The 72,089-nt window shown below is 42.6% G+C and overlaps 1 protein-coding gene across 1 annotated transcript; it reads right to left on the bottom strand.

The window, feature by feature from the left end:
• Nucleotides 1-9,617: 9,617 nt before the first annotated feature.
• Nucleotides 9,618-42,525, bottom strand: LOC149440808 (cystatin-8-like). Its single transcript, XM_089658114.1, has 3 exons — nucleotides 42,284-42,525; nucleotides 19,930-20,037; nucleotides 9,618-9,755 (listed from the first exon to the last, which is right to left on the bottom strand). Exons 1-3 carry the CDS (start codon nucleotides 42,491-42,493, stop codon nucleotides 9,672-9,674), a joined length of 402 nt encoding a protein of 133 aa, XP_089514240.1. The 5' UTR covers nucleotides 42,494-42,525; the 3' UTR covers nucleotides 9,618-9,671.
• Between the last annotated feature and the right edge of the window lie 29,564 nt (nucleotides 42,526-72,089).

Here is a 72,089-nt window from a genome sequence, read left to right on the forward strand (position 1 = left end):
CATCCAAGACAAATGCTGTTGTAACTAGTGCCAGCTGCCACTAGATTGGGCCAAAAAGAATTTGTCCAAAATGGGCAATCCCATTTGGGAGGCACGCCATCCGAAAACAGGAAGTGTGTCACAGTTGTGCGTTCCAGCCACTTTTAGCAAATGTCATTTCCAGTTTCTTGGAATGTGTCATTTCCAGAATTGGAAATCCATCGTGGCAATGCATTCCAGCTGCTGAAGGAAACCATCACCCCAGAGATCAGTAATTAGAAAGCGTTCCTGCCCCTTGTCAGTGCAAATTAATATCAGCTTGTGCAGTCTCAACTGATGGCCTATAAAAACCAAGATATCATGCAAAAAGCTCTCCCAAGACCTTTACAACCGTATTGTTGCAAAACATACTGATGGCATTGGTTACAGAAGGATTTCTAAACTGAATGTTCGAGAAAGCACTGTTGGGGCCATACAGTGCTCAGTATGGAGTACACCCCAACAGATTTGTCAGAAAACCTTTACTTTACTTTCAGAATCAACATTTTCTACGGGATACTATACTACAAAATACTACCGCAAATGTGGGCCATTGATTGCAAACAAGATTTGTTAATTTGCACACACGAAAATTAAATCAAGACCATGTTGCAAAAATGAATACACCCCAATGAACGTCTTAGGAGCAAAGCCAAATTTTAGACAACAAAATCCTAATTAAGAAGAATTCAACTACAGGTGAGTCTAATTATTCATTAAAAAGGTATCCAGCAGACAGTTGATTATAAAAGGGTGTTACTTAACAAAGAAACCCTTCCAATTTCATGCTGTCAGCAATGGCACCACATGCAAGAGAAATGTCACCTGCCTGAGAAAAATAACTTCTTTTCACAAGAAAGATCAAGGCTACAAAAAGATCAGAAAAGCTGTACTTACCAGTCAGAGTACTGTAGCAAAAGTGATACAAAATTTTGCCAAAGATAGAATTGCAACCATCTCACAGAGACGTCTAGGCTGGCTACGGAAGTTAACTCCTCAACAGGAGCGTCTTCTAATGAGAAGGGTGGAAGAGAATTGCCATGCAAGTTCACTGCAGTTAGCTTAAGAAGTAGAAAGCCAAATTGGGGTGATTGCTTTCCGTGACACAATATGGCATACACTGCAGAGGAATGGCATGCATGGGTGTCTTCCATGAAGGAAGCCTCTCCTAAAGACCATGCACAAAAAAGCCAGCCTAGAATTTGCCAAGGCCTATGCTGAAAAAGAAGAAAATTACTGGGACTCTCTGCAGTGATGAGACCAAGATGTCTGTCTTTGGAATTGATGGCTTCAAAACTGTATGGCATCGCAAAGGTGAGGAGTACCAAGAAAAATGCATGGTGCCTACAGTGAAACATGGTGGTGGCAGTGTCCTGTGGGACTGCATGAGTGGTGCTGGTGTCAGGGAGCTGCATTTCATTGATGGTATCATGAATTCACAGATGTACTACTCTATATTAAAAGAGAAAATGCTACCATCACTCCGTGCCCTTGGTCGTCGTGCACTTTTCTAACATGACAATGATTCAAAACACACTTCTAGTTGCATTTCTGAAGAAGAACAGGGTGAAAGTGATTCAATGGCCAAGTATGTCTCCTGATCTGAACCTAATCAAACACCCATAGGGAATTCTGAAGAGACAAGTTGAGCATCACTCTCCATCCAGCATTCAGGCTCTAAAAGAGGTCATTCTTGAAGAATGGAAAAAGATAGATGTTGCAATATGTCGTCAACTTGTTCATTCCGTGCCTAGAAGACTTGGTGCTGTCCTTACAAATCATGGAGGTCATATAAAATACTATATGTAAAAGTTTTTGTTGTGGGGTGTATTCATTTTTGTATCAACTAATTTGATGCGTTATTTTAACTGACAATTGCGCGGCCGTGCAACACTGCACCCAATGAAATTTATGTCCTTTTTTTCCCACGAATTGAGCTTTCTTTCGGTGGTATTTGATTGTCTGTGCTTTTTTTATTTTTTGCGCTATAAAAAAAAAGACCAAGAATTTGGAGAAAAAAAACAATATTTTTGACTTTTTGCTATTAAACATGTCCAGTAAAAAAATTAAATTTCGTCAAAAATTTAGGCCAAAATGTATTCTGCTACATGTCTTTGCCAAAAAAAAAAATCCCAATATGTGTAAATTAAATGGTTTACGTGAAAGTTATAGCTTTTACAAATGGCGGTATAGATGCTGGATTTTTGGGTTTTTTTTACTAGTAATGGCGGCAATCAGCGACTAATAGTGGGACTGCAGCGGGCATTCTGACACTGGGCGGCACTGACTTAGTGTCAATGACAACCCCAATGACACCAATACAGTGATCAGTGCTAAAAAAAAGCACTGACACTGTACTAATGGCACTGGGCAAGAAGGAGTTAACATGAGGGGCGATCAAAGGGTTAACTGTGTGCTGGGAGTGTTTTACTAGGGGACTGTGTCAATGTGCTTTACTGTAAGCACACTGCTTTGGATGGCTGTGCTCAGCTATGAGGAAAGATTAGAGGAACTGAATGTATTCTCTCTTGAGAAGAGGAGAGTAAGGAGGGATATGATCAACATGTATAAATACATCAGTGATTCATATAGTGAACTCGGTGTAGCATTATTCACCCTGAGGTCATCACAGAGGACAAGGAGGCACTCTTTACAGCTGGAGGAAAATAAATGTTATCTCTAAATAGGCAAAGGTTTCTTCACAGTGAGAGTTATGAGAATGTGGAATAGACTCCCTCAAGAGTTGGTTTTTCAGCCAGGCTATGTAACTATATAGCACCTTCCAAGAAATGGGGGTAAAAAAAATTTCCCTACCTTTGGGGAGACAGCCACCAATCCAGAGACCATAGAGTGCTGGGATACAGGGATATTGGAGAATCCAACAACTGTGTCCTCCTGACGCCATCAAAACATTTTGTTGCAGAGGTCTCAAACAGAACAGAGCAAAATGGGCTCCCTCAACGTATCAAGAGTCATCCCTTGATCTGTACCACTCTCACCCTAATCTCCCAGTGCACACTGCACATTTTTGATGCACTAGATTCATATCTACTGACCCTAATTACAAGTAACCCTAAATTTCCACTTGGTATTCCGGACACATTTTTTTTTTTTTTTTACTTTTAATACAGGCAGATTCGATTTTATATACTTCCAGGCAACAGTAGGTTTGACAGTTAGCTGATGTACAAAGCATGACAGACACCCCTTTGTCTCTTAGAAAAGCTATTCTATTGCAAGATTTTCTCACACAGTCCTTCAGTGTAATACAAACCTTTGACACCTCTGACCACCTTTTAGGAAATTTGTTTGATTTCTCCTCCTCAATGCAGTATGGTCTCTGCATACCCTATCAATTTTTATCTATTCCTCCAGATTTGTTTCACTATCTCACCTGTCTAAATAGGAACAATATCTGGAAATCAGAATAACATAATGGAAAAATACTTTGGCTTACCCTTGAAGCATCCATGTCAAGTAAAATCCAAGAAAAATGTTTCAAGATCATGTTTATTAAGTATAGGGTACCAAAATCTTTGCATAAAATGTTCCCTTTGTTATAAATGTCTTCAATAGGAGGGAACCATGGTATACATTTTTTGGAGTTTCCCAGTTCTAAAACTCTTTTGGGATAAGATTAATGAAATTCCATTTAATCTAAAAAATATCCATCTGGGAAGTGTCCCTGTTTTGCTTTCTCCTATATCTTACATCAGTACCAATAAAACATGAATTCACTCTTTATTATGGATGAGCTTGGAAACCCAGGAGTTGTCAGTGCTGAGCTGGATATTCCTTTGTGTATTTGCAGCCATGAGGCAGAAAGTTTCCTTATGACTTTAAATGAACATGGGTTCATACCAAACCCAAGTGCAGGGGTAGGCAACCTGCCGCTCTCCAGCTGTTGCAGGGCTACAAGTTCCATCATGCCTCTGCAAGTTATAGCTGTAATTGTCAGTTTTGTAATGTTGCAATGCCTCATGGGAAATGTAGTTCCACAACAGCTAGAGAGCCGCAGGTTGCCTACCCCTGCCCAAGTGTGTCCCTACTTCTCATACATTTACTAGATGCCACTAAAGCCTGTATATTGCTTTGCTTGAAACAAACCATTTAGTAGATCTTTAGCTACATAATATAAACAAAACTAAAATCAATGTAAGGCTTAATTGCAGATACAAAACACTGATAAGTGATTCTGCAAAACCTGGTATTATTGGATACATTTTCAATCTACACTAGAACAGCCTTTTTCAATCAGGGTGCCTTCAGGTTTCTTAAGGGGTGCCTTGCCAAAATGCCCAAAAATTGTTTACTAGTCAGTGGGTGGATCAAGTCTGCCTGTTAGTTACACAAAGCCACAGGATTTCGCACCATTTCAACCTTTTAGCTGATGACATCCTAACAACCAATGATGTCATTGGTTGATAAGGAAGCTGTTGGGCTCCTGCACGGCATCCTTGTTTGCCACTCCCCTGCCCCTCTCCATCACCACTGGGGTCACATTAGCTGAATGTGGGATAGAAACCTTGGAATACTAGTCAGTACCTGTGTGCAAAGGTGTATTTGATTTGTAATAATTTATAACCTCTAATGTTGGGTGTCCTATGTGTGTGGATGTTGCTGCATTATGTAAAGCTATTAGTTTCATTTTTACATTTTAGAATGCGGAGCCTTGAGATTGTGCAGAATTTTAAACGGTGCATTGACTGAAAAAATGTTGAGAAACACTGCATTAGAATATCATGCCATATTCAGAATCTTCCCTTTGAACTTCATTAAAAATGTCCAGGATTGTTTTTTTTTTCTAGTTTTTTTAGCTGCACCTGCATCCCTTCCCTTGTTCTTTTTTTATGTAATATTTATTTAGGGTGTAAACAGTACAAAGAATTTAGAAGAATATGTCTCATCTAATGTTTACAGATTGAGGCATTACCATCAAAGCAAGTACAAAACTTCCAGTGTCGCTGACACTCTGGCATTGAATACATACACCATCTTCATCACAAAACAGCAGCCTGCGGCAAATTGGGCTGTCCTGAGACAAAATAGGAAAGCTAAAAAAGCAAAAACATTAATTGTGAGCAATGGCCCTCTGACGTTATCAAGGGCACATACTGTATATGAGACAGGAAGCCTAGGTTAGTTCAGAAAGGTCTCTCTTGGCCCTTTGGAGTCCAACCGGCCGGGTCGGCCACTAATGCAGGCAGACAATGTTTAACAGTCAGAAACAATCGAGACACAGGCCTATATATGACACCGGTGACGCCAGGCACCGGGTCAAGTTGGAAAAAAAAGAGAAAGTGTAGCCAGTGTCAGGCCCTAACAAGAAATAAGGAAAGAAAGAAACAATAAGGAGGAAATAGTGTTAACAAAACAGGTGAAGTTATCCAGGATATAGAGCGCAAAGTTGTGCTGTAACTCATAAACAGGTCAACCACAACCAGGTGCTAATAGACAAAAAACTCATCATACACTACAGAGAGAAAATAGAGGTGGGAAAAAGAGATATAGATGGTTGGTGCACCTGGACAAATTGTTTGAAGGAGAGATCTGCTAGACCTAGCAAGGCAATGTCTAAGCTGGAGGAGATCGTGGTCGATCCAGAAGTGTAGTGCCTCCAGGATATCCAGGTAGAGTTAAAGCGGTCCTGAGTACCCTTACATGTGGCAATACACTCCTCAGCCTTCATTATCTCCATCACCTTGCACTCTTCTCTGCTGGGGACATGCAGACTTTTCAATGAATAGGAACAAGACATTTTGCGGCATTGAGGAGATGGAGGGAGAGCGCTATGTTTGTAGTAAGAAAAAGGTATAGTGGGGACATGAAGCAAAAAAATGTTTAGGAGAAATGGGAAGATCTATATCCAGAATTTCTGAAATGCATTCTCGGATATCTATCCTGAAGAGCCAAATCACAGGGCAGTCCCACTACATGTGGAGGAATGTGCCTCTTTGGCCACATCCTCTCCAACATCGGTCAGAAACAGATGAGTAGATCCGGGCACGTGTCAGGGGCACATGGTTCCATCTTGTCAACAATTTGTAACTATTCTCCTGTGTCTTAGTATTGATTGAGCTGGAGTGTGTCAATCGATATAGATGCTGTAGTTACTGGATGTCACGTTCCCATTCCTTAACATATATCGACTTAGAGTTAGGAGTCCCTGGCAGCCCAAAAGTGCTCAAAGCTTGTAAGGGTAGGCCTGATCTGAGTTAGGTGGGTCTGTGTGAAAAAGAAATGGTGGAGCTGGTGATATTTACAGTATTCTAGGAGAAAGCCACCAAAGCACTCCCTAATGTCCCCATCCTGCACCCAAGGTCCCAAAAAGTAAAACTGCTTCCCAGGGGGGAACCATGGGAAACCCCCTACTGGTGACAGTGGTGATACGAGGAGGGACCAGCGATAAGGACCTATTCAACCTATCCCCGACTTCAAGAACATGAGTGGTCAATGGAGAAACCCAGTCAGAGAAACCCCTAGCACCCAATGGGACCCAAGGTGCATAGGGCAAGTTACGGCTCACTATAGTTTTTTCAAGGGGGAACCAAAGCTTAGAGGAAGCCTGAAACCTCCAGTTGAGGATCTGCTGAAGTGCAACTGCCCTATAATATTGTTGTATGGCAGGTATGCCCAGACCTCCCGTCTGCTTGAACCATTTCAGTATAGCCAAGGAAAGTGCATCCTTCTGCACTTATTACTGTGCTCATAATTTTTATGTGCGACTTAATGGAGTCATCAAAGAATATGTCAGTCTCAGAGTTTAAAAAAGAGGTCACGAAGTTCCCTCAAGCGCTGTTGAGTCTCTAGGTCAGCCCTTTGTTTGTGTTGCAGCTCAGCTGTTTGCAGAGCTATAAGGACTCGATGTCTGCCTGCCTCTCCTTCTTAAGCCAGGTCCCCTGCACAATGAGAGTACCATGTATAACAGCCTTATGGCCCTCCCAAAGAACACCATCATCGACCTCCCCAGTTTTGTTTTCCACAAAATAGTGTGTCAGAGTGATCGAGGCTTCCACCAACACAACAATATCATCCAAAAGGATTTTGTTAAGCCACCACGACCAGGCCCTGGCTTCAGTGTGGGACAATAGTATGGAAGCCGCTATCAGGGCATGGTCAGAGATGGGGATTAAGAGATCAAGGATGTTATGATCTACAAACAGAAAGTCGATTCTAGTATAGGTATCATGTACCTTGGCTGTAGTTCCTCTCAGATGCGTGCAGGGCCCTCCAGCTATCCACCAAAGTACAATTTTGTAAGGATTTGTGAAAGTGAAAAGCATAGGAATGTGTGGGGCATGTCGATGAGGTGTCCAAGAAAGGATCTGGGCTAACATTAAAGTCCCCACCCAGGATCAGCAGAAGAAAAGGAGGGCGCCAGGTCAGGATGAGTAAAAGCAGTGAAAAACTTTAAAACAGTATCTTCCCCTGGGGGCACTCGACAGACAGGAGGAGCCAGGAGTGCCAGCAGGGGACCTGAGAAGACTAGGTTTGGGACGCTCTGTGCAATACCATTGCACAGAGTCACTTTAAGTATACTGTCACGTACCTGACCGGAGGCTGGAATAGAGAGAGGGCTCCCCTTACGGCTAAGTGCAGTACACTCCTGGAGGTGGCAACAGGAGGTGCAGTGCCCAAAGAAGCACAGGTTGCCAGTGGTGTCACTGCTTGGCGATGCAAGATGGGACGGTACCCGTGGGTGCTCCAGATGCAGGAGGAGGTCCTCCAGAGGACATATGGATCCAGGTGGATGGGTAGAGTAGGAAGCAAAGTCAGTAGCCAGGGTCAAACACAGAACATCAGGCAGGAGCAAGGTCTGGATCAAGCCGGGTTCATACACAGAGCAGCAGACAGAAGCAAGGTCAGGATCAAGCCGGGGTAGAGAGCCAGTAGGAGAGCCAAAGCAGGTCAGGGTCAAGCTGGGTCGGTAATGGATAATCAGCAGTAGGAGAATACACAGGAACAGGAGGCTGACGATAATCCAGCAATTTACTGTGAGGAGCTGCAGTCCTTTTAAAGGCCACTGAGTGTCAGCAATTATCGCTCCCTGCATGTGCCGGTGTGCTTTCGTGCATAGGGATGCACAATTACGTGGTGTGCGCCTATGCACACATTTTTGCGTGAATTAGCGTGGCCATATTAGGCATTGGCGCATTTGCCAGGGCTTCCTCGCCTTTTCCCCTGACATATACACATTATTTTACACAGGTCAGGTGGCATATGTAGAAGAAGGGGGGAGGGGACATTTTTAAATATTTAGTGTTAGACAGGAATTCCACTATATGTCATCCTCCACCCCTTTACTAGTTTATTCAATTTAATATAAGCTGATACAATACATGTTCTGATTTAGTTGTAATCACATTATCAAGTTTTACCACATTTGTTTTAATATTTTTTGGATATCTTTGTTTATATATAACTTCATTAATGCATGAGAATACATTATGTATTATTTTGTTTTGATATTCAAAAAAGAAGTAAAGAATAAAAAATATTTTATTGGGTAGTTACACAGTTGCTTTAATGAAATAACAGACATTAAGTGTTGGATTTGTTAAGGTTAGGTAATCATATAGCTGAATAATAGTACAACAGAGCAGCATTTATTAATTAAATGGCAGCAATTAATAGTACTGGACTGTGAAGAAAAACTGATTTGAATTTGAATTTTTTTATTCAAATGTATAAATTTGTTTAAAGTGTTACTAAACCCAGGATTCTGCATTCACTATATCTGGTCTCCCACAGTACACAGAACATGGAAATGCAATTATTTTAGTAAATATAAACTGCTAAATACCTTTTCTCATCAGCAGTTAGATCAGTCTGGTGACTTCAGCAGAGCACTGGTTAAAGCTTGTAGGAGGAGTTTTCTTTCTGCTCTAGGACGATGTGAAACCTCTGACCCTCTGTCTGGACAGTGTTGATTGGCCCTGTGCTGATCACATGCACCCTCCCAGGAAAAAAAAAAACCTCTCTAGCATTACACACCAAACTGAGCATGTGCATGTGACCACGGGTTCAGTCTGTATCAGGTGGTCATTTCAACAAGAGGAGGGGCAGAGAAAAAAGGATCAAACAGCCTTTTTACACAATGTGGAGGATTAACCCCTTAGGTTCCACAATGAGTATAACAAGCATGCTTTGCTGCGTATAAAGACTGATTTTACTGTTGTGGGTTTAGTAAAACGTTAATCAGCAAATAATCTAACAATTCATGAATCAATTTTGCTTGGACTTCTGAACCAGGTGAATAGCTGCAGATCTCACATCAACTGATTTCCTAATAACAATGTTCAGGAGAATAAAAATCTGCAAAATCAAATATTGATTTGACTATCATTTGTAGTGGTCAAATCATACTAAAGAAAATGCACAAAGGTGCAGTGGAATACAAAATAGGGAGAATCTACATTATGTATCTTTGCATGTCTTAGAGACCATTACTATGGATGAATCTGAAAGGATTTCTTACATCAAATGTCTTTACATGTCTTGGGAGGCATAACCAAGGAAATATTGAGGAATTTCTTACATCAAATGCTTCAGGACTTGAAGAGCATAACTGGGGAAATCTCGAGGAATTTCTTACATCAAATGCTTCAGGTCTTGGAGAGCATAAAAGAAGAAATCTAGAGGCATTTCTTGAATCAAATGTTTACACATGTCTTGGAGAGCAAAATGGGGGAGGAATCTGAAGGACTGTCTTGTACATAAAAGTGACATGCTTCCACCTAAGGCAAAAACAATAAAGACAACTGTTAACTTGATGGTTTAAATTTTAAAAGACTCTGCATGTGATGCAGCAGATTTATTCTAGACTGACAACATGCAGGTATCTAGAGGTGCCTGTAAATACCTGCAGTGGCTTTAATTGCCCTCTGTACACCTGGCTGGCACACTGATTTGAAATGACAAAGATCCAACACCTTTGGATAGTGTCATCTGCTCCTCCTCACCCCTTCACATTGATAGGCTGCCTCACCATCAAATAAAATGTGTATAAGGCAGGTGCAGGAAGCTCTGTCACTAAAAGAAGTGCCTCAAGTTGTTCACATTTCTAAAACCTAAAGTGCATCTATAGTCAAACCTTTGTTTTAAGTTTGAATAGAGTATGAATGAGTCAGAACTCCTGCCTCACTCTTCTTGCTGCTTGTGCTCACCTTCTATAGTTGTTCTGGTGATCACCATTACTAGGACAGAAAGTAAAGGAAAATCCAAAAATCTCCAGGTGTTACCAGAACTAGGGGTGAGAGGGAATCTTCCAATACCGACATATATTCTGCTAACAAATGTGTAAAAAGGTATCTCCTCTTGTATACCATTAAAGAGGTATGATGAACCCCAAACTGTGCGTCATCAACAATCAATCAATTTTAACTCTCATGTCTGTGCTCAGCATTCATGGAAGGTGACACATTGGATAAAACACAGCCAACTTAACTACAACTAATTTAACAAAAAGCAGAGGTATCCCAAAGCCCCACTAAAACAGTCCAAGCTAAAAGCATAGCAGAGATGTTTTAAAATTATTAAGCAATGTCTGCAAAAGAAACTTAATGGACTGTCGTAAATAAACATAAACAGTCTAGTGAATAAACATCTGTCAGAATCAAGGTACTAACCACTGCCCAGACAAAGTCATTCAGTGTTTAGTGTGAATATGTAAAACTGCACCACCCCTTTATGAGCACGCCCCATTGTCTTGCCACACCCGATGTATGTTCTCCTTATTGTCATACCCATGTACACAGTGCAGGGGTCAGAGGCGTGTAATATAAAGAGTGCAGGGGTCAGGAAAGTGTAATGTACAGAGTGCAAGGATTTGCAGTTGCATAGAAAAAGGCATTGCTTCATATCCATTTGATCCTCCTCTGACACAGACAAAGGTAAACCAGGTGTATGCTATAAAGAAAGCCAACTCTGCTTTATTCCACCATCACTATCCAAATACTGAGTCCTAAAAACTGATGATAACACATATAATGAACATAAAATTAGTGAAGCGCTTGTATCTCATGAATACAATCATGTGTCTCCATAAAGTATAATAGTAAATCAAAGTGACCACGATATATATTAAAAATATGTGAACTCCCTCTAGTGGATAGAAAAAATAATGTCAACCGAAATGACTATAATGGCTAAATATCACACATTAAGAACCTAAATATGTAGTGCATAAATCAGATATACTAAACAAAGTATATATACATGAAAACAGAATAATTGGCCACATACAATGGTGTCTAAATCAAACATAACTAATATATGCCATAAGTGAAAAAGACAATATCAAAGGTGAAAAAATATTCCATGCATGTGACTGTGCTTTAAGCTGGAACACACACGTGATCTCCACTTCTAAGTGCAAGTACTCTCCTTCAAATGGCAGCAATGCCTGCTCACCTCCCTTCCTCGACCCACACAGGGCCTCAAAGCAGTTACCACCTCAGTGGTGTATTCCTCTGGCAGACTCCTTAATCCTCCTCCTCTCTTATGCAACTCATAAAAAGACAAGAAAGCCTTCCATAGTGTAGTAAGTTTTAATAGGCAAAGTAAAAAGTGACAAAGTAAACCACTCACATGCTCCTTTCCATAAACAAGCGTTTTTCCCAGCCTGTGGGTAGATATGCATGCACCTGGGGGAATCCAATATGGCCACTGTGTCCGGACATACGTCACCAGGAAGTAGACAAACCGACGCGTTGCGTCACGTGCGTCGTGACTTCATCAGGGTGACCCTGATGAAGTCACGACGCACGTGACGCAACGCGTCGGTTTGTCTACTTCCTGGTGACGTATGTCCGGACACAGTGGCCATATTGGATTCCCCCAGGTGCATGCATATCTACCCACAGGCTGGGAAAAACGCTTGTTTATGGAAAGGAGCATGTGAGTGGTTTACTTTGTCACTTTTTACTTTGCCTATTAAAACTTACTACACTATGGAAGGCTTTCTTGTCTTTTTATGAGTTGCATAAGAGAGGAGGAGGATTAAGGAGTCTGCCAGAGGAATACACCACTGAGGTGGTAACTGCTTTGAGGCCCTGTGTGGGTCGAGGAAGGGAGGTGAGCAGGCATTGCTGCCATTTGAAGGAGAGTACTTGCACTTAGAAGTGGAGATCACGTGTGTGTTCCAGCTTAAAGCACAGTCACATGCATGGAATATTTTTTCACCTTTGATATTGTCTTTTTCACTTATGGCATATATTAGTTATGTTTGATTTAGACACCATTGTATGTGGCCAATTATTCTGTTTTCATGTATATATACTTTGTTTAGTATATCTGATTTATGCACTACATATTTAGGTTCTTAATGTGTGATATTTAGCCATTATAGTCATTTCGGTTGACATTATTTTTTCTATCCACTAGAGGGAGTTCACATATTTTTAATATATATCGTGGTCACTTTGATTTACTATTATACTTTATGGAGACACATGATTGTATTCATGAGATACAAGCGCTTCACTAATTTTATGTTTATTTCTTGCACTTATTGGTATTAGTTAAAGTGACAGCAGCTGTATTGTGTCAGTTATTCCCATGAGCGCAGGAGGATCCCATACCATTTAACACATATAATGAAGTTTAATCAGCCAGCAGATTGGGAGTAAAAGCAATGCAGAGTGCAGGGGTCAGGCATAATAGTAATGTACATAGTGCAGGGGTCAGGAATAAAAGTAACACACAGAGTATAATTGTCAGGAGTAAAGGTATTGTACAGAGTGCAGCCTTCAGGAAAAAGTAAAGTACAGAGTGCAGGAGTCAGGAGTAAAAGTATTGCACAGAGTGCAGTTGTCACAAAAAAAGTAATGAAGTGAGCAGAGGGCAGGAGTATGTAACATACAAAGTGCAGGAGTCATAAGCATATACACCCTAGTGCAGAGCACCCCTATGATTCATTGCACCCCCTTTATTTATCACACAGAAGTACCCCCTATTTTTGCATTTTAACCAGACAAACACACATATAGTGCCTTGAAAAAGTATTCATACCCCTTAAAATTGCTGTTCACAGACGCTCTCCATCCAATATGACAGAGCTTGAGGTATTTTGCAAAGAAGAATGGGCAAAAATGTCATGTGCAAAGCTGGTAGAGACATCCCCAAAAAGACTTGCAGCTCTAATTGCAGTGAAAGGTGGTTCTACAAAGTATTGGCTCAGGGGAGCTGAATAAAAAATGCACGCCACACTTTTCACATATTCATTGGTAAAAAAGTTTGAAAACCATTTATCATTTTCCTTCCACTTCACAATTATGTGCCACTCTGTGTTGGTCTATAACATAAAATCCCAATAAAATACATTTACGTTTTCGGTTGTAACATGAAAAAATGTGGAAAATTTCAAGGGGTATGATTACTTTTTCAAGGCACTGTCACATATACTCTGACATACATATTCATAAATATACTGTACATACATACATATAGTCCTGTGCAAATGTTTTAGGGAGGTGTGAAGAAATGCTGTAAAATAAGAATGGTTTCAAAAATATATATTCTATATGTTTATTTTTATCACTTTTCAAAATGCAAAGTGATCAAACAGAAGAAAAATATAAAGTAAATCAATATTTGGTGTTACTACCCTTTGGCTCCAAACCAGCATCAATTCTTACACTTGCACACTTTGTACAGTTGTAATAAGTCAGGGATGTTGTAGGATTAGAGTCAGGGGTATGATTAACCAGTTATACCAAGCAGGTACTATTGATCATCAATTTCAAATGTAGGTTAAAACACAGTCATTAACTGAAACAGAAACAGCAACAGCTGTGTAAGAGGCTTAAAACTGGGTGAGGAACAGCCAAACTCTGCTTCTAAGGTGAGGTTGTAGAAGACAGTTTCATGACACAAGGTAGCTATACTGCATCAGCAAGGTTTCTCCCAGGCAAAGATTTCAAAGCTGACTGGAGTTTCACGATATGCTGTTCAGGGTCTTTTGAAGAAGCACTTCTGACATGGAAACAAGGCTAAGTGACTCAACTATCTACGAAAACATAGGACCAGGGGTGCAGAAAAATGGCAGAAGGTGCCCTGGAGTGATGAGTCAAAATTTAAAATATTTGGCTGTAGCAGTTGGTTTGCGAAAGGGCTGCAGAGCATCACAATAATGTGTGTCTGCAGGCAACAGTAAAGGTGGAGGTTCCTTGAAAGGTTTGGGGCTGTATTTCTGCAAATGGATTTGGAGATTTGGTCAGGATAAATGGTGTCCTCAATGCTGAGAAATACAGGCAGATATTTATCCATCATGCCATACCATCAGGGAAGCATATGACTGGCCCCAAATGTATTCTGCAGCAGGACAATGACCCCAAACATACAGTCAAGTAAAGAAAAACAAGGAGTCCTAGAAGTTATGGTTTGGCCTCTACAGAGCTCTGATCTCATCACATCATCAAGTCTGTCTAGGATTACATGAAGAGACAGAAGGATTAGAGGCAGCCTACATCCATAGATCTATGGTTAGTTCTCCAAGATGTTTGGATCAACCTACCTTCAGAGTTCCTTCAAAAATTGTGTGCAAGTCTATCTAGAAGAAATTATGCTGTTTTAAAAGTAAAGGGTGGTCACACCAAATATTGATTTGATTTAGATTTGTCTTCTGTTCATTTCTGAAAGCATTCTCAATTTGCAGCATTTTTTTACACTTACAAAAAATTTTGCACAGTAGTGTTTATAAATATATTCACTCACATACATACACACACTAACATACATACACACTTACTGTACATCCATACATACATACTGTACAGGGATGAGTCCTGGAGATATGTTCTCCTGTTATTAGGGTTATAGTTCCTTTAATTGGAACAATTGAAATGCATTTTTTGAGTATTCAGGGGATCTCACCCATGCAGGGTGAATGGTTCTGGGGTGGTCTGGTTGGAGAGAGAGGACTCAGGATTGTCAAGTTCTCATTTAAGACCTGGAATTCAGGGGCTTGAAGAGACTTTAGGTGGGAAAGCACCACCAACCCTGATTACAGGGACTTTGGTCCCAAAAAAGGTTAAAATATTTGCAGGGGATTCCAATAAAGGAACAGTAAACAGCCAGCACGTGTCTGTGAGATGTGTCGTGGAATAGCAACAGTTGAGAGAGAACTGTAGGCTCTTGATCCTGCTGGGCTCTTGCGACCTTTCCAGACCCTTGGCACGGTCAGGGACTTAAAAAAAAACCCTGTTAGGAACAAGTGTTTCTGGCAGAAAGACATAATTTACTTTTGGTTTACCAGCAGTCGATGGACAATTTTGTTTGTTTTTCCCATCATAAGGATAGGCTGTTTTTGAAAACAAGGGCTGTTTACTCTAACTAATACTGCTGGCTGGTGATCCTGGGCTTCCACATATTACAATACATTCACTTACATACATAAATACACACACTTACATATACACGCACTCTCATATACACATTAATTTTTGGTTGCATCTTAGCACATATAGTACATATACTTATAGATTTTTTGGCTAACATTCTTCCAGGCTATTGAATACTGAATATATCATTACTTTGAGTTTGAGCGCCATGTGCTGAGTGCCTTTTAGGCATCTGACAGATTTTTATTGGCCAGTATTAACTAGACATTTTCTCCCCCTTCCTGCCCAGGGCAATTTTCAGACTTCAGCGCTGTCACACTTAGAATGACAATTACTGAGTCATGCAACACTGTACAGAGACAGTTTGAGATAGATACAGCTTACGTTTGGTAGCATTTAATCACCCCAGGATTTTTTTTTGCTATATAACCAAAATAAAATAATTTTTTGCTATATAAATGAAAAAATTACAAATGAAAAAAAACTATGGTATATGTATTTGAAAATTGATCAATCCTCATTTTTTAAGGCCCTAAAATGCCAAGACAGTACAAATACCCCCAAAGTACAGCGGGTGACAGATCACACTTCATATGACATCTACTCAGAATGAGAGAACACTCGCCCAGCAGTATTATTACAATAGGTCGGGCCGAAGTGGTTAAATATGCCAATGACTGTGCCACAAGCGAATGTCTAACAGGCACATACAAACCTCAGCACACCAATTTTTAAAAAATGAACCTGTTTCATTACATATGCCTTTCTACGTAAATCCTATCTTAAAAAAGAACTTCAGTAATATACAGTATAATGTACTTAGAGTGCGGTGGTCAGGAATATGTTATATAAAGCCCAGTGTACACAGTGCAGTGGTCAGGTGTATGAAAGGTTCAGCAGATTATTTATTGTGCAAGGCCCAGGAGTACATAATGGAAACGGTGCAGGGCTTAGAAATGCATATAAATTAGAGTGTATGCACCTGGAGTGCATAATGCACAGGTTGCAGGGCTCAGGAGTGCATATGACACATAGTGCAGGGGCCTGGAGTGCATAACACACAAAGTGCAGCGGTCACGAGTGTGTGACACATGGAGTGAAGGAGTCATGAGTGTGTGACATACTTATTGCATGGGTCAGGATTATATAACACAAGGTGTAGGGGTTAGGAGTGTGAAATACAGAGTACAGGGACCAGTGGTCAGGACTGCATGACACAGAAGTGGTTTTCACACAGGTAAGAGTGCAAGAGTCATAAATGTATGATGCAGAGAGTGCAGGGGCCAGAAATATGTAATGCATAGAGTGTAGGGTTTAGAAGTACAAAAATGCACAGGCTAGTGTACAGAGTAGAACAAAAAATTACCCCTACTCTCTGTACAAATCCCCCCAAGCCCATATGTCCTTATCCCCCACATGAATGAACTGTGGGCACAATGTACATGGGCAGAGTCTTTGCAAGATAAAGCCCCTGTACACAGGACAGCAGGCCTAAGCTAGAAATGTGTGACAGTCCAGCACAATCCAAGACTGTTGGGCGGTATACATACTTATAACACCTCTTTGAAGACCACACATTATACCTAGCTAAATTTCCAGTTTGGGCAGGTTTACAGCATGACATACTTTAAACCTGGTTACATTCCTGTCTGGGCGTGGTAACGAGTAATAAGGACATTTCTTTTAAAAGGTTAGATTTTCAAAAGAAGAGACTGTGAGCAGTGTATGTTTCTGTGTGTGTGTGTAAGTTAACTTTCTTAAGTTAGTTAACTTTCCCCAGTGACAATCACTCTCTGCTGGTGCTTATATTGTTGTCCCAGAACAGAAAAATGCTTCACATTCTGGTTACAGCAATGAGATCTGAAAATGTAATCATTACCCCTTGCATCCACTTACTTCCTGTTATGTTTCAAGGATAGGAGGTAAGAAGAAATTTCCCAAATGGGACAAACACAGATAATAAAACAACAGGGGATTTAAACATTGCCTAATCTATGCAAGTCAAAAGTAAAACATTTTTGCTATACTTTCACTTTAACTTCCATTATTGACATCAAGCTAATTTGTTTACAATATTATACTGTATATATAATTTATCACTATTATACTCTACTCTGTAAAAAATAACTTACTCTTTTGCTGTGCACATATGTGTGCAATGTATAAGATAAAGACATTTTATATAATCCCTTTTCTACAAAGGTATGTTTATAAACATCCTAGTATGCAATGGGTAAACCAATTTCAAGTCTACTACTGTTAGCTTGGTATTGATTTTTACAGCCAGCAATTGACTTTAAAGTAAAATTGATCTAGAGCCACCCCAGGGCTCTGAAAGTTCTGAACCCCCCACCACCTGCGGTAGCTCCCAGGCTCTCCGGTTCCTCCAAGGAGCCCAGGACTGCAGGAAATTACTATGCCATTGACAGCAGGAGGAGGTTTGAGAACCCCGAAGCAATGTGTACTATGTCGCTTTCGGGTTCAGAACCGTCCTTCCCCCACTATACATTAGCCAGGGTAGCAGCTAATTAAGCATGATCTGTAATTGATTAGCTGCAGTGGAGGGCAGGAGAGACATTGAGCTTCAATTAGGCCCCTGATGGCTCCACAAAAAGGACCTGTCATCTGCCCATTTCTTCACACAGGGGGTTTGTTAGTCCCTTGTAATAGCAATAAAGTTAAATTAAGAAAAAAAAGATAAAACATTATAATAAAATAAATAAAAATAATTAAAAAAAATTAAAAGAACCTCTGTCACCCTGAAACATTCTCCAATACAAATGTGTGTCTCAGGGCATGTAGCTGTATATAATCATAAATTGCACTACACATGTGAAATATCACCGTGAACATCAGAGTGAGTGCAGTAAATCTAAGGCCATAATTCATGGTTACCTCTAAACTGATAACCTTTAAAGGCTTTCAAAGCCTATAGAGAATTTTGGTACCATAGTTTTTTGCAATTTCATGAAGCATGAAATTTTCAGGCTTGACATATTTGATATCTATTTACTCAACACAACAACATCTTTTTTATTTTACCCAAAAATATGTATAATATTGTGTTTGCTTGCACTAGAATTCATTTTACTTTCTTCCCGAAAACATGTTTGCTAAACAGCTGTGCAAATATTGACTAACAATGAAACTACCGCCATTTTATGTTACATGACCTCTGTTTTCATAAAATATATAATTGTTTGGGGGTTTAAAGTAATTTAAGCAAAGAAATGTGGATTTTTACATGTAGCCTGGCAGAAATGTGGGAAACCATGTCCCTTTAGGTCGTGCCCACTATTCAATACAATGTGGCCCCACTTTTTTCACAGCTGACCTCAGTGTAATGGGGCCATTACAATGCCAACCCAGTGTAGTATGGGTAGTACACCAGTGAGTCCTGTGTAGTGTATTGGGCATTACATGGTGACAACAACATACATTCACCGGCCACGTTATTAGGTACACTTTGCTAGTGCCAAGAAAATATCCCCTACACCATTATACCACCACCATCAGCCTGAACTGTTGATACAAGGCAGGATGGATCCAAGCTTTTATGTTGTTTACACTGAATTCCGACCCTACCATCTGAATGTCACAGCAACCAGTCTGCCCATTCTCCTCTGACATCAACAAGGCATTTTCGTCCACAAAAGTTCCGCTCACTGGATATTTTCCCTTTTTCGGACCATTCTCTGTAAACCTTATAGATGGTGGAGAGTGAAAATCCCAGTAGATCAGCAGTTTTTGAAATACTCAAACCATCACCAACAACAATGCCATATTCAAAGTTACTTAAATTCCCATTCTTCCCCATTCTGATGCTCAGTTTGAACTTCAGCAAGTCATCTTTACTGCATTTACATACCTAAATTCATTCCGTTGCTGCTATGTGATTGGCTGATTAGCAATTTGTGTTACCAAAACAATTGAACAGGCATACCTAATAAAGTGGCCGGTAAATGTAGTGTTGGCACTTTAACATTTTACTCTATGTTGAATTTGAGCAATATTCTCTGTACAATGTACTGTACACTACATAGCCCTGAACAAAGTAATAATTTGTGTCTGTGAGATTCTTACTGGTGGCACAGTAATTAAATTGGTACATTTCTAATTTGAGCAAAGATATGTTTATGTGTTGCTAACAATTATTGGCTTGAAAAGGCACATTTTCACAAAGAAACAGTTACAGGCCAGCTTGGCTAATGTTGCTCATTTTCACAATTTTCGCAATTTACGCAATCATTAGCTACTACAGATATTGCCTTAAAGTGTATTTCCACGTTTGTAGGTAGCTAAATTAGGACCATTCACAATGCACAGTGCTACTCGCGCATGGGCAGCAGACACCCTAATGTGAATCAGAAAGCTGTCACAGACAGATGCCCACACCAGGGAGAAAGGACAGCCGACAAACCTGGCTGGTGTGAACACACCGCTGGATCGAAGGACAGGTGAGTAGATGTCTCTTTAAATTTTGGTTTGTTATTTCAACCACAAAATTGCCATTCTGTAGCAGAGTAACCAAAACTATTTTACTGAACAAAAAATAGAAAAACAGCAGTACCTCCATGTCCTCCAAGCCTGGCTTTTTACAGGCTTCAAAATCTTCTTCTTTTAGGCATCCAGTTGGCTCAAAAATTAAATCGATTTGATAAAGGATCCTATTTTGAACCTTAGAATAAATAGAATAAACAAAAAGTATGAAATGGACATAAATGACAGTATACATTCTGCAGTGTTTCATACAGTACTGTTGATCAATTCTAGTCAAAATTAGGCCTTTGGCAAAATGTAAACTTTTAACCCAGGACTATATTTACTCTAAATGATCGGATACCACATCAGTGGGAGTATAGTCGTTAAAGCTGAGTGTTCGTTTCTTGACATCAATCTGGTTTTCTTGCTGTTTGTTACACTATTCTCAAATCTATTGACAAATGTACACTATTGACAGAGGTTCTAATCTCAAAGCTGTACATATACTGTAAGATTTCCCTCCTTCAGCCCCACTTGTTTTTGCTATCCACACTAAACAGAGTGGATCAGTGAATCTCTCTTAGCATCTACTGTATCCTCCTGTGGCTGTCAGAATACCCCAAACAGTTACTGCATTTCATTTAATGCAGCTGCTGTTCATCCGACAATTTTCTGACCAGTTCCTTCAATTTTCAGATTGAAGGATATTGGGAGAAGAGGCCAACAGGGCCACCCACTGCTCGAATTTCAGCTGCTTCCTCAGGAACTGTCCAAAATTTGCTCCATGTATGGCTAGCTTTACTCACGCTTACTAAAAAAAAGTGTTTTTTTTATTGTAGTATTTGCCCCATTAAAAAGTATTTCCATCATCTCTCTAACACACTCTAAGATACATGTCCTCAGATGGGATGGAGACAGCAATAGAAAAACTATCTGGGTGTGGATACCACCTTTTTCTAATTATCAGGAAGTACTGCAAATAATAACAGACACAATTATTATGAGAAGACCATTATTCTATAGGACTCTCATGATAGATTTCTCAATGTTTGGTCACCTTCGATAGCCTACACATTCCTGGGAGGCCTTTTAGACCCACTCTTAAGCTGGCTACACATTATACAATACCAAAACCATATAATATGGGGTCAAACTTAAACACTTTCAAATTGAATGCAATCCCGGGATATATCTCCCAGCCAGTTATCATTCCCCTGTACCACAATTGCTTATTTCTCCCTCACCTCTTTTTCAATATATTCAGAAGTCAGCAAACCAAGAGACTGAGGATATTTATGTTCCAATGCATTACATTTTACACTTTGATAATAATTTTGAATATGCATCCTGGGCAGTTTCTCTATATTTTTGCTTTATTCCATGTACATTTGCATATACTCTGTTGTGATCTTTTATAAATCCTTCACTTCCATTTGTTTTGTCTTTTAGAAGAATTTTATGAAGGCCTAAGTCCTGCCAAAATAAAAAACAGAAAAATCAGCACGAGGGACATAACTTACAGTCAGTAGGATTTGTCCCTTGTGCTGATTCCACTGGTGCTAATAGTAATCTTTCTTTGTCTTGCCTCCCCCCAAATCCGCTGCTGCAATCTTCCAGTGCAGTGAGGGTAAATACAACTAAGAGGTTGTCACAGGCTCTTATCAAAAGAGCCTGACTGTGCTTGCCCTTTCTGCTCAACTCCTCCATTCATAGAAGTCACACTAAAGCTTTTATGAATGGAACATGATCTAATTGATAGCTCCATCCCTTCCATTCCTAGATAATATTCCATTGACATTCATATTATTTCTTTTAAAGCCCAAGTTTATCTTAAACAAAAAAAAAAATCAGCACAGGACACATTACTTACCTACAGTGAGATGTGTCCCTAGTGCTGCTATGACCTTCTTTAAGCAAAATCTTCCTCCTCAGATGCCCTGCCATTGTAATCTTCTGGTGCGGTGAGGGTTAAGAGAACTAAAGGGCTGAGAGTTGTGTTTTAGGTAAACTTAGGCTTTAATTGAAAATAATAAAATGCTTGTAAAAGAAAAAACTGATGGAAGTCATTGTCTTTTCGCTATCAAGAACGTAAAAAAGTTTTTTATGTAGATGGACACACCATATATGGTCAATGATGTCACCTGGAAACCCCACCCCTTTGCTTATCTTTTGGCGGCAGAGAGTCAAGTGATGAGTGTGGACATGCACCCATTTTTTTATTGGGCATGTTGGCAGGCATCGGGCTTTGTGATATACAGTGAGGAACAGAAGTATTTGAACACCCTGCGATTTTGCAAGTTCTCCCACTTAGAAATCATGGAGGGGTCTGAAATTCACATTGTAGGTGCATTCCTACTCTGAGAGACAGAATTAAAAAAAAAATTCAGGAAATCACATTGTATGATTTTTAAAGAATGTATTTGTATACTGCTGAACATAAGTATTTGAACACCTGAGAAAATCAGTGTTAATATTTGGTACAGAAGCCTTTGTTTGCAATTACAGAGGTCAAACGTTTCCTGCAGTTCTTGACCAGGTTTGCACACACTGCAACAGGGATTTTGGCCCACTCCTCCACACAGATCTCCTCTAGATCTGTCAGGTTTCGGGGCTGTTGCTGAGCAACACGGAGTTTCAGCTCCCTCCAAAGATGTTCTATTGCAGTGGTTCTTAACCTTTTTGGAGGTACTGAACCCCACCAGTTTCATATGCGCATTCACCGAACCCTTCTTAATTGGAAAAATAAAATATGATTTTTAAAATTCAAAACATAGGTATATATTTATACATAGGTGCACAAAATGAACAAAACCATTAAGAACAAAGAACAAAACCATTAAAACATGATTTTCACACAAAAATAAAATAATGAATATTTACCGCAAATCAGTGTGACTTCTGCTGTTGTCTTTCAGAGGCCAGTTCAGAAATGCGCGGCATTACCTTGCCAAGTGCCACTCTCATGTCATTTTCGCAACAAAGTCTGTTCCTTTTCTTCGTCTTTATGTCCAGCATCCTCGAAAAGGATTGCTCGCAAAGATATGTTGTAACAAACGGTATGAAAATCTCCAGAGCTTTCTTAGCAATAACAGGGTACCTCACCATTTGTTGACACCAAAACGTTGAGAGCGTTGTTGATCTGAAGAGTTGCTGTTGAACCTGGCTCTGCTGAAGTTCAATGATTTCATCGAGGTATTCATCATTGACATCTGTTGTCTCAACACTAAACGTGAACGGCTGTCTCACCCATGCTGGATATGACTCTCTTGTAGGGAAGTATCCGTCGAGAGACTTTGCAAGCTCATCTAAGTGCGTGGCAATTGCTTGCTTCAGTTCCGCGGGTACAGAAATGCCTCCAATTCCAGATACATCTTCGATCTTACTTACACAGTCATCTAGCAGGGGAAAGTTTGCGAAGTTATCGTTCTCTATTCGTCGTTTCCATAACGGTAGCTTTTTTTGAAAAGCCTTCAAGTTTTCTTCCGCTTCGATGATGTTGACTCCACCGCCCTGCATCTGTTGATTGAGATGATTGAGAGCTGCGAAGATATCAGTCATGTACGCTAAAATGAGAATGAACTCAGAATTTTTGAAGCAATCTGCATGATAATGTTGGTGCTCTTGCAAAAACAGGGCTAATTCCACACGCACGGCAAAAACACGATTCAGCACCTGTCCTCGGGATAACCACCGAACGTTAGAATGGTACAAAAGCACCTCGAATTCAGATCCCATTTCTTTACACAGCTCCCTGAAGATGCGGTGCCTCAGAGCACTATTTCGCACATACAGTCAGGTCCATAAATATTGGGACATCGAAACAATTCCAACATTTTTGGCTCTATACACCACCATAATGGATTTGAAATGAAATGAACAAGATGTGCTTTAACTGCAGACTGTCAGCTTTAATTTGAGGGTATTTACATCCAAATCAGGTGAACAGTGTAGGAATTACAACAGTTTGCATATGTGCCTCCCACTTGTTAAGGGACCAAAAGTAATGGGACAGAATAATAATCATAAATCAAACTTTCACTTTTTAATACTTGGTTGCAAATCCTTTGCACTCAATTACAGCCTGAAGTCTGGAACGCATAGACATCACCAGACGTCTTGTTCGTTTCATTTCAAATCCATTGTGGTGGTGAATAGAGCCAAAAAATTTTGAATTGTGTCGATGTCCCAATATTTATGGACCTGGCTGTAGTTCACGCATTCCACTACAATTTTTAATACTTCTGCCAGTTTTGGAGGCAAGGTTTTTGTTGCCAATGCATGCCTGTGCAGAATACAATGCGTAAAAATGATGTGTGGTGCATCGGCTTTCACTAGCGCACCAAAACCAGACTTTCTTCCCAGCATGGCTGGAGCTCCATCCAAACAAACTGCAGAAACCATATCCCACGAAAGATTGTTGTCCTTGAAGAAGTCATCCACAAGTTTCTTCACATCGGCTGCCTTAGTTGTTGTTGTAAGAGGCTCACAAAATAAAAATTCTTCCTTTATCACGTCGTCTTTCACATAGCGCACGAATACTGCAAGCTGGCTTAGATTGGAAACGTCTGTGGTCTCGTCGAGTTGAAGGCTAAATTTTGCCGGGCTTGAAATCAGATCTGCAACTACTTGAGCCAAGATGTCCTTGCTCATGTCCTCTATTCTGTCGCTGATGGTGTCATTTGAAAGAGAATTTGGGATAACTTAACTTCAGCCGCTTTTCCCAGCATGATATTCGCCATCTTCAATACAGCTGGTTTTATGACTGTTTCACCAATGGTGTGTGGCTGGGCCTGGTTTGCGATCAGGTAAGCAACTTCGTACGATGCTATGAGGATCGGTTTGTTGATGGGTACAAAGCCGAGAACAGGCAGACTAGCCTTTTCATCGAATCTGGCTCTCCTCACCTTGAATTCAGCGAGCGTTGTGTTCTTGTATTTTCCATCTCCATGCTGCTTAAGGAAGTGTTCTCTTAGTTTTGCCGGTGCTAGACTAGAATTGCTCAACTTGGCATTGCAAATCATGCAGTTAGGACGCTGACTCCCATCACGTTCCCTTATACATGTGAATCCATATTGTACATATTCGTCCGACCACTTTCTTTTTTTGCTCGACATAGTTAGTATGAAGGGATTAAAATATTAAGAAAGAAATCACGTACCATTCGACTACTGCGCACCAAATTCCCTGCAGCACAGATAGGCTAAGCCAGTGGTGGGCAACCTTTTTTTTCAACTGAGCCAAATCTCGCCAAAACCACGATTGAAATTTATTTTCAGAGCCACATTTTTAAAACTGAAAATACATAGGATGGTACACTGTTTTTAGTTTCAATAAGTTTTTATAGTAATTCATCCCCCATAGTAATTCATCCCCCATATAGTAATTCATCCCCCATAGTAATTCATCCCCCCTATAGTAATTCATCCCCCATATAGTAATTCATCCCCCATAGTAATTCATCCCCCATATAGTAATTCATCCCCCATATAGTAATTCATCCCCCATATAGTAATTCATCCCCCATAGTAATTCATCCCCCCTATAGTAATTCATCCCCCATATAGTAATTCATCCCCCATATAGTAATTCATCCCCCATAGTAATTCATCCCCCGTATAGTAATTCATCCCCCATAGTAATTCATCCCCCATATAGTAATTCATCCCCCATAGTAATTCATCCCTCATAGTAATTCATCCCCCATATAGTAATTCATCCCCCATAGTAATTCATCCCCCATAGTAATTCATCCCCCATATAGTAATTCATCCCCCATAGTAATACATCCCCCATATAGTAATTCATCCCCCATAGTAATTCATCCCCCATAGTAATTCATCCCCCATAGTAATTCATCCCCCATATAGTAATTCATCCCCCATAGTAATACATCCCCCATATAGTAATTCATCCCCCATATAGTAATTCATCCCCCATATAGTAATTCATCCCCATATAGTAATTCATCCCCCATAGTAATACATCCCCCATATAGTAATTCATCCCCCATATAGTAATTCATCCCCCATATAGTAATTCATCCCCCATAGTAATTCATCCCCCATATAGTAATTCATCCCCCCTATAGTAATTCATCCCCCATATTAATTCATCCCTTATATAGTAGTAGTAAGTAAGTAGCAAGTAGTAAGCCAAGTCCCCCCTGTGTCAATTCACTTACCTTTGCTCCGCGCATTCCTCTCGCCGTATTCCCGCGCCGTTCCGGTCTTCAGGGCGGACTGTGAGAGGAGCCTAGCTCCTCTCACGTTCGTCACGCTGCCCCGCCTACACACATCCTGACAGCCAATCACTGGCTATCAGGATGTGAGTGGCAGCGAGACTGGCCAATCATTGCATTTGAGCGCGCTGCCCTGGCTGTTTTTTTTTTTGGATCACGCTGCAGAGTCCCTGCCGCCCGAGAGGAGGGAGGGGAGCGGGCGCCCGGCACACAAGAGCCGCATTAAAGCGTGTAAAGAGCCGCATGTGGCTCGCGAGCCGCGGCTTGCCGACCACTGGGCTAAGCGATGTTGCATGACCACCTGCAGCCAATGATGGACAAGCGGGGCATGTCATCACGAATCATATGAGTCGGGTGTGGGTCTTCACCTCCGCCGAACCCGCGAGACTGACTCACCGAACCCCTGGGGTTCGATCGAACCCAGGTTAAGAACCACTGTTCTATTGGATTTAGATCTGGAGACTGGCTAGGCAACTCCAGAACCATGATATGCTTCTTACGGAGCCACTCCTTGGTTATCCTGGCTGTGTGCTTCGGGTCGTTGTCATGTTGGAAGACCCAGCCACAACCCATCTTCAATGCTCTGACTGAGGGAAGGAGGTTGTTGCTGAAAATCTCACAATAAATGGCCCCATTCATCCTCTCCTTAATACAGTGCAGTTGTCCTGTCCCCTTCGCAGAAAAGCACCCCCAAAGCATGATGTTACCATACCCATGCTTCACAGGAGGGATTGTGTTCTTGGGATGCAACTCACCCTTCTTTTTCCTCCAAACACAACGAGTGAAATTTAGACCAAAAAGTTCTACTTTGGTCTCATCTGACCACATGACTTTCTCCCATGCCTCCTCTGGATCATCCAGATGGTCATTGGCAAACTTCAGACGGGCCTGGACATGTGATGACTTGAGCAGGGGAACTTTCCGTGCAATGCATGATTTGAAACCATGACGGCGTAGTGTTCTACCGACAGTGACCTTTGAAACTGTGGTCCCAGCTCTCTTCATGTCATTGACTAGCTCCTCCCTTGTAGTTCTGGGCTGATTCCTCCCCTTTCTTATCATCAGTGATACCCCACGAGGTGAGATCTTGCATGGAGCCCCAGTCCAAGGGAGACTGACAGTCATCTTTAGCCTCTTCCATTTTCTAACAATTGCTCCAACAGTTGATCTATTTTCACCAAGCTGCTTGGCAATTGCCCCGTAGCCCTTTCCAGCCTTGTGGAGGTCCACAATTTTGTCTCTGGTGTCTTTTGACAGCTCTTTGGTCTTGCCCATGGTAGTAGTTGGCGTCTGACTGACTGTGAGGTGGACAGGTGTCTTTAAAGAGCTCAGACAGGTGCTACTAAGTTAGATTAATGAGTGGAGTAGAGGTGGACTTTTTAAAGGCACAGTAACAGGTCTTTGAGAGCCAGAATTCTTAGGTGTTCAAATACTTATGTTCAGCAGTGCAAGACAAATAAATTCTTTAAAAATCATACAATGTGATTTGCTGAATTTTTTTTTAATTCTGTCTCTTGGAGTGGGAATGCACCTACAATATGAATTTCAGACCCCTCCATGATTTCTAAGTGTGAGAACTTGCAAAATCGCAGGGTGTTCAAATACTTCTGTTCCTCACTGTACATTGCAGGATGACATGGTTGTTGATGGATTACCATCATAAGACATTTTTATAAATAAAGGCGTGAATGTATATTTATGTACCTGTAGCACTACTCCCTTAGTAATTGCAAATCAATTTGGGCCCCTCTATAGTCCTGCTCAGCCAGTTATTTAGCATTTCCACACAAGTTTTCATCTGTAGACAGAAATCAGGCCTTGAGAGTTGATTTTGTTATTTTATTGAGGGGATTCAAATTTGGATAGGTTAAGGGGTGTATAGGATGCCCAAGGGAACTGATATCTGAGGACAACTTTCTGAACTGTGCACAGCTTCTTTTCTCTGACACACAGTCTCTGTAGGAGTGCTAGCCAGCAGCTCCAGTTGTACTACACCAGACACTAGATGAACTTCTCTTCACCAAGGAATCTGGAGACTTTCTTCTTGAGCAGGATCTGGCTCCTGTTCATTTAAATGGATGACAGTCACTAGTAGGGGGCTAATCTGATTCCCCCCCTTCCCGGGTGCTCCTCCCCCATCCACCCGGGGGTGTACTCACTCAGATCCTCTCCTGTACCTCTTGTGGGATGGCTGCTGCTACCAGGTCTATCAGCTGGGCTGATCCTTCCCTGCCATACAGGTGGTCCTCTCTCAGGCGGCCAGTGAGACCTGAGTTTTTCTCGTTTCAAGCTCCAAATTAGCAGGCAGACCCCATCCCACTAAGCCTCCTGGCAGCCTTCCTCCTCCAGCCTCACATCTTCCTGCTCCCCACTCATCTCCCACCATCACACTCCTGCTACTGAGCAGGCTCTTCCATTTTTAAAGTATTCCCAGCCCCTTTGCTAGTCTTCTGTTGGAGACTGGCTGAGCTCCTTAAAGAGTGTAGCCAGTCACTCCTCAGATCAACCCACTACCTCCAAGGCCCTCCTCTGAAAGTCTCAGAGTAGGGTGAAATTCCAGACAGGCTGGCCTGTAGAGTCTCTCAATCCTGACCAGAATTTAACCCCTCTGGCTATCTCACCTGAGCTGCTAACCAGCTCCTCACTAACACTAGTTAAACTAGGAGGGTGCTACATACCACTGCATTTTTTGTGAATTAATAGAAGTACTACATACCTTCACTTAGGGGAAAAATCGGTATCTCGGGGCTCCTATATTGTTAAAGTAGGTTTCCAGATTTCAGTGAGTCCATTGCCTGCAGACCCCCACAACCACCTGGCCAGGTATCCTCATCATATTAAGAATATGTGGCCTAGTATTATTCAGGGAGGGGGGGCACACATTATTCCCCCCCTTTCCTAGTCACCCAGTCTACATGTTCGGATAAGTGTCTGGTATGAAACTTGTAGGGGACCTCACACTTTTTTTCCCTTTTTATAGCATTGGGTTCCCCCTTAAAACCCATACCAGGCTCAAAGAATTTGGTATGGAATTGGAGGGGAACCCCATTCCATTTTTTTACTTTAAACAATTTTTACTGTTTGTTTACATTCACCTGTCAGTTGGGAATCCTCGGCTGACAGCTGAATGTGCTGGTGGGAGATGAGTTACTGGATGTTTTGACGCTGGTGGTTGCTGCCTCCCTAACAACCAGAAGGGAGCTGTCACATTAGCAGTGGTGCTAAATGTTTCACTTCACATTGCAGCTGGAGGTTTCTTTCTGCTGATTGTGAGGATTTTCCATTTTCAGTACCGTCTCCCTTCTCCTGCTGGTCAAATGTCTTATTCTATAGTGTTAGGCTATTTTCTCTATTAGTAAATGTTAACCCTCTTGGTCAAATGTTCCTAAGCTATTTTTCTATTAAGACTGAATGTTAGGGGATGTTCCAAAATAAAAATAAGTAACTTAGGTCCAGTTAACTAATTCAGCCACCACATTCACACATATAAATATCTGAAAAATCAGTCAGTAAAGACAAAAAAAAAATTGGGATTTTATCGGTACTGATACCTTCTCTCAGAAGAAATTTAACAGGAACATAAATATAAAATCATTAGGTTTTATTATAAAAATACCATTAAAAAGTTTTTTAGGGTAACAGAATTCCCCCAGACAACAGAAAAAATATAAAACTTAAAATAGACCCCTGAATGCCAGCTACATTTTCGTTCTATCTACCACCCTCCAGGTTGATTGACATACTGTGTGAGATTGTTTTACCAGACCTAGCTTTACTCTCCCTTGATTGGGTATGTTCATTTGGGTTTATAATTTTGTTAGAAAATGTATCTGTACTTACATTTTGTATAAAATATATTTCTTTGTGTCACAGTCCATATGTTCTATATTATATATTGTTATTTTACCTCCAACATCCATCTTCACAGAAGCTTAGGTGCGAAATGTGTGAGGATTCTGCACCCCCTTCCTGATATATATATATATTTGTTGCATAATGCACTAATCTGTATATCACATAATGAGACGTGAGGAGGGGTGGTGCTTTTGTGGGGGAGCTGTGCAACTAATGATAGTCCATTTTAGGTTTCATATTTTATGTGTTGTCTGGAGGAATTCTGTTACAAAAATACTATTAAAATGTTTTTTGGGGTAATAAAACCTAATAATTTTATATTTATGTGTCTGTTAAATTTCTTCTAAGAGAAGGTAACAGCACCGATAAAATCACATTTTTTTTGGTCATTAGGGAATGTTGAATTCGCCCAGTGAAATGCTCACTGCGCATCGAGCAGCCCATTCACTTGAATATGCTACTCTATGCATGCCAAACATGTCAAGGAATATCCAGAACATTTTCAGGTGAGGAGCGTGGCACTTCTTTTCCCACACAGTTTGACACTTTTGTAGTATGTTTACCATGGGGAAAAACACGCATCTTCTAACCGTGCATGGGGTGTCACTAGCAATCAATGGCACTGCAAGTTAGACATTTCTAGAGCGCATGGCAAAATGCGTGTTTTCTGTGTGCCTTGTTGCGTGTTTCAAAAACACCAAGTGTGAATGAAACCTCACTGTGGTAAACAATTGTATGGTGGCACGTTATACACACAAAAGTGGAATCTTCAAGAAACCTTAAAAAAATTACTTTAAATTAGACCTGAGAGAGTTGGAGAATGTGTTTGTCTACTGAAACAATGCCTTAAAAAGTCTAGAACATTTTCCAAAAGGTAATAAGGAAGAACATTAGTTAAATGTGGAAAAAATAAATCCTTCTGTTTACTTAGGTGAAGTCTCATTTAATCGTTTGGTAAATATACACTGCAGCTGGAAAATGTGAAGAAGGCACTTTACTTATGTACTAATCATTTCCAATATTTTTTTCATAAATAGTTCCTAATTTAGTCTGATTCACACTACTACGCACCGCATGTGATTCCTACAGGAATCACACTGCAGTCCTGTTCAAATCAGGATTCTTTGTAGTGTGATTTGAGCCATTCATTTTGTATGGCTCAAATCATACTGAAAATTGCACCTCACCCACAGGAAAGGTGCAAGCACCTTTTTTTTCCCACATGGAATCGGATCGCATGGGTGTTCAAACCCATACGATCATATTCAGCCAGTTGGATGGCGTTTTGGGAACCGATTTTGGGTTGTTGTTAACTTAACGCACAGAATTGAATCCTTCACCACATTAGTGTGAACCAGCACTTAATCCCATTTTTTTAATAAAGCACAAAATCGAACTATTCTGGAAACCACTAATATCTAGTCCACTTAAGCAGTAATGTCTAATCCGGGTAAACAAATGTTAAAAGAATTAAAGAATCACACTCATTGATAGATAAAACAGAGACTTCTGAAAATATATTATTAGTATATTGACAAAAATAGTGAGACTGCCATTACTGACTTTCTTCTAAAAGTGCTGTTTGCCTGGCTATCACTGTGGCTTCAACATTTTTTTTGAAGTGCTGGCCCAGGACAAGCATGGCAATCACAATAGTCAGAGTAATATCCGAGACTCTGATCTGCATACTTGTCCCAGGTACAGTATGTGAAAGAAAAATGACTGAAATATTTTGGCAGCATAGCAGCCATGCATTTAATATTTTCTATTTCAAAAATGTTTATTATTTTCTAATAGGACAGAACATGCTTACGATTAACCCAGGCAGGGGCTGAGCTAAACAGTCATGTAAAAAAACGTGGAGTGGTCAACAATTGCAGCCTCCACACTTCCTCAGTATAGGTATCCTTCAAACCAAAACATGCTGTTCATGTTGTTGAGGAGATCATCCATTTTTCATAATATGTCACTAGTCAACACAATGAAGGAAAGCTTAAAGTATAACTTTTATCCAGTGACATAAAATTGGAACTATAACTATTTTATTCTCTAGCATGTCTGCTTTTAGAAAATATAAAATGTTTGGGGTTTTAATTAATCATCAAGTCTAAAATGTTCTTATTTTAAAAAGAAATTTACAAAAAAATTCAGCTCTGGCAGCGTAAGCGGTATTGTATAACTAAAGGCAAAACTTTCTTCGCCTTAGAGTGGAGAGGGTTTAGAACACCTGTCAGATTTCTATAGCTGTCTGTGCACGTTAAAGAGATTTGACCTCTCTGTTTGTCATGTTTATCATTATCTCTGAAGGTGAAAGTAAAAGAAAATCTCTAATTTTGGGTTGTCTTCAGAAAAGTGATACAGGAGAAATCTTCCAATGAGGACACTAGTTCTGGTGACTCTGGGGACAACCAGAGATTCCCTTACTTAAAGAGAAAGTGCAGCACTATAACCAGGGGTGGACTGACAACTCATGGAACCCCTGGGCAATAGGGGATCATGGGGCCCCTGTGTCCTTGCCCAAGCTCAAAAAAGCCTATGAAAAAGGTACCAGGGGCATCTCATGGGGCCCCCTACTGACCCCGGGCCCTCGGGCAGTGCCCGAGTTTCCAAATGGTCAGTCCACCCCTGGCTATAACAAATGCATATTAATACTTCCAATCCATAAAACCAGTTGAACTTATAATCATAAATAAAAAAATCTCAAAATGTAAAAAGTGGTGACAGTCTGTGATAAGTGATGGTTACAGGAGATGTCTGTGACTTTGCGTTCCAGGTGGCGAGGTGATAAAATAGTTAAAATATGCACTCACCAGATGCGTATCTAATATACACAGAGGTCCCCCTCATGGGATGGGATGGATGAGCTGAACCACTTGTAACGGACTCCCTCCCTCTTGCTATTGGTCTGGTCAGTGGTTGTCTCTCTTGGGATAGCCCGAATACCACCATGGAAGCCTCTCAGAAATTTAGCCGGGTGGATCTCACAGGACCTGGCGTTCTCCTCTGGTAGTGGTAGGCTGATGTCAGCAATAAAGGAATACCTCCTGTGCCATGGAGTGTGGGCTCTGGGGATGAATTGTTGGCTCATGGAGGAGTCAACATAAATAATAGCCCATAGTGTAGTATTTAGGTAAAAAAATTATTTATTAATCCACATGGGTAAGTGATAAAATAACACATCAAAAAGGTACACTGACCGTACAATAAAGGAGGCCACCGGACCTATATCAGGTGCTGGTGGCTGGACGTCAAGGCGTTATGGCCCCTTAGATGTGTTTCATGCAATTGCACTTCCTCAGCAAGGGATAGTCATGGCTATCTGGTGAGTGCGTATTTTAACTATTTTATCACCTCGCCACCTGGAACGCAAAGTCACAGACATCTCCTATAACCATCACTTATCACAAACTGTCACCACTTTGTACATTTTGAGATTTATTTATTTATGATTATAAGTTCAACTTTTACGAGGTTTTATTCTGGTTGCCTTTTCGTGCTTTTAGCTGCTATATCATCACTAAGCACTCACTTATTATTTTGTTTTATTCTAGAAATTCCCTTACTGCATGGCTATGGGACAGAAAGTGACATCTGTGTCCCCAGTGGAACACAGATGGCAAACAAATAACCAGACATGGGTTTATAACCCTACCTTACTCTATCCAACTAAAGAAAAACGGTCTCGTCTTTAGTTAGTGGCCTAGACTTTCTTCAGGACAGGTAGGGTAAGATCATAATGATGAGGCAGAATTCTCTGGGCACCTCCTAAAAAAAAGAACAACCAAGCTAAGGCCTTAGTAGTTGGATTTGCTCATGGTGCCAAGGTCTAAGGTCATGCAATATTTCCTTGCTAACCTCAAGTGAGGTCTGTCTTTGCTGTTAGCCTCTTCTGTACCTTGGCACTCTCTCTGTGAATAAATTAACTGACTGTCAATTCCTTGTGATTTGTCACCTCATCTAGGAAATCTGCTTCAGTGCGCTGAGTTTTCTCTTTGTAGAGAAGGGATTGTAAAGCTTGTTTTTTTTTTGTTTAAATAACAAACATGTTACACTTACCTGCTCTGTGTAATGGATTTGCACAGAGCAGCCCCAATTTTCTTCTTCTGGGTTCCTCCACCCCGACTCTTTGGGCTCCACCCCCCCCCCCCGCTGAGTGCCCCCATAACACACCACTTGATCTGGGGGTACTCACATAAGCTCACTCTCAAACCCTGCTATGTGTGTCCATAAGACACACAGAACGGTGCTTGGCCCCGCCCCCCCATTCCTCATCACTGGCGTTGATTGACAGCAGTGGGATCCAATTACTCCTGCTTCTGTATCTGAGCCAATGAGGAATATATATTTTTGATCTTTAACAAGCCCTCCCTGAGAGTTAAAGGAATCAGGAAAACAGCCTAGGGTGACAAAGTTGTTTCTCAATGAGTGAGCATTGTCACCCTAGGACAGGAATTCTGTTACTCGCAGGTGAAAAGAAAGGAAAATAAATCTGAAAAAAAGAAACTAATGCAGTCGCCACATCTGAATGATAACCTACAATACATAACATTTTTTGTTTTTTTTGTGGTTTAGATATGCTAAACCAGAACTCATTCTGACGCTCTAGAAAACGTAGCTCTGAAAGATTATTCTAAAAGATGTTCTAAAGCAGGGGTATTGAATTAAAATTCACCAAGGTCTGGGCAGTAAAATTTGAGTGCATCAGAGGTCTGAATCTCACGTAGGCCGCTGTGGTGTATTTTCATGTGCGCCAAACCACATGTTGCTGCAGTGCGAATTTGGGGGAAAAAAAAGTGTCGGAAACTTCTTCAGGTTTCTAGCAGGTAGTGCTGACCTACCCACAGCATGTGCACCAAATGCACATGTACAGATCTGAAGCTGTTCTCACATCAGTGTCCTCAATCCTCACTGCACATCACAGTCCCTTCCTCATTCACACCAAGATCCCTCTTGATGAGTGTCCTCAGCTTCCCCTTTACATAACCCCCCTCCACCCCTTTCACAGTAGTGTTCTCACACTTTCTTGACATCAACCCCCCCCCCCCCAAACAGTACTGTCCTCTTCCCCCTTCACTGAAGAGTATTCTGCTCCATTTTACATCATCCCCCCACATTACTGTCCCCAGACCCCCCCCATGGTACTGTTATCAGCCCCCTCCATGTTACTGTCCTCAGCCCCCACATTGTTGTCCTCAGCCCCCACATTACAGATCTCACCCCCTCCCACTTTAATGTCCTCAGCCCCACACCCCCCACACACCACAGTCCTTAGCAGGGGACGGACTGACAACTCATGGGGCCCCCGGGCAATAGGGGATCATGGGGCCCCTGTATCCTCGCCCTCACTCAAACCACACCCAAAAAAGCCTATGAAAGGTATCAGGGGCATCTCATGGGGCCCCCTACTGACCCCGGGCCCTCGGGTAGTGCCCGAGTTCCCAAATGGTCCTTAGCCCCCCACATTACTGTCCGCAGCCTCCTCTTCACACTAATGTTCTTAGCCCCTTTAACTTCGCCCCCCCCCCCACTGTCCTACCTTACACAGACAGTGATTGATTGCTAGAACTGCCCTTCATCCTAGCAACCAATCACCTGCTTGTTAACCTTGGGAAGCTCCCACCCTCCATCCATAACTGTCCTGCATCCCGCTGTCAGCTCTGTGAGGATGACCGTGAGACAGCTGGGGGAAGAAAAAGCTCTTAAATGGCAAGACTGCAGTGGTCTGGATGGGACAGTGACTCGGTTCGCATCCAGACCCCGGTCCGCCATTTAGTGATGCCTGTTCTAAAGCTAGGCACTTGCTTAGCTGAACTCTTGGCAAACAGTTATATACTCAACTGATGCACTGTCTATAGAAAGTATCACACTCTTAGACGTTTCATTATTGGATGCAGGAATTTTGTAAAATACTTGTAACACTCTGTTCAAATTTTTAACATCTTTTAAATTGAATTTCTGTTTGAAATCTGCAAGTTGCTGTATTTGAATTAATCAAGCTTTGTATTAATTCAGTAAATACTGATCTTCTGTTTTTTAGCCAGACTCCTGTGCCGTCACTCTACACCTCTAGATCACGCTGCTAAGTCCTGTAAAGGGCACTGAGCACAGAATTATCTGGTATCTATTGTTTGGCTCAAGTAAGAAATGTGAGATGCCTGCTGAATCTGGCGAAGGTCCCATAATTTATTTATATTTACTGTCACATATCCTGCTAACTTTGATAAACCAAGGGATATGCAGTAATTTTTCTTCTAGAATCTTAGTCTGAAATCACTATGCTACCATTTGTGGATTTTTTAAAACTGAGGTAATAGCTGTAAGGGTACTTGCACACAGTACTAATGTATTAACATCAGATATTCCTGGCAAAAAAAACACGAGGATGGGCTGTATAGAACATACACACACGTAAAGATTCTTCTAGCTTTTGTAAAGGGCAGTTGGCTATGCACGTATATGCGTGTAAAAACACTGACTGGCAATACAGATTTTTGTATTTTTTTACTGATCTATACTCAGCACAATTTTATGTTTCTGTATGTACAGGCCCATTAAAAACAATGAGCTGCATTTAGATCAGTAAATAAAAACATCTGAATGCCTAAACATTTTAAATATTTCAGGTGCTCCTTGTGCAAGAGGCCTAAGACAACTGAATTGTATAGAAGTAAACTTTTCAAAATTTGCTTTTGCATTTATGAGACTGGGTACAACTCTATTTAACCTTATATCTAGTGCATAACAGATACTCTATATTGCCAAAAGTATTGGGACACCCCTCCAAATCATTGGATTCAGGTGTTCCAATCCCCTCCGTGGCCACAGATGTATAAAATTAAGCCCCTAGGCATGCAGACTGCTTCTACAAACATTTGTGAAAGAGTGGGTTGCTCTCAGGAGCTCAGTGAATTCAAGCGTGGTACCGTGGTAGGTTTGTCACCTGTGCAATAAGTCCATCCATGAAATTTCCTTGCTACTAAATATTCCACGGTCAACTGTTAGTGGTATTATAACAAAGTGGAAGTGACTGGGAACAACAGCAATTCAGCCACAAAGTGGTAGGCAGGGTAAGCGCATGCTGAAGCGTATGGTGTGCATAAGTCACCAAATGTCTGCAGAGTCAATAGCTAAAGACCTCAAAATCTTGTGTGCCCTTCAGATTAGCACAACAGCGCATAGAGAGCTTCATGGAATGTGTTTCCATGGCTGAGCAGCTGCATACAAACCTTACATCACCAAGTGCAATGCAAAGCACTGGTGTAAAGCACACGGCCACTGGACTCTAGAGCAGTGGAGATGTGTTCTATAGAGTGACGAGTCATGGTTCTCTATCTGGAAGTCCAATGGACATGTCTGGAATGGGCAGTTGCCAGGAGAACGGTACTTGCCTAACTGCATTGTGCCAAGTGTAAAGTTTGGTGGAGGGGTACTTATGTGTGGGGCTGTTTTTTACTGGTTGGGCTTGGTCCCTTAGTTCCAGTGAAGAGAACTCTTAAGGCGTCAGCATACCAAGACATTTTGGACACTTTCATGCTCCCAACTTTGTGGGAACAGTTTGGGGATGGCCCCTTCCTGTTCCAACATGACTGCACACCAGTGCACAAAGCAAGGTCCATGAAGATATGGATAAGTAAGTTTGGGGTGGAGGAACTTGACTGGCCTGCACAGAGTCCTGACCTCAATCTGAAAGAATTCCTTTGGCATGAATTAGAGCGGAGACTGAGAGCCAGTCCTTCTCGTCCGACATCAGTGCCTGATCTCACAAATGCGCTTCTGGAAGAATGGTCAAACTTTCCCATAGACACCCTCCTAAACCTTGTGGATGGACTTCCCAGAAGAGTTGAATTTGTTACAGCTGTTAAGGGTGAGCCAACTCAATATTGAACCCTACAGACTAAGGCTGTGATGCCATTAAAGTTCATGTGTGTGTAAAGGCAGGCGTCCTAGTACTTTTGGCAATATAGTGTATGTGCAGTGGCAAAGAGGGTGGGCTTTAACACCCACACACTGCACGTTATCCCTGGACAGCAGAGGTTTCACTGATAGAAGCATGCTCACTATGTGAGTTGAGATGGATTATAACACATGCTAAGTTTTTATATCTGTCTGTGCCCCTGTTAGGGAGATTCACCCTCTCTGTATGTCATTTTTATCATTATCATTGAAAGTCAAAGTAAAAGAAAATCCTAAATTTTGGGTTGTCTTCAGAACAGTAATAGAGGGAATAGCTTCCTTCGGGGACACTAGTTCTGGTGACAAGCAGGGATTCCCTCACATTAGATAAACTCTCACTTCATGTTTTGGCTAAGGGACAAGAAGTGAAGGGAAATCTCCCCAATAGCACAGATGGCAAAAAAAAAAAAAACCTGACGGGGTTAAGACCTTCCTTAAGGCAGCCATACATGGATCAAAACTTGGCCGGTCCAACAGAGAATGGCCAAATTGTGATCTATGTATCGGTAGGCTGGTTGTACAGTTGTTCTAGAGATTTACTCTACAACTAGATTGTTGTTTTTTTCCCCAAATAATCAGTGCTACCGGCTATAGCTGACTATTTGTCCTGTTTACCATTATCATTGAAAGTGAAAGTAAAGGAAAATTACACATTTTGGGTTGACCCCAGAAAAGAAATAGATGGGAAATTTTCCAATGGGGCATTAGTTCTGGTTCAGAAGGTCCCGAAGTCATTTCCTTGCACGGATTTCCTCACACTTCCTGGGATACAGATGTAAAAAAAAACTGACAGGGGTTATAACTCTCCCTTCCTCTTTCGCCTATAGTTGTACTTTAGAAGCATTTTCTTTCACTGGCTTGAGTAAGAACCAAAACACAGACTGCTGTCTGCAGGGGTCCCAAAGGCAGCACAGTAAGTTCCAAAGGAATACCATTAGTGAGCTACAGGTTGGGCAGCATTGATTTAAAGTAAAGCCTTTAAATTGCCCTGGTGTAAAATTTCAGTTGTAGACAAAATATCAACATGCATGTGTGTGAAAATATTTATTTATATAGGAATATGTATTTAGCTGGAGTGTATAGATATATGGTAGATATATGGTAGAATTACACTGAAGGGGGTGTCACAATACAGGTCACAATACAGGTAAATAGATGCAAATTAATGATATGGGTATGTGCAAAGGGGAACTGAAAATTCACTCTGGCTTAACACACCTGTTCTATTCCAATTAACAGATCAAAAGAATTACCATATGTTTCCAGTAGCTTTAGGAACTGGCCTGACAACATCTGTGCTGAGAAAACCATTACTTGTTCAAAAGAACAGTCATCAAAATAGGACCTTCAGTTGCGTATTTGTATGCATGTCTCTGTATATAATGTTATTGTTTAAGCAATTGTGTTCACTGTTACACCAATGAACCATCTACATACCTAAAGTAGAATTTTATTATTGAATTGATATTCATATAATTTTGATGTGCATATTGCCATGAATAATTTTCTTACATTGGGGCTCCAAGGTATTGCGAACATTAAAACATAAGCACTGTGCTGCACTACCAAGCAGGGAGCACTGCATGTAACCAGCAAGTCAATAAGGTTTGTAAAGCACTAAAACTAAAACTAAAGCACTAAAACTATCGCTAAAAGGTGATACTAAAGATTCACATAAAATTAAAAACAAAAAACAAACATGTCTAAACTTACCTGCTCTATTCAATGGTTTTGTACAAAGTAATCCTGATCCTCTTCTCCCCCAGAACTCCTGGCTCCTCCCCCCTGCTGAGTGCCTCCAAAGCTCATGCGTGCTCACTCCTGAGCCACCATTTTGTGTCTCATAGACCTTTGGCCCCTCCCCCGCTCCTTCCTTACTGGCTGTGATTGACAGCCAATGGCTCCTGCTGCTGTGTCTCAGCCAAAGAGGAGGGAGAGAGTGCCGTGTAGGCTCAGGTAAGCATTAGGAGGTGGCTGAGGGGGGAGCTGCACACCGAAGGTTTTTTCAACTTCAAGCATAAAAATCTCCTTAACCCCTTAACTCCGGTACCTCCTGCCCTTTAAGGGTTTTCTGATGCCAGGAGGCGTGGTGGAGTTTATGATCACATGACCTCCATGATTGGCTGTCACAGTGGTCACATGATCAGAAACCTTCCAATCGCAAGTAGTGATCGGGAGCTTTCCGTTAGGCGCCAGTAGCTGTGCCAGGAGAGCACTCAGCACAGGTTTGTTTACATTTAGGCATGCATATATGTGGCCTCTAGGTGTCGAGGCCCACCAGCTGAGAGGCCGCATATATGCAAACTCTCGGCGCAAAGTGGTTAAAGCTGTATTAAATCCAAAACATAAATTAATATATTGAAATTTATGAATCATTAAAAGTGGTGGATGTATTTGTTTTCACTTTTAGGCTTTTTCCCTTTCTGTCTTAGGGTGTCACCATTCTGGATGTAGGAGCAACAGAGACACCATTGGGCGGAAACATTGTCATTATGGGGAGGGGGTAGTGTTAGATCCACTAGCAGATGTAGATGAACTTGACTAACAAAAATAAAACCAAACTCCAGCTAACTCTTTTTAAGCAGTTATAGATTTTTTTTCCCTTGGGATAAAAATATTACATGAATGAATAAAATATGACCATTATAAGAACCCCCATCAGTGTTAAATGGTTTGTCTCTGCCACTTTTGTTGGACAGCATGGTCTGTTCAGAAAGCTGAAAAATAACAGACTTACTGACAAGATCAACAGGTGAAAATAAAGGGAAAAAAGCTTTAAAAACTAATGTAGCCACTACATCTAAGAATTGGTAAGCTGTAATAATTTTCGATTTTTGTTTTTGGCTTTAATACCACTTTAAGGGCTCGTTCACACTTGGCTGTTTTGCCAACGCTTGCCAAACGCCCCTATAGCGTTTGGCAAGCGTTGGTCCGGCGTTTGCCGAGCGTTTTTAACGCTCGGCAAATGCCGCATGCGCGGTTTAGCGGCGGTTGCTAGACGTTTGCCGAGCGTTAATAACGCCCCACAAACGCCTATAATGCAGTTTGAGTGGTGTTACCGCTCCGCAAACGCCCCGCAACCGCGTCGCAACTGCACCGCAAACGCCGGCCGGGCGTTTGCGGAGCGGCACCATAGACGAGAATAGGAGGCTTCAACGCCTCCTGACTCGTCCAGAGGCGTCCGTTTTGCCGCGACGCAACGCAAACGCTCCCGTTAGAACAGCACCATGTGCTGTAATGTGCAGAATTGGCAGAGGCGTTTGGGAAGCGGTAAAAACGCTTCCCAAACGCCTCTCTGCCGCCTGCACACAGCGCTAGTGTGAACGTAGCCTAACTAATTAGATTGTTACCTATGAACTTTAATGTTACCACCAAAAACAAGCCATTTATAATTAGTGGCTATCTATTAATTCTAGGGAAAAGGGTCAACATTTTAAACTCATAAAACCCCAATCTCTTTGTATTCCTCAGTCATGTATTCTGGGGTCTCAGCAATAAAGCAGGGAGTTGCATGGCCTCACAGCAGTTGCTTACGAAAGCCGGTCATAGGTGGATTGAATTTTGGCCAGTTCAACAGGGACCGGTCAAGATTTGATCCATCTATGTGCAGGCTGGATGTACTGAAGTTGATCTATCGACTGCAGCCAGCCTATCAGATTTTGTGCATGTGATCACTGCCGGGGGTTATAGCCACAATCGGTGATTATTGAATTCTGCCAGCAGAGAAGGCTTCCTGTCGGCAGAACACAGTAGCCCTGAGGGAGTGTTTCCCTCATAAATGCTGACTCTGTTGATGGGGAAATCAAGCAATTTTCTTTATTTCTGTATTAAAAGAGGTATAAACTTCAGAGAGAGAGATATCATTTTACCCCTGTACAAATCATTAGTAATACCTCATCTGAAATATACAGTTCAGTTTTGGGCACCACTTCATAAAAAGGATATGGGGGAACTGGAGAAAGTATAGAGGACAACCAAACTGATAAGAGGCATGGAGGAGCTCAGCTATGTAGGATTATAATTTTTTTTATGCTTGAACTGGATGGACTTTTGTCTTTTTTCAGCCAGACAAACTATGTAACTATGTAAAATTTCCTCCCTTGGTGGAAGGAAAGTAAATTGCATAATCTATGACTTGTTTAAGTGAAGCAGTGTATAGAAAGACTAGTACAGTAAAATACAGCAATCAATAAGGTAATCAATGAAAGTAAAGTAAATCCTGTCTAGTTTTTAGGCATTTTTGCATTTCTTGGTCATGAAGAATAAGCCTATTTTAGTCTAACCACAGGTTGAGCGCAACTATTCATCAACAGAAGAAACATAAAATATACAATCTGATTACAAAATACTAACAGAATTTAACAAGAAAACATAAAAACAAAATGTAGCTTTTTACCTGTATAGAGGCATATAGCGTTTTAACCTTATACCAATATAGACTGTCACTGTCTTCATTCCAGGTGTCCTCTATAAATGTTGCAAGTTCATTTATTTTCTCTGCATCCAGTGGCAACGTTCTCCATCCACCAAGAATGTGAGCATTTTCCTTTTTGATAATTTCACACTTGTAGAATGATAACACACAGAATAATAGAAAGAGAATCATGCTGTAGTGATGTGAGGTACAGATTAGCTAATGTGTACTACAACTGTGCCTCTAAGTATTGCCACACCTCATACATAACATAATGGAAGCCAAGCCTCTCCCTTTAAACACACTTGTAGGATACTGCGCAAGTAACAGTATCCCTTAGCAAATATTGTACAACTGTTGTCAATAAGCTTTGCTTTGTGTTTGCTATTTTCCAAGCTTATATGTTCAGGTCCACCAAATCTGCGTCTCATGGTTGATATTTTTTAATGCAGTGTACAGTTTTGTTTGATAATCTGGGGATTTTAAAAATCATTTGTTATTCATTAAACTGAATTTATATTAAACAATATATTTTTAATACACAATATATATCAGCTGGGGAGCTTCCCCTGTTGCTGCCCCCACTATTACACAATGATGTAAATATAAATAAACGTGTAGCTCAACAACCTACTCTAATAAGCCACCATGCAAATGTTATATTAACACACTCTTAAATAAACAGAACCAAAATCTTATATACCATCTTAAACAATCAAGTGTGCATGTGCCCATCACATCCAGTCACCGTGGACTGTGCTCCAACTTCAATGAACTACCTAATTATAAAAGCTGCTTTATGAATAATATAGTGTTTTAATCACTGTTCAACAAATTTTTATTTTTTGCCAGTTTTGGAAACAAAAGGATCCATTTCTTAATGAATTTCACATTCTGAGTTCAAATATAACAATGAAATTTGTGAATTGGCTCTAGTTTTTCTGTAAACGGAAGGTTTTCTACTATAGGCGTAATGACTACATAATGCACAATAATTATATAGATAGATGTCTTTCCACAAATATAAAGCAAGTGATATTGACTACATAACAAAGCCTAAATGGCATAATATATTGCATAGGATTACCAAGAAAAATTATAGCCATAAGCTAAGTTGAATCATTTTAATACTTAGGATTCTCACTAGTTTTGTCTTCAGTTTGTGTCGGTTTTGCTTCTCTTGGCTTTTCTCTTGTATTCGAGGAAAGGGCTATCTCTTACAACTGTCCAGCAATAGTCAGCAAGCATTGATGGGCTCCATTTACCTTGATATCTTCTTTCCATAGCTGCAATGTCTTGATGGAAGCGCTCTCCGTGTTCATCACTCACTGCTCCACAGTTTGGTGGGAAAAAATCCAGATGCGAATGTAGAAAATGAATTTTTAGAGACATGTTGCAACCCAGATTTCTGTAAGTCTGGATGAGTTTTTCTACTACTTTCTTGTAGTCTGGTGTTTTATTGTTTCCAAGAAAATTTGATGTCACTGATACAAATGCTGTCCAGGCAGCCTTTTCCTTTCCACGCAACAGAGAAAGAAACTCATCATCATGAATAAGTTTACGAATCTGTGGCCCAACAAAGACTATCTTGCAGCCAAAATACAAGTTGTAGGCTTTCTTAATCATTCCTGTTATCCTCCTTTTTTGTGAGATAAAAGTTATTTCACCGCAGATATAGCAGAAATTATCTGCTTTATTCACACAAGTTCGAGGCATTACTGAGTAGCCTATATAAGCATAAAACGAAATGTAAAGACGCTGTCGAACTACAATCAGCTACAGATACTGCAGCTTTTATAAAGTGAAGTGATGCAATTAAATGCTAATATTGCATCATCTCAGTATACATGCAATTTTCTATTGGTCACCAGTATCAATTGCGCAATATGCAGCTGAAGTTGCATCATAATTTTGAATGGCTTACGTCATTAGATGGGTGAATATATCATGGAAACTAGAGCCAATCAACATTTTTTAGGGTCATTTTCGTTTTCAGCACCCCAAAATTATGTAAGATTAGCTAATTTTATGCCCAAAACTTTTTACCTGTTGAACAGTGTAATTGAGTGTATCATCCATCTCCTAGATTGTAAGCTCGAAAGAGCAGGGCCTTCGATCCCCTCATGTTTTGCATTGTATTGGTATTGTTCTGTCACATGTTTTGTTCCCCTTTGTAATGTACAGCGCTGAGCGAACTATAACTTTATAAATACTGTATAAAAAAAATAATAATAATAATGTAAAAATGTTTTTAAAAACAAGTTTCTTCAATTCACTATATTGTGTCTTATTTCCTCCTTCACATGCATAAGTTCTCGAGTGAATCCCACCCTCTTTCAATCTCTGCACTCACCTCCGCTAATTGACATCATTTAAAAACAAGTCACCATATACCTTCCCCTTTAAATAGGGGTCTCATACAGCACTTCCGTTTATGGTACGTTAAGCTCTTTTTACATTAAGCTATTCACATTAAATGTTTTAGCACTGTAAAATATAGCTTAATGTGAATAACTTTTGGAGTGATTTACCAAATGACCTGAAATTTTCAGAATATGTTTCCATTGATAGAGTCTTCTATTGTGTGAAGTTTGGGGGAAATTGGTCGACATCTAGGCTCTTTTTTGTACGTTAAGCTACATTAAGCTCCCCAAAAAAAAAGCTTAATGTCCCCCATTTTCTTTGTGGAAGGCTGAAATCTATGAAACTTCTAGGACATGTTTGGGATGTTGAGAACGTGGGATGTGCAAAGTTTCAAGTCAATTGATTGAGATTTAGGCAGTTTATTACACGTTAAGCTACATTAAGCCATTTTCACATTAAATGTTTTAGTCTGTCCCGCACCTGTCTATCAAAGGGACTGTGCCTCTATTCAACTAATGCCATTCCTTTAATTGAGAAGTTATTGCATATTCTGAGTGTCTACTGGCTATACTGATTACCTTCAATTTGAGGCAAATCCCGATGCCAGTTCATCTACGGCCACTACATATTACATCCCCTCAAGGGAGTACACTTTCCATCTAAAACCACCTCTAGAGCATACCTACTCTCAGGAACATCCATCAATACGCCAGCTTAGTCCTTGACCTGATCATGTATGAGGGAGGTTACAGTGGCCTGTTAGGATCTCCCCAGGAGGGTGCCCTACAGCTTGGCACCTGAGAGGGTCATGGGCCTTTTAAATACCATTATTTACATCCTCCTCTGGACTACATGTGGTCAAACGTTTAGGATCAGTTGCTGTTGTGATCTTTATGCCTTGGTGTCTAGTGTATGAGGGGGGGTTTACTACCTTTCCTGCATCCCTCCCTTTATTACACTAACATTTACACCATTCTCATTGTATGATTGGTCTGGCGCTGGGTTTATCCTGGTGCTTATAGCTCGTCAATTCTGAGTATAGGAGCTTTTTTATTATAGCTTTGCACCCTTTCCTGCATGGAACATGTTATAGCTTAAAAATGAGTCCTACATATGAGTCATCCATATAATTATCTTTCTACTAATGAGTTTTCCCCTGACAGAAATTTACCTACTTGGGACCTTGATTTTTTTGTGTTTGTTTTATACTTTTAATTTTGTCTGTAATAAAGAAGTTTTCGTGCGCTACTGATCACCTTCTCCTTTGTTTTAATTATTTTTCTTGAGTATTCACAAATTCCCTATTCCGGTTGAGTCCAATACTAGTTATTTTTCTGTAAGTTTCTCATTGGCATGGTGTCTAGGGACTCCCAGAATAGGCATTTTCGTTTTTTCGTATATATATTTTTAGGTACCTTGAGGATTCTTTTTGGAAGTTTTGAACATGATGACCAATCTTGAACATGATAACCACCCCCAGGACTAGTATTTAATTCATTTGTCTAGATCGGGTGTCGGCAACCCGCGGCTCCGGAGCCGCATGCGGCTCTTTTTCATCTTTGCTGCGGCTCCGGAGCACACTGCCCACCAGGTGGTCGGCAAGCCGCAGATCGCGAGCCACATGCGGCTCTTCTGTGTGCCGGGCGCCCGCTTCCCTCCCTCCTCAAAAATCCGGCCCGCGGAGCGTGGAACATTGGCTGTCAGGATGTAGGTGGGGCAGGCAGGATGTAGGCGGGGCAGAGTGACGAACTCCTCTCTCAGTCCGCCCTGAAGACCAGAACGGCGCGGGAACACAGCGAGAGGAACGCGCGGAGCAAAGGTAAGTGAATTGAGACAATATGGGGGATGAATTACTATGTGGGGGATGAATTACTGTGTGGGGGATGAATTACTATGTGGGGGATGAATTACTATGTGGGGGATGAATTACTATGGGGGATGAATTACTATGGGGAATGAATTACTATGTGGGGGATGAATTACTATGGGGGAAGAATTACTATATGGGGGATGAATTACTATGGGGGAAGAATTACTATATGGGGGATGAATTACTATGGGGGAAGAATTACTATATGGGGGATGAATTACTATATGGGGGATGAATTACTATGGGGGATGAATTACTATGGGGGATGAATTACTATGTGGGGGATGAATTACTATGGGGGATGAATTACTATATGGGGGATGAATTACTATATGGGGGATGAATTACTATATGGGGGATGAATTACTATATGGGGGAAGAATTACTATATGGGGGATGAATTACTATATGGGGGATGAATTACTATGGGGGAAGAATTACTATATGGGGGATGAATTACTATATGGGGGATGAATTACTATGGGGGATGAATTACTATGTGGGGGATGAATTACTATGGGGGATGAATTACTATATGGGGGATGAATTACTATGGGGGATGAATTACTATATGGGGGATGAATTACTATGGGGGATGAATTACTATATGGGGGATGAATTACTATGGGGGATGAATTACTATATGGGGGATGAATTACTATATGGGTGATGTATTTTCAGTTTTAAAAATGTGGCTGTCAAAATAAATTTCAATCGTGGTTTTGGCGAGATTTGGCTCAGTTGAAAAAAAAGGTTGCCCACCACTGACCTAAGGCTATGATTGTGATTATGAAGATACACTGTGGCCCTGATTAACCCTTTGCTTACTGGGCCCTTAAACCCCCTTCATGACCAGAGTGCTTTTTGCAATATATGCAGTGTCGGATTTGTTATAAATGTTGCAATGGTTTTGCGGCTCCCAGTCTTTTTTTTCCCTTCGGAAACGGGTCCAAGTGGCTCTTTATGTCTTAAAGGTTGCAGACCCCTGGTCTAGATGTATCTCATTTTGAATGAAAAGTTTTATATATAAAAGACAATAAAAATATTGAAAGTAAAAAAATTGCTAACACCTCTACAAAGGGAGAGGAGGAACGCTTCTAGCAATAAGGCTGTGAGATAAACCATTCTGTTATTTGTTTGAAATGGAGGAGGATAAAATTGTCTTATGTGGACAATTATATGCAGGGAAATAATTATATGCAAGGAAATAACAGCCTGAGGCAGAAAGAACAGTCTTGTCTGAGTGTGGTCTGCCACCCAATGGGATTTTATAGTTTTAACTCGTGGAAGATTGATTATGAGAAGCACTGTAACAAGCAAGTTGTATGAGTGTGGGGGGGTAACCTGAGTTTATAACAACAGATCTGTCAGTTTTAAAGTGTCAGAAACAAATCAATGATGTCCTTTTTTTCTAACAAAGATATTTTTGTATTTTTTTTATTGTTCATAAGTATAAGATATCATTTGTTTTTCAGTTTTCGATTGATTTGGTATTGAGTGGCACTGCACTTCCAGAGATAGGTGTGAGGCAAGTGTAGAACAGTGTAGGTAAATTAGAAAAGGAGGTGTAGTGGCATTTGGCTTTACTTTTTTGAGGATTAAGCAGTCATCCAATCCTGGCCAATGACAATGTTCCCAGAATCCACAAATGTTTTTGCAAATTGGTCCTGGTTAACAGGTCCTAAATACTTTTTTTTTTTAAAGGTAAGGTTCGGAATTTTTGTTGAATCATGCAGAATGTACTACTGCAGACATTTTTAGCCTCCCAGACCCTGATAACAATCCAGAGATCGCTCCTTAACTCAATTCCCTTTTTACCAAATCCAGAGGTTCAACTTTTGATACCATCACTTTGAATGTTTTTTCAAATTGGACAAGGCTTGTACACCCTATTGCAAGTGTTTACAGATCTACAGTTCCTAGATATTCTTATTCTAGTGTCTTTTCTTACCCAGAATCTTGAGATTGTTTCTGTTCCACCTGAAGACTTTAAAGCATAAGTTCTGCTGGAAGTCAATGGAAGCATGTATAACGTCTGGCCAAGTTCTCCTGGAATTGATAGAAAAAAATAATTTTTACAATTCTTCAAGGACACACAAAATGGCAACATCTCAAGCTATATCTGCAATATATACAGACTTTGTCCTCCTGGCGAAGTCTGTGTGTGATGCCATTGCACACAGGGGCGGACTGACCATTTGCAAACTCCGGCACTGCCCGAGGGCCCGGGGTCAGTAGGGGGCCCCATGAGATGCCCCTGGTACCATTTTCATAGGCTTTTTTGAGTTTGGGCAAGGCCATAGGGGCCCCATGATCCCCTATTGCCCGGGGGCCCCATGAGTTGTCAGTCCGCCCCTGATCGCGCACCAAGCAGGCTGACAGTGTGCGGGCTGACATCGCAGCCGGACGATTTTCTTTGTATACTGCTTTATTCTGTTTACGTGAATGTAAGTACAATACGTTTTTTAGTAAATTATTGTTTTTCACCTTATTGCACTGTGAGGATTCTCCTTGTTTAAACCTTGCACATATGATCGTGGGGAGCGACATGAGAGGCTAGAGCCGATTCCTAGTGGGACCATGTACTCCTTTGATGAGCGTATTTATTCTTCAGAGAGTCTGACAGTCAGAGTGCCAGCCTGGAGTGTACATACTTTTTTTGATATCTACAGCTTGAGATCATTTCCATTTGATAAGAGGCTTGCCTTTTTATAAGGAGCACTTTTGAGCACAGAGCACTTTATATGAAGCTTTTCCAGCACAGAGCACTTTTCTCATAATCAGTTTTGGGACTTTTTAATTTATTTTGATGTTTATTTATTTGTATATGAATTGTGGGACTTTATTTTCACTTGCTATTCATTTGTTAAACAAGTGCATGTATTATTTAAAGGGACAGTGCCCTGCTTATTTTATATTGAGATTGATTCTAGTATTCAGATATTTTAGTTGCAGCAGTCCATACATATACTGTATATTTCTTTTGGCTAAGCACAGAGAATATATTTTTTACCCAATTGAACTTGTATTGCAATTGTTATTTGGGGATTTAACTTCACCTGCATATGAAATAAGAGCTGTATGGTCCAGGGGCGGACTGACCATTTGATCACTCGGGCACTGCCCAAGGGCCCGGGTCAGTAGGGTGCTTTTTTGAGTGTGGGCAAGGACACAGGGGCCCCATGATTCCATATTGCCCGGGGGCCCCATGAGTTGTCAGTCCGCCCCTGGTATGGTCTACCCAAGAGAAAAACTGTCAAGGTAATTAAACCTACATTATATGTTGCACTATGTCGTTTCCATAAAGTTATTTGTTGCATGATATACATGCTCCTCAGATTTTCAAAACAGCTAAAGTAAATAGCACTGGTTATTTTGTGTTTGCTTACATGTAACCATTTTCATGTACTGTAATAGGTAACATCTGATCTGATGATACCAGATGGTGATTGTGCTGACTCAAGCAGTTATATTGACAATGCAATTGCATTTGTGTGCATTTTTGTCTTTCATTAAGTTATTATTATGCTGCCTGCCTGGCCACTGTATTTTACGTCACTCATTTTCGCTTTATCCTCCCTTCTTGTATGATTTAACATTTTTCTTTCTCAATATGAGTTTCTGCTTTCTTTTCTGCAGTACATTCACTGAAGTTAGGAAAGAAGTATTTTGTTTGATCTTGAAAATACCTACATCTGCCGCATCATATTGGTTGCCTGAACCTTCTGAATAAAATAAAGATATTTGTGAAGGCAAATACTTAGTAAGTTTAGCTGTTTGAAAATGATTGTCTGCAGTGATTGTCTCTCAGGCCAAACATAGAGGTCTCAGGAAGGGAAAAATCACTATTGCAACAATTTACCTGTACTGTATGTGCTCAATCTGCAATCAAGCTTAGTATCATCTGCCGTCTTGGTGAAAGCACCTGGCCACACAAGCTTTCTCTTTCTGTATTTTATACGTAACTGTTTACAGCTGTTTTGTAGTAGCAACTTTGTGAATTCCAGGTAAAACTCCAGACATGAACTTGAGGAAAACAAGCTTTATTAACCAGCTGGGACTTAGCAAGGACTAATATCTGCAAGCTAAGTGTCTTCAAAAGCATCTGGAGTATATACGAACAATTACGTCACAATGCATATACAGTTGCAAGAAAAAGTATGTGAACCCCTTGGGATTACGTGGAGTTTTGCATGAATTGGGCATAAAATGTGCTCTGAACGTCATCTAAGTCACAACAATAGAAGAACACAGTCTGCTGAACATAATACTACACAAACATTAGATGTTGCCATGGTTTAATTGCACATAACATGTAAACATTCACAGTGCAGGGAGGAAAAAGTATGTGAACCTTTGGAATTAATAACTGGTTGACCCTCCTTTGGCAGCAATAACCTCAACCAAACGTTTCCTGTAGTTGCAGATCAGACCTGCACAACGATCTGGAGAAATTTTGGACCACTCCTCTTCACAAAACTTTTTCAGTGTAGCAATATTCTTGGGATGTCTGGTGTGAATCGCTCTCTTAAGGTCATGCCACAGTATTTCAGTCGGGTTGAGGTCAGGACTCTGACTGGGCCACTCCAGAAGGCATATTCTGTGCTGTTGCAGCCATTGTTTTGTTGAATTACTTGTATGCTTTGGGTCATTGTCCTGTTGCATCGCCCATCCTCTACAGAGCTTCAGTTGGTGGACAGATGGTCGTACGTTTTCCTGCAAAATGTCTTGATAAACTCTGGAATTCATTTTCCCATCAATGACAACAATCTGTCCAGGCCCTGAGGCAGCAAAGCAGCCCCAAACCATGATGTTCCCTCCGCCATGTTTTACAGTGGGGATGAGGTTTTGATGTTGGTGTGCTGTGCCTTTTTTTCTCCACACATAGTGTTGTGTGTTCTTCCCAAACAACTCAATCTTGGTTTCATCTGTCCACAGTATATTTTGGCAGTAGTGCTGTGGAACATCCAGGTGCTCTATTGCAAACTTCAAACGTGCTGCAATATTCTTTTTGGACAGCAATGGCTTCCTCCGTGGTGTCCTCCCATGTACTCCATTCTTGTTTTCCTTATTGTAGATGTGTCAACAAAAATGTTAGCATGTGCCAGAGATTTCTGTAGGTCTTTAGCTGACACTCTGGGATTCTTCTTTACCTCATGCAGCATTCTGCGCTGTGCTCTTGCAGTCATTTTTACAGGACGACCACAGCTAGGGAGAGTAGCAACAGTGCTAAACTTTCTCCATTTGTAGACAGTCTGTCTTATCGTGGACACATGAACATCAAGGCTTTTGGAGATACTTTTGTAACCCTTTCCAGCTTCATGCAAGTCAACAATTCTTGATCGTAGGTCTTCTGAGAGCTCTTTTCTGCGAGGCATGGTTCACATCAGACAGTGCTTCTTGAAACCAGTAAACCCAAAACAGGTGTGTGTTTTTTAAGGGAAGGACAGCTGTCAGCAACACATCCAATATCATCACACTGATTGGAGTCAAGGTTTGCTCACTCCTGGTTCCAATTAGCTCTGGGAGAAGTCATTAAGCTAGGGCCTCACATACTTTTTCCTCCCTGCACTGTGAATGTTTACATGTTATGTGCAATTAAACCATGGCAACATCTAATGTTTGTGTAGTATTATGTTCAGCAGACTGTGTTCTTCTATTGTTATGACTTAGATGACGGTCAGAGCACATTTTATGCCCAATTCATGCAAAACTCCACGTAATCCCAAGGGGTTCACATACTTTTTCTTGCAACTGTATTTCCTCTTCACTTTTTCTACTTTTGAAATACATTCTAAGCAGTTGTCAGGGCTCTGTCCTCGGCAGAGGTGTTAGGAGACCTGGCACCCCTGCCAGTACCTTGCATGGCCGCAGAAGTTCACATAGGCTCAAATTTGTCACCAAACAGCCTTTATAAGGAAACCATGCACTACTCTCAGGTGCTGGTTGATCTCTGGCTCCATAGTACCTTCATTCCCTTGCTATCGTGACTTGTGATTTCCTGTTAACGACTCGGCTTGCTCCTGGACCTGTCTGCTCCGTTTAACCCCGACCTAAACCCGGCTTGTCTAACAGATCTTCTCTCCTGCTCTCTGTGTATGACCTCAGCTATCCCTTTTGACTACGTCTCCTCCGATCCCCACCTGGTACCCGACCTTGGCTCGAACTAGTTATCCTGTGATCCTCTGTTCTCTGGAAGACCTGCATACCTCGCACAGGTGCTCCCTGCCTGCAGACCCCATCTTAGCGCATCAGCCGTGCTCCTGGGTGGACCACCAAACAAGCGCTCCCACAGGTGACCTGTGCTACTCTGGGCCTGACTCCTGCTGTTCCACCTTAGCCGCAAGGGAAGCCCTCTCTCCATTGCCCTCTGTCACCAGGTACGTGATAGCAGTATACAGGATATAATCTTTGCGGTTTGCACATTTAGCTAACAGACTGTTCCACAGGAAATGAGGGAGAGAAAGCAAGCTGATAGCTTGGTTCTGCAAACAGATGCTTTAGAAACCTTAAAGCTTAAAGGGGAACTCTGCAATATTTAGGTGCTGCCACAGTTGCACTGCATTGAACTGTGTTGCCCTGCCTGTCTGATTTCCCATTCATTTTTTTAAGAGACAGTGACCGTTTTCAACAAAAAGTACAAAAATGTCAGGGCAAGGCTCTGTGCACTCTTCGACTACTGAATCAAAGCAAGTACATCATGCTTCACACAACACAGGTAGTCAGAATACAAGGAATGTCCAAGCTTATAAGTCACTGGTCTATGTTTTGCAATTTAGCCTTACTGTGGTCTTGGGGAAATTGAGGCTATAAAGAATATATAAGAAAGGAAAGAATATATATATATATATATAAATAATGTACAGGACGCCAAGGATGGGTCCTGGACAGGTGCTATGTCATGCCGATTTTGGGGTTATGGTCCCTTTAATTGCTTTGTGTACTCAGGGGTTTCACCCATGATGGGTGAAGAATTCCGGGGTAGTAGTAAAAGGAGAGGGCTAACTCACAATCCTTTCATTATTAGAAGTGTCTTATTTGGGACACAGGAGGTCCAGACTCCTATGGGATTAAGAAGCCTCCAGGAAGCAGAACAAAAGACAGGAGGCTCCTAGTCCTGGGGTTGAGTAGGAGTTGTGAGGAGACTAGGCTGTGTGCTGGGAAAAACTGACAGAACATCTGAGGCTGGATGCTGCTAACTCTGGGATAAAGCCCTTATATGAAATTTACATGTGATATTTTTATTTGTGCTGAAGATAAGCAGACCTTTGAGCTGTTTTCTAAAGTGTTTATTTTTGCTGGAAGCCATATTTTGTTTGCTTTAAAAGAAAAATAAACACCTCTATGCTTAAACAGATGGCTTTGCACGTCATGGGGCTATACCCCTGAACTATACAATATATATATATATATATATATATATAGGTTAGGCTCCTCCATAACAAGGGTGCCAGGCAGGCCACATTGGGGGATCAACAGTCCATGTCTCAGTTTGTCCGAGGGCTTCCACTTGCCTCACAGCCTGTGAGTTTCTTTCTCTCCACTTCCTTGACACACCTGCCAATTTCCCTCTGCTGCCATTTAAGCCTCCCTTACCTGGGATTTAACCCCCTTGGGACCAAAGTCCTGGTAGTCTCTGCAATGGTCCCCCTTAAAGAGACCACCATGCAAATATTGGGAAAATGTATCTACCATCCAGGACAAACTCCCGGTGTCCTGTACATATCCCCCCCTCTGCCTCAACGTGGAGGTGTCCGAGGCAATGTAGGACACCCTACAGTGTACCCTAGAGAGGGCGTCTGCGTTTTGGTGTTGCTTTCCTGGTCTGTGTTCGACTACAAATCTGAACTCTTGCAATGCCAAAAACCATCTGGTAACTGGCATTTGTGTACTTTTTTTGTCTCATCCAGGTCAATGGGACATAGTCTGACACTAGGCGAAACTTCCTACTGAGAAGAAAATAGCGTAGTGAGTCCAACAACCACTTAATGGCTAGGTGGTCCCACTTCACCACAGCATAATTTCTCTCAGCTGCTGTCAATTCTACTAAGGAAAACTATGGGGTGTTCCTCCCCATTGACCTCTTGGGACAGAACAGCTCCTAAGCCTTCACTTGAGGCATCAGTCTGAACAATGAATTCTCTTGAGAAGTCTGGAGCGACCAGCACTGGATGCTGACACAAGGCTGTTTTTAGCTCCTGGAAAGCCTTCTCAGCCTTGTCATCCCATTTTACCATAACTGACTTTTTCACTTTGTCAGGTCCGTGAGAGGGGCAGCAACAGTGGCGAAATTGGGGACAAACCTGTCGTAGTATCTAGAGATGAGCGAAGTATTCAAAAATTCGATTCGACTGATTCGGCGAATTCGTGGAAAATATTCGATTCGAGTCGAATATATTCGCTGTGAATTTAACTTAAAAAAGGGTGTTTCTAGGCTTCAGAGAGACTTAATATTAGTGCAGAACACTGAACCTTTAATTTAAATGCCCTTGGAGTCTGCTGGGGAAGAGAAATAATACTGCCAGTCAGTATGACATGCAGATGAGTGCCGTCGATCTTAGAATCACCACACACTTCACTCATTTGGCCAGTCACGGGGCCAAAACCAGTGTTTGGAGCCACAGTGTGGCGGTGGAGGCAGCAGCAATGGGAGGCCATACAGCAACCTATGACAAAATGGAAACCAGCAGGAGTGTGAGGAGACCTCAAAGTGGCACATGGCAGAGTGGGAGCAATGGGAGGCGGTACAGGGACCCATGTCACACTGTGGACCCAGCAGCAGCGTGACGAGGCGGTACGGGGGCCCATGGCAGATTTGGGGCCTGGCAGCACCTATGGGAGGCCTGTAATCTGCCAGCAACCTATGACAAAATGGAAACCAGCAGGAGTGTGAGGAGACCTGAAAGTGGCACATGGCAGAGTGTGGCGATGGAGACAGCAGCAATGGGAGGCCGTACAGGGACCCATGAGAGACTCTGGACCTGGCAGCAGCATGAGGAGGCGGTATATAGGGGCCCATGGCAGATTAGGGGCCTGGCAGCAGCTATGGGAGGCCCGTAATCTGCCAGCACCCTATGTCAAAAAATTCAACACACCAGCAGTGTGAGGAGACCTGAAAGTGGCACATGGCAGAGTGTGGCGATGGAGACAGCAGCAATGGGAGGCCGTACAGGGACCCATGAGAGACTGTGGACCTGGCAGCAGCATGAGGAGGCGGTATAGGGGCCCATGGCAGATTAGGGGCCTGGCAGCAGCTATAGGAGGCCCGTAATCTGCCAGCACCCTATGACAAAAAATTGAACACACCAGCAGTGTGAGGAGACCTGAAAGTGGCACATGGCAGAGTGTGGCGATGGAGACAGCAGCAATGGGAGGCCGTACAGGGACCCATGAGAGACTCTGGACCTGGCAGCAGCATGAGGAGGCGGTATATAGGGGCCCATGGCAGATTAGGGGCCTGGCAGCAGCTATGGGAGGCCCGTAATCTGCCAGCACCCTATGACAAAAAATGGAACACACCAGCAGTGTGAGGAGACATGAAAGTGGCACATGGCAGAGTGTGGCGATGGAGACAGCAGCAATGGGAGGCCGTACAGGGACCCATGACAGACTCTGGACCTGGCAGCAGCATGAGGAGGCGGTATATAGGGGCCCATGGCAGATTAGGGGCCTGGCAGCAGCTATGGGAGGCCCGTAATCTGCCAGCACCCTATGACAAAAAATGGAACACACCAGCAGTGTGAGGAGACCTGAAAGTGGCACATGGCAGAGTGTGGCGATGGAGACAGCAGCAATGGGAGGCCGTACAGGGACCCATGAGAGACTCTGGACTTGGCAGCAGCATGAGGAGGCGGTATAGGGGCCCATGGCAGATTAGGGGCCTGGCAGCAGCTATGGGAGGCCCGTAATCTGCCAGCACCCTATGACAAAAAATGGAACACACCAGCAGTGTGAGGAGACCTGAAAGTGGCACATGTTTGGGGCATGATTCATGGCGGATTTAGTCAGTTGTGTCAGGAACTGGTGGTTTGAAATCCAGACTAATCCACGCCTGATTCATTTTCACAAACGTGAGTCTCTCCACACTTTGGGTGGACAGTCGTGTCCTCCGCGGAGTTGCAATACCTCCTGCCGCACTAAACACGCGCTCCGATGCCACGCTACTGGCCGGGCATGACAGCCTTTCAAGGGCAAATTCAGCTAGTTGGGGCCAAAGGTCAAGTTTTGTTGCCCAGTAGTCAAGGGGATTGTCTACCTCGGTTGGCAGGGTGCTGTCCAAGTAGGCCTAAGCCTGTTGTTTGAGGTCCTGCTCCAGGTCCACCTGATGCTGCTGATGCTGCGGCTGGTTAGTAGTTTCCTCACTGCGCTGGTGAAGAAAGCTACTCATCATCGACTGCAGACTGAGGCAGCCGCTGCTGGTGTAGCTGCCACTGCTCCTACCACCCCACCCCTCCCCTGCTGCCATGGCAGCGGAACGCGAGCGCACAGGGCCCACAGTGTCTGAGGATGGACGTTGACGCACAAAGGCAGAGACCAACTGACTACATAGGTGGTTTTTATAGTACGTTATTTTGGCCTCCCTCTCAGCAGGTGTGAAAAAGGCCACCATTTTTGAACGGTAGCGAGGGTCCAACAAGGTGGACAGCCAAAAGTCATCCCTCTGTCTGATGGTTATTATTCGGCTGTCAGTACGCAAGCAAGCGAGCATGCTATGGGCCATTTGTGCCAAGGAATGCGAGGGACTCCCTGCCTCCATCTCCACAGCATACTGCCACGGTGCGTCTGGGTCCTCTGTCTCCTCTTCCTCCTCCTCTACCAGATGCTCCTGCTCCTCCACTCCTGTCCGCTGAGTGGAAAAACCACCCATTTCACTCAATAATTCCTGAGCACCAATGTCCTCCTCTACCTCCTCCTCTTCTTCCTGTCCTGCCCCCACAGGGGTCATGTGGCGTTGAGATCTGTGCGCCACGTCTACCGCACCCTGACCAGCCATTGTTAACAGCATTTGTTCCAGGACGTGCAACAGAGGAATGACGTCGTTCATCCCATAGTCCTGTCGACTCACGAATAGCGTGGCCTCCTCAAAGGGCCTGAGCAAGCGCAGGTGTCACGCATGAGCTGCCAATGGCTGACATCTAAGTTACACAGGGAGTACCTTTATCCGCTTTTAACATCAGGAAATCTGTGATGGCCTTTTGCTGTTCGTAAAGGCGGTCTAACATATGTAGGGTTGAATTCCACCTTGTTGCAACGTCACAGCATGAGGAGTCGGTACGGGGGCCCATGGCAGATTACGGGCCTGGCAGCAGCAATGGTAGGCCCGTAATCTGCCAGCACCCTATGTCAAAAAATTCAACACACCAGCAGTGTGAGGAGACCTGAAAGTGGCACATGGCATGAGACACTGTGGACCTGGCAGCAGCATGAGGAGGCGGTACAGGGGCCCATGGCAGATTAGGGGCCTGGCAGCAGCTATAGGAGGCCCGTAATCTGCCAGCACCCTATGACAAAAAATGGAACACACCAGCAGTGTGAGGAGACCTGAAAGTGGCACATGGCAGAGTGTGGCGATGGAGACAGCAGCAATGGGAGGCCGTACAGTGACCCATGACAGACTCTGGACCTGGCAGCAGCATGAGGAGGCGGTATATAGGGGCCCATGGCAGATTAGGGGCCTGGCAGCAGCTATGGGAGGCCCGTAATCTGCCAGCACCCTATGTCAAAAAATTCAACACACCAGCAGTGTGAGGAGACCTGAAAGTGGCACATGGCAGGGGCATGATTCATGGCGGATTTAGTCAGTTGTGTCAGGAACTGGTGGTTTGAAATCCAGACTAATCCACGCCTGATTCATTTTCACAAACGTGAGTCTCTCCACACTTTGGGTGGACAGTCGTGTCCTCCGCGGAGTTACAATACCTCCTGCCGCACTAAACACGCGCTCCGATGCCACGCTACTGGCCGGGCATGACAGCCTTTCAAGGGCAAATTCAGCTAGTTGGGGCCAAAGGTCAAGTTTCGTTGCCCAGTAGTCAAGGGGATTGTCTACCTCGGTTGGCAGGGTGCTGTCCAAGTAGGCCCAAGCCTGTTGTTTGAGGTCCTGCTCCAGGTCCACCTGATGCTGCTGCTGCTGCTGCGGCTGGTTAGTAGTTTCCTCACTGCGCTGGTGAAGAAAGCTACTCATCATCGACTGCAGACTGAGGCAGCCGCTGCTGGTGTAGCTGCCACTGCTCCTACCACCCCACCCCTCCCCTGCTGCCATGGCAGCGGAACGCGAGCGCACAGGGCCCACAGTGTCTGAGGATGGACGTTGACGCACAAAGGCAGAGACCAACTGACTACATAGGTGGTTTTTATAGTACGTTATTTTGGCCTCCCTCTCAGCAGGTGTGAAAAAGGCCACCATTTTTGAACGGTAGCGAGGGTCCAACAAGGTGGACAGCCAAAAGTCATCCCTCTGTCTGATGGTTATTATTCGGCTGTCGCTACGCAAGCAACCGAGCATGCTATGGGCCATTTGTGCCAAGGAATGCGAGGGACTCCCTGCCTCCATCTCCACAGCATACTGCCACGGTGCGTCTGGGTCCTCTGTCTCCTCCTCCTCCTCCTCTACCACATGCTCCTGCTCCTCCACTCCTGTCCGCTGAGTGGAAAAACCACCCATTTCACTCAATAATTCCTGAGCACAAATGTCCTCCTCTACCTCCTCCTCTTCTTCCTGTCCTGCCCCCACAGGGGTCATGTGGCGTTGAGATCTGTGCGCCACGTCTACCGCACCCTGACCAGCCATTGTTAACAGCATTTGTTCCAGGACGTGCAACAGAGGAATGACGTCGTTCATCCCATAGTCCTGCCGACTCACGAATAGCGTGGCCTCCTCAAAGGGCCTGAGCAAGCGGCAGGTGTCACGCATGAGCTGCCAATGGCTGACATCAAAGTTACACAGGGGAGTACCTTTATCCGCTTGTAACATCAGGAAATCGGTGATGGCCTTTCGCTGTTCGTAAAGGCGGTCTAACATGTGTAGGGTTGAATTCCACCTTGTTGCAACGTAGCAGATCAGGCGATGCTGTGGAATTCCGTTCTGCCGCTGCAGCTCAAGGAGGGTGTGCTTTGCGGTGTAGGAATGGCTGAAATGCATGCAAAGTTAACGTGACATTTTAAGGATGTCTTGCAGTGGGATGGTGGATTTTAGGATCCGCTTGACAACCAGATTGAACACGTGAGCCATGCATGGCGCATGGCACAACCTTCCTTGACGCAGAGCAGACACCATGTTCTTTCCGTTGTCGGTCAACATGGTTCCGATTTTCAGTTTGCGCGGAGACAGCCATCTGTCGATTTCTCTGTTCATTATACTGAGAAGTTCCTCCCCTGTGTGACTACGTTCGCCAAGGCATACCAGGTGCAGCACAGCGTGACACCGTTGCGCCCTGCACATGTGATATGCCGGTCGGGTAATGGGACTTGGCACGGGGGTGGCGGCTGAGGACACGGCGGAAGAAGAGGTGGTAGAGGCGGACATCTTTTGTGGACCAAGGACGTGCAAACGTGGAGGCAAAAGCGGCGTGACCTGTCCAAGTTGCTGGTGCAGCTGTGACGGCACCACGTTCACCCAGTGGGCCGTAAATGACATGTACTGTCCCTGACCGTAGTTACAGCTCCACACGTCGGCGCTGCCGTGCACTTTGGCAGAGACCGACATGCTCAAAGACTGGCCCACCATCTCTTCTACATGTGAATGCAGGGCTGGCACTGCCTTTTTGGCGAAGAAATGACGGCTTGGCACTCTCCACCGTGGCGCGGCACAAGCCATCATTTCTCGGAAAGGTGCTGAGTCCACCACTTGGAAAGGGAGGGACTGCAGCACCAGCAACTTGGACAGGAGGACGTTCAGCTTTTGCACCGTCGGGTGCGTGCTCGCAAACTGTTGTCTCTTGGAAACGGATTCCAAGAAAGACTGCTGACGGAATCCGTGAAGAGGAGTAGCAGGAGAAGGAGCATCTGAACGAGCGGAAGATGCCAACGAGCGACAACTCCCCTCAGCAGAGGTGTTGGAGCCTTGACTGGCTGATGGAGGGCGATTGACGTCGGGTGACGGAGCAAGTAACGGAGCGGGTGATGGAGCGGGGGCTGGGGCGGGCAGAACCGCCGTATCTTTATCACGGTTTTCCCAGGCCACCAAATGGCGACGCTGCATATGCTGCCGCAACGCTGTAGTCCCAACATGGGCCCCCTGGCCACGCTTGACTTTCTGGCCACATAGTCGACATACGGCTACGTTTACTTCCTTGGGCGGCTTGACGAAAAATTGCCACACCGCCGAGTAGGAAACCTTGCCCCCGATACTCCTCACTGGCTGACTGCTGCTTCCTCCGTGCACACCGGCACCACTACTGGCCGTGGTGGTAGGCTGCAGTGGAGCTGGTGCTCTACTCCGTGGCCGTTTGGCTCCACTGACACTGCTGCGACCCTGCTGCCTCCTGGGCAACCCACCGACTGTTGGCTCGCTGCCAAGCTGCCACCCTCTTCTCCTGATGATGCGGAAGAAATTGCCTGATGACGACGAGGCTGCCAAGTGCGATCAACCTCCTCATCATCAAGTAGGGTCTCCGCCTCACTACTAGCCCCCTCGGCTGCGTCTGGGTCAGGAGACAGACCTGTCTCTAGACCGGCTACCGAGCCACTCTCCTCGCCAGTACTTCTTCGCCTGGCTGCTGAAAAGGCGGATGTCTCCCCACGTTCCTGACCGCCCTCTGTTAGCTCTTCCTCACTGTACAGTGGGGCTGAGCCCACAGCATGCGATACTTCGCTTGGTGAGGGAACACCAAAGGACAGGGGCAGGTAGAGGACACGTGATTTCAGTGGGCTTGGTCCCGGGCCATGCCAACTAACGGTTGTGTCTGACGTACCCACCGACCGTTGGCTGTAGGTGTCAGAGGTGACCTGGGAAGAGGAAGACGACCGAGCCAACCAATCGATGACGGCAGGGTTGTCGGTGGAGACACGACCGCTGGATGACACCGGGAGCACTGGCCTCTGGCTGCGAATAGTGCTGCCTCGACCCCTTCCTCTGCTGCCACGTCTGCTCGCTCCTAAAACATTGCCTCCTCTGCCACTCCTCTGCATGTTGTCTGACATACTCTTTAATTCAACGATTCTGTGTCCCTGAGTAACAATTCTGTGTCCCTGAGTAACAATTCTGTGTCTGTCCCTGAGTAACAATTCTGTGGCCCTGAGTAACAATTCTGTGTCCCTGAGTAACAATTCTGTGTCTGTCCCTCAGTAACAATTCTGTGGCCCTGAGTAACAATTCTGTGTCCCTGAGTAACAATTCTGTGTCTGTCCCTGAGTAACAATTCTGTGTCTGTCCCTGAGTAACAATTCTGTGTCCATGAGTAACAATTCTGTGTCTGTCCCTGAGTAACAATTCTGTGGCCCTGAGTAACAATTCTGTGTCCCTCAGTAACAATTCTGTGTCTGTCCCTGAGTAACAATTCTGTGGCCCTAAGTAACGGTTCTGTGGCCCTCAGTAACAATTCTGTGGCCCTCAGTAACAATTCTGTGGCCCTAAGTAACGGTTCTGTGGCCCTCAGTAACAATTCTGTGTCCCTCAGTAACAATTCTGTGTCTGTCCCTGAGTAACAATTCTGTGTCTGTCCCTGAGTAACAATTCTGTGGCCCTGAGTAACAATTCTGTGTCCCTCAGTAACAATTCTGTGTCTGTCCCTGAGTAACAATTCTGTGGCCCTAAGTAACGGTTCTGTGGCCCTCAGTAACAATTCTGTGTCCCTGAGTAACAATTCTGTGGCCCTAAGTAACGGTTCTGTGGCCCTCAGTAACAATTCTGTGTCCCTCAGTAACAATTCTGTGTCTGTCCCTGAGTAACAATTCTGTGGCCCTAAGTAACGATTCTGTGTCCCTGAGTAACAATTCTGTGGCCCTAAGTAACGGTTCTGTGGCCCTTAGTAACAATTCTGTGTCTGTCCCTGAGTAACAATTCTGTGGCCCTAAGTAACAATTCTGTGTCCCTGAGTAACAATTCTGTGGCCCTAAGTAACAGTTCTGTGGCCCTCAGTAACAATTCTGTGTCCCTGAGTAAAGTTTCTGTGGCCCTAAGTAACGGTTCTGTGGCCCTCAGTAACAATTCTGTGGCCCTCAGTAACAATTCTGTGTCTGTCCCTGAGTAACAATTCTGTGGCCCTAACTAACGTTTCTGTGGCCCTAAGTAACAGTTCTGTGGCCCTCAGTAACAATTCTGTGTCCCTGAGTAACATTTCTGTGGCCCTAAGTAATGGTTCTGTGGCCCTCAGTAACAATTCTGTGGCCCTCAGTAACAATTCTGTGTCTGTCCCTGAGTAACAATTCTGTGGCCCTAAGTAACAGTTCTGTGGCCCTCAGTAACAATTCTGTGTCCCTGAGTAACGTTTCTGTGGCCCTAAGTAACGGTTCTATGGCCCTCAGTAACAATTCTGTGTCCCTCAGTAACAATTCTGTGTCTGTCCCTGAGTAACAATTCTGTGGCCCTAAGTAACGGTTCTGTGGCCCTCAGTAACAATTCTGTGTCCCTGAGTAACAATTCTGTGGCCATAAGTAACGGTTCTGTGGCCCTCAGTAACAATTCTGTGTCCCTCAGTAACAATTCTGTGTCTGTCCCTGAGTAACAATTCTGTGTCTGTCCCTGAGTAACAATTCTGTGGCCCTAAGTAACGGTTCTGTGGCCCTCAGTAACAATTCTGTGTCCCTGAGTAACAATTCTGTGGCCCTAAGTAACGGTTCTGTGGCCCTCAGTAACAATTCTGTGGCCCTCAGTAACAATTCTGTGTCTGTCCCTGAGTAACAATTCTGTGGCCCTAAGTAACGATTCTGTGTCCCTGAGTAACAATTCTGTGGCCCTAAGTAACGGTTCTGTGGCCCTCAGTAACAATTCTGTGTCCCTCAGTAACAATTCTGTGTCTGTCCCTGAGTAACAATTCTGTGGCCCTAAGTAACAGTTCTGTGGCCCTCAGTAACAATTCTGTGTCCCTGAGTAACGTTTCTGTGGCCCTAAGTAACGGTTCTGTGGCCCTCAGTAACAATTCTGTGGCCCTCAGTAACAATTCTGTGTCTGTCCCTGAGTAACAATTCTGTGGCCCTAAGTAACGGTTCTGTGGCCCTCAGTAACAATTCTGTGGCCCTCAGTAACAATTCTGTGTCTGTCCCTGAGTAACAATTCTGTGGCCCTAAGTAACGGTTCTGTGGCCCTCAGTAACAATTCTGTGTCCCTGAGTAACGTTTCTGTGGCCCTAAGTAACGGTTCTGTGGCCCTCAGTAACAATTCTGTGGCCCTCAGTAACAATTCTGTGTCTGTCCCTGAGTAACAATTCTGTGGCCCTAAGTAACGGTTCTGTGGCCCTCAGTAACAATTCTGTGTCCCTCAGTAACAATTCTGTGGCCCTAAGTAACGGTTCTGTTGCCCTCAGTAACAATTCTGTGTCCCTCAGTAACAATTCTGTGTCTGTCCCTGAGTAACAATTCTGTGGCCCTAAGTAACAGTTCTGTGGCCCTCAGTAACAATTCTGTGTCCCTGAGTAACGGTTCTGTGGCCCTAAGTAACGGTTCTGTGGCCCTCAGTAACAATTCTGTGGCCCTCAGTAACAATTCTGTGTCTGTCCCTGAGTAACAATTCTGTGGCCCTAACTAACGTTTCTGTGGCCCTAAGTAACAGTTCTGTGGCCCTCAGTAACAATTCTGTGTCCCTGAGTAACGTTTCTGTGGCCCTAAGTAACGGGTTTTTTTTTATTCCACTATGCATTGCATGAGCAATGGGGATCGTTGAAATGACCACCTGATACAGACTGAATCCGTAGTCACCTACACATGTTCAGTTTGGTGTGCATTGCTAGAGAGGTTTTTTGTTGTCTTTGGAGGGTGCATGTTAACAGCACAGGGCCAATCAGCACTCCTCTTGGCAGATCCTCCAGAGTCTCCAGACCTTAATCCGATTGAAAATCTGTGGAGGGAGCTGAAAGTTCGAGTTGCCAAACGTCAGCCACCAAACTTTAAAGACTTGGAGAGGATCTGCCAAGAGGAGTAGGCCAAAATCCCTCCTGAGATGTGTGCAAACCTGGTGGCCAACTACAGGAAATGTCTGACCTCTGTGATTGCCAACAAGGGATTTGCCACCAAGTACTAAATAATGTTTTGTGAAGGGGATCAAATAGTTATTTCCCTCATGAACATGCAAATCAGTGCATAATTTGTTAGACATGCATTTCTTTTGAATTTTTTGTTGCTATTCTGTCTCTCAGTGTTACAATACACCTGCCATTTGATTTTTAGACTGAACATGTCTTTGTGAGCGGGCAAACATTCAAAATCAGCAGGGGATCAAATACTTATTTCCTTCACTGTGTATATATATATATATATATATATATATATATATATACTGGAATTTTTTTTTTATACTAGTAATGGCGTAGATCAGTGACTTATAGGCACTAGGTGGGAATTAACTGCCATTGACATCTCCAGTGACATTAATACAGTGATCAGTGCTAATAAAAAGCACCGACACTGTACTAATGACACTGGGCAGGAAGGGTGTCACAGATCCCCCACACGCCACGCCCACAGCGACTAGCTAACCGAGGCGCGCATGTGCGGCCATGACAGGGGGAAAGAGGGAATAAAGGGGACTTAACTTTGAATATATAAAACCATATATAAGATCAGCCGTGATGTACTTTCACAGCCCGCACTACCTTTTGGCCACCACCAGAGGGAGACTCCACTCCCATCCAGCTGGTCGACCACACACACTGGCAGATACAAATCTTATATACAATCTGGTGCACTGGCTAGAGTTGAGGACCAGCTTAGTAATTACACACCCTTCTAGAGTCCCTCCAGCTATCCTACAGCTTGAACCCCGGTGTTAATCACTCTTCCACTATCCACACACCCCACACCAGACACACCACAAAAGGTAGCCTGCCACCACCCAGCAGTTTATCCGCAGAACGGTCTGCTGAGACACCACACACCCACAGATCTCTGTCTGGCAGATGTTACCTTTTACAATCTGCATGCAATCTGCCCACACACAGTGCAATTGCATTCAGATTGGCAATGAGCTTGACCGAGCGTTTAAAGGCACTAACATACAATCCAATCTAATCTTTCCAATCTAATCTCTCCAATCTAATCTCTCTGAAGATAAGCACATGCTTAAATACACAGAAGTCACTAATTAATTTTAGGATTTAATTTCCCAAAAGTGGGCAGTGCATAAAATATGTACAAGATATAAAAAGTTACAGAAATACAAAAAATACAAGAAGACACACAAATGACTATTCACTATAAAATAAAAAGGGAATAAAAGGCAGAATAAAGCTTTACCAGGATTTATCCTGCGACTGGAGCAAGTCAGAAAAGTCAGCAATCCGTTGGTCGATCAACCAGCTCCATACGAATTACAATGTTTCAATGTCCGGGTACTCCATTTATGGGGATATGGACGTAGGCGGGACATTAGTCTTTGGCCAATTGACCCTGGGGGCTGCTCCTGTACCTGCCCACAGGATGTTCTCGGTGCTGACCTGCCCAAGTTCAATCGGACCAAGAATGGCTTGAAACACCAAGTCGGGGATTGGATTTCCTACACCAGCGCATCAGTCCGATCGTGACAGTACCAAACACTGTTCAACTGTCGCACTCCAGCGCCACCTAACTATTTCCTACATTTTCCTGGCCTTCTACCTAAGCCACAAATATGGTTTTCATATGTCGGTGTGGCGCACAGCGTGCACTATTAGAAGGAAGTATTTCCATCTCTCTGCAACTAATATTTTAGCTTTTATGAGAGATGAAACATACCCCTTTGATGTATGAATATACTTTTAACTCCCCAGACAGATCGAGCCCCCCTGCTGTCATGAAGCCAAACTGTATGGAGCCATTTCCTCTAAACTGGTTTCCCCAGAAGGTGACACAACCTTATTAGCACTTAGGTGTCACATCCAGAGGAAGCAGGAAGTCTTTTCAGATGCTAATTGATGACCCTCTGTGTCTGAGTACCTCTGACTGAATACATCCTTAATAACAATGGAATGCAACTACAGTTACGATTACATATTGCTACTGATCACATCTTATCTACTCAAAACTGTACCTTTATGTCACCTGTACTTTACATCATGTCACATGTATGTTACAAAGGGGTTAACATCTGGGGCGATCAAAGGGTTAACTATGTGTTAGGGAGTGCTTTTATTGTGTACTATGTGCTGTTTTATTAATGAGACCTGCTACTTTCTATCTCTCTGATGTGCAGAGATAGACAGCAGCACGTCCATGCTGACAGGAGAAATAACTGTTTTTACACACAGATCTCTCCCCTCTCGGCTTCGCTGATGATCACCAAGTCCCGGCCGGGAATCGCTGGCTAGGACCCAGTAATTGACATCCTTAAGAGCCAATAGCAGCGCGGGTATGCCCCCTACCTGGAAGTGCAAAATCACGTATATTTACGTGATATTGCAGAGTGCAGCCGCCCTGTAGCAGTACATGGGGTGGGAAGCCATCTGTTAAAGACGGAATATGGCTGATAAAACAAGAGAGATAAAACAAGAGAGATTCAGCTTCAGTTCAAACGAGGGGAGCCCCGCAACCTCTGAAAACATCAAAAAGTACTGGAGACGACAATCTCTTCTTTTTCTAGGCGTGTTCACATTTCTGTCCTAGAGGGGGCTCTGCAGAATGCCTTTGTGCACGTATATATATATATATATATATATATATATATATATATACAGTGGGGATCCAAAGTTTGGGCACCCCAGCTAAAAATTTGTGTTAATGTGCATAAAGAAGCCAAGAAAAGATGGAAAAATCCCCAAAAGGCATCAAATTACAGATTAGACATTCTTATGTCAACAAAAGTTAGATTTTATTTTCATCATTTACACTTTCAAAATAACAGAAAACAAAAAAATGGCGTCTGCAAAAGTTTGGGCACCCTGCAGAATTTATAGCATGCACTGCCCCCTTTGCCAAGCTGAGACCTGCCAGTGTCATGGATTGTTCTCAATCATCGTCTGGGAAGACCAGGTGATGTCAATCTCAAAGGTTTTAAATGCCCAGACTCATCTGACCTTGCCCCAACAATCAGCACCATGGGTTCTTCTAAGCAGTTGTCTAGAAAACTGAAACTGAAAATAGTTGACGCTCACAAAGCTGGAGAAGGCTATAAGAAGATAGCAAAGCGTTTTCAGATGTCAATATCCTCTGTTTGGAATGTAATTAAGAAATGGCAGTCATCAGGAACAGTGGAAGTTAAAGCAAGATCTGGAAGACCAAGAAAAATATCAGACAGAACAGCTCGCAGGATTGTGAGAAAAACAATTCAAAACCCACGTTTGACTGCACGATCCCTCCAGAAAGATCTGGCAGACACTGGAGTTGTGGTACACTATTCCACTATAAAGAGATACTTGTACAAATATAGTCTTCATGGAAGAGTCATCAGAAGAAAACCTCTTCTACGTCCTCACCACAAAAATCATCGTTTGAACTTTGCAAATGAACATATAGACAAGCCTGATGCATTTTGGAAACAAGTTCTGTGGACCGATGAGGTTAAAATGGAACTTTTTGGCCGGAATGAGCAAAGGTATGTTTGGAGAAGAAGGGGCACAGAATTGAATGAAAAGAACCTCTGTCCAACTGTTAAGCATGGGGTTGGATCAATCATGCTTTTGGGGTTGTGTTGCAGCCAGCGGCACAGGGAACATCTCACGAGTAGAAGGAAAAATGGATTCAATAAAATTTCAGCAAATTTTGGATGGTAACTTGATGCCATCTGTGAAAAAGCTGAAGTTAAAGAGAGGATGGCTTCTACAAATGGATAATGATCCTAAACACACCTCGAAATCCACGGGGGGTTACATCAAGAGGCGTAAACTGAAGGTTTTGCCATGGCCTTCACAATCTCCTGACCTCAACATAATTGAAAATCTATGGATAGACCTTAAAAGAGCAGTGCGTGACAGACAGCCCAGAAATCTCAAAGAACTGGAAGACTTTTGTAAGGAAGAATGGGCAAAGATACCTCAAACAAGAATTGAAAGACTCTTGGCTGGCTACAAAAAGCGTTTACAAGCTGTGATACTTGCCAAAGGGGGCAGTACAAGATATTAACTCTGCAGGGTGCCCAAACTTTTGCAGACACCATTTTTTTGTTTTCTGTTATTTTGAAAGTGTAAATGATGGAAATAAAATCTAACTTTTGTTGACATATTATAAGAATGTCTAATCTGTAATTTGATGCCTTTTGGAGATTTTTCCATCTTTCCTTGGCTTCTTTATGCACATTAATACAAATTTTTAGCTGGGGTGCCCAAACTTTCAATCCCCACTGTATGTGGAAAGGGTTTTAGCCAGTTCTAAAAAACAAATGTCGGTTTTGAGACAATGAAGGTGACCATCTGTGCATCTATGGTCAGGTCAGAGAGATCAATGTATGCAAAGAAAGAGGTAATGAATGTTACATTTCATTTATGATAACCAGTATACAGATATTTTATATATATATACACACACACACACAGGTGTACCTCGGTTCGCAAATGCCTCTGTTAACGTAATTTTCAGTTTACAAATGAAAATCCATTGAAAATAATGCCTTTACAAATTTTTTTAGCAATACGAAGTGTATGTCGGTGCCGATTTTTAAATACAATTGCCAGCTTTTTATTTTCTTCACTATAGCTCACAGAGCTGTCACTTTCCCCAGAGTTAAAATAAGCTTTGTTTCTTTTAAGAAACTAAAATTAAACATTTTTTCATTTAACTTGGGGACATAAACTAAAAAGAAACTTTATCTTTTAGCTTGGGGGAAAGTAAGTGACAGCTGAATCTCTGAGCTATAGTGAAGGAAAAAAAAAGCGGTAATTATATTTAAAAACCGGCACCATGATAATTAAAAAACGGCATGGGTTCCCCCCTCCCCTGGATTTTGAGGGGAACTCCCACGCCAAAATTTTTTTTAAAAATGGCATGGGGGTCCCCCCAAAATCCATACCAGATTTTGGTCTGTCCTCACTCCAGGTTGTTTCTTGTATTCCATTTTGATTAATTGCTTTTGTATTATACCCAGAATGAGTTAATGAAAATATGAAGACGTGCATGTAAAAGCTGTGTATGTGTTATAGAACTGTACTCACAATATTCTTTTATTTCTTATCTTAGCTTAGCCTTGGTAGAGGCAGGGATAGTATCCAGTTATTTCTTTGTACTAACAGCATCTGTTTCTGCTATGATATAGTTAAAAGTCAAATACTTCTGTCCCATGGGAAAATAACTGTTGGTTACTTGTAACTGATTTCAAGGTCTGAGAAGTCTCACGTTCATAGCCTTGACAAATTCTATTGTATGGTTTTCTTTGTTACAATATAAGAGGAAGAATCTATGAATAAAGATTCAGATTGTCTTCTGGAAACCTGTGTGTGCATGCTAATTTCTTTCATTCCAGAACGCAGTCTCTTAGGCCTAATGGGGAACCGAAACCTACCAGTGATTGATTAGAAGCACAAATTCCTTTCAGTTTGGGGGCTTGTCCGGGATCGGAGAGTCATCCTATCCGGTAAGTATTTGATTTATATTTTCTGATATTGACCGTGACTAGGCTCTGGCTGAGTTCCGATGCCCACATACTTTGGGAGTATGTTTTAATGAAAGGGTATAGTGTAAAAGATTGCCAGCCGGCATAAGTACTTTTGGGAAGTACTGAAGGACACGGGTTGTCCAGAAAATGTGTATGTACTTTTGGTGAGTACAGGTACTTTTAGTAAGTACTTTTGAGGACATTGGATGTCCAGGGACACGGGTTGTCCAAGAAATAAGAAAATATTGACACTGGTAGGTTTGGGCTGCCAAAAATTCTGTTGCTTATCTTTCTGTCGCGTAAAGTATAAGATAATTTGTTGTGTGACACCGATGTCCAGGTGGTAAGTGTATGGACTGATAGTTACAGATTAAAAGTTGTGCAAATGATTTGTCCTGAATGTGTATGCGGACTACTTTTTAATCATTGTATACCTGGAGGTTACCTTGTGAGTAAAGTAGAAAAAGGATATAAATATAAATTAGGCAGAATATTTTTTTTTTTTGATCAAGGTATTTCTAATATACAGATAGAAAAGGTAAATTTACATTGTCCAGTAGAATTTCAAGAGGGACTTACAGTTGAAGAAGTTAAAAGACAGGTTAGAGACAAAGGATATTATTATATAGAGTGTCCTTTTCAGGGTACAGAGTAGGAAGAGTTGTATATTCTCTCTGTTTTTCTATAATTTTTTGTGATAAGAGTGATAATTGGTCACAGATCACTCGACCCGAGAAGGTATATAAGTGACTAGATTTATGTTTTAAGAAGACGCATCTGAGGGAAACTCAGTTGGCAGTCAAGCACTGTAAATCACTTTCACTTTCTTTTTTTCTTTTTTTTTTTTAATCTATACATTTTTTCTGAATAGATAAAATAGGACAAAATAACAGTAAAAATACACCTTGTCCGGAACAGGGGGAGTCATGTAAAGATTTCATAGCCCGGATTTGTGGGACTGATTATTACCTAATAAATCCGTGGGTAGACAATTTAGCAGGGTGGATTGAAACAATGGGAAGTTCAAGTCCGTTCCCGAGAACAGGAGATAATGACACTTTTCATATGGCTATGATAAAAGGCCCTAGTCCCGGACCGGCAGATAGAACCAGACACAAGGTGGCGACACAAGTAATATCCATTTCTCACAGTAGGGGACACATTGATAATTAAATGTTTACAAGTAGAAGACATTGACTGTATTACAAAACATTGTCTCAAGCCCACTGTTACACTGGTATATCTAAAGAAGGCATTTAAAAACAGGAATTTTACACGGAAGACATTAGACTGATTATTGACTCACTGGTTGATACCACCCGTTGGTGTCTAAAGTGCCATCTCTTTTTACAGCCATACTGTCTGATGCTGAATATTTTTCAGTAATTAACTTAGCAAATGTATTTTTTAGCGTCCCTGTTGACGCAGAGACACAGCCCATTTTTGGTTTCTGTTTCCACGGCCGCCATATGACCTGGTGTAAAATATCTCAGGGTTTTTTTTGTGGATTTTGCTGTAGTCTACTTAATTGTCCTCCAGGCCACTCTGAGGGAGTGGACACCGGTCCATGGATCAGTCCTGCTGCAGTACGCAGATAACATCTGCCTCTGCAGTCCCACTAAGGGGGCCAGCCTGAGGGATAGGGAAAGTTTGTTGAAATGTCTTTTTGAGAGTGGACACAAGGTGTCAAAGAAAAAACTACAATGGTGTAAAACAAGTGTTGAATATCTGGGTTTTGTGCTTATAAAGGGGGAAAGGAAAGTCAGACCAAAGAGAGCCAAGGGTCTCCTGAATTTTGCCTGCCCACAAACCAAGAAAAATATGTTTTTCTTTCTTGGAGTCATTGGTTACTGCCGCCAGTGAATACCTGACTGTTCCTATTATGATAATTTGTTGAGACAAGC

Source organism: Staurois parvus, unplaced genomic scaffold (genome assembly GCF_062004578.1).
Source record: "Staurois parvus isolate SC_StPar_1 unplaced genomic scaffold, SC_StPar_1.0 ptg001051l, whole genome shotgun sequence".
Lineage (NCBI taxonomy): Eukaryota > Metazoa > Chordata > Amphibia > Anura > Ranidae > Staurois > Staurois parvus.

What these genes read in the sequence shown, in the direction of transcription:
- LOC149440808 (XM_089658114.1), bottom strand. Translation starts at nt 42,493, where the DNA reads ATGATTCTCTTTCTATTATTCTGTGTGTTATCATTCTACAAGTGTGAA. An exon ending in CGCTATATGCCTCTATACAG is followed by an intron (nt 20,038 to 42,283) that starts GTAAAAAGCTAC and finishes ATTTATTCTAAG; the next exon opens with GTTCAAAATAGGATCCTTTA. An exon ending in CAGGCTTGGAGGACATGGAG is followed by an intron (nt 9,756 to 19,929) that starts GTACTGCTGTTT and finishes TTTTTGCCTTAG; the next exon opens with GTGGAAGCATGTCACTTTTA.